Source organism: Protopterus annectens, chromosome 5.part0 (assembly GCF_019279795.1).
Source record: "Protopterus annectens isolate FY-2018-M chromosome 5.part0, PAN1.0, whole genome shotgun sequence".
NCBI lineage: Eukaryota > Metazoa > Chordata > Ceratodontiformes > Protopteridae > Protopterus > Protopterus annectens.
In genome coordinates this window covers 1,272,681,913-1,272,754,001 of record NC_056735.1, presented here as the reverse complement: position 1 = coordinate 1,272,754,001, position 72,089 = coordinate 1,272,681,913, and positions in this window count along the sequence as shown.

Here is a 72,089-nt window from a genome sequence, read left to right as displayed (position 1 = left end):
AGCATGTTTGGGAACCATGATCCGCACATGAACATACCACAGTTGGTAGGGTTGTGTGTGTTTCAGCTTCCAATAGATCTGTTTATGACTTCAACCATGATGGACTCCATGACCTTGCAGATCAGACCTCATAGGCGTACTGGACTTGACTTCCCATGGTGTGTTGTGCACCAACACTTATGGGGAGTGCCATATGCAGCTGTGACACATTCAACGGTTCCACATCCTGTGTAGGGGGTGCGGCTCAGCTAACTGTTCAGGTGCATGATCTGTTTATTCTGTAGTTTGTGCATGACACATATTGGGAATCAATGTATTCCACCTGCTGCCATGCTTTTGGCAGTGGGGGTAGCTGCTCATCCATTCTACATGTGATATCTCCTGGTATGATGATGTGGACTATTGTCAGTGGGGGATGTGTATGTACATATGGGCCTGTCTGTCATGATGTCGCCACTGACACTCAGGTACAGTTGGCCCTGACTCAGGGCATATATGTGTGTACATTGATATTTATGACATAGCTGAAGGAGGTGCCATGATTCAGTCTGGGCTCCTTCTCAGCTCCTCTTTACAACACACTAACGAACATGAGCACTAATCCCTGTTATACTCTTTTACATGCTTAACACCCTACTGATCCTTTGTGATCAGGCTAAAGAGTATGTCATGATAATATCCTGGCATGTCCAGGGGTCGGTTTTGTGTGTACTCTTCAGTCCAGCTGATGGATATTGTGATATTGACACAATGTCACATCTGCCTCATGTACACAGACAACCCTCTCCTCCTCCCAACAAACTCAGATATATGTGTGAGATGCACCTATATAGACATACAGGGAGTTGAAGTCTCTCGACCCATGACTGGCACAGTGTATCAGGTGGTGAAGGTAACCACACACACCACATATCAGTCTCAAATATCCTCTAGCAACAACACTCAAACCAAATTAGCACACATTTACATACTCAGATGCTGTAAATGTACTCTACCTAAGCAGCAGAGACCTCCAAAGCAGACACACACACCTGCTACCCCACTACAATACCCACATATCACTAAGTTCACAATGTCAGTGTGCCACACAGTCACTGCCATTCAGGCTAAACAACACACCTAATACACTTGTACTAGGTGACACTTATGTTCAGACACACTGACGTACCACTCACCAGCCCTGACAAGGGAATAGTCACTTTGGGTTGTCTGTTGGGTGCCAGGATCTGCCGCATAACACAGGCAGTCAGGTCACTCCAAAGCAAGTACAAGACTGGCAACATCATTGTCCATGCTGGTGTGTGTCACCTCAGACGTTACTCCCTGGACCACATGACATGATACATGGAGGTACACTCTGATCATGTAGCCCAGGCCAGTATGACCCTGACCTTGTCTAGCATCTTACACCCACCAATTATGATGTCACAGTATACGGACACACATATCACATTTAACAGTTGGCTAACAAATTTGTTTCATTCATAGGGGGTACAGTGTCTGTCAGCATATGGTGACATGCTCAACATGCCACGTAGCTTCACTATGGACAGCTTGCACCTGTCGCCCTTGGACTTTGGTATGCTGGATAAGGCTCTTGCTACCACCAGAGTGCCTTTTTTACGCAGGGCTCAGAAGACAAACCCACCTCCATAAACATTACAGTTTAAATGAAACTAAGGGTAATGCTGCTCAACAACAGTTGTGTTAACCTCATATTGTGGCCACTCAGGACTCTCCTCAGTATGGAGGGGAGCAATATCTGTGCACTGACAGACACCTGCTTCAGGCTCGCTTATGCACACCAGCGCTACCAGGTTATGTTTCATACCATGCTGTCTGACAACAAGACTTGGAACAGACAACACAACTAGGGGGAGTATCCATATACATCACAGATACACACACCTCCAGGTTAGTAGCACTGCACAAAGCATCACAGACCATACACAGACAACTGCCATTGTGCAATACTGCCTTTCAGTTTGTTGCCTGCTACAGAACACACTCCCAACCTCAAGAACCACACTCGGCTTTTGTGGGAACTACGGAGAATATGCAGGTCTCCACAGACACCATTATATTGTGTCACTTCATATACACACATATTGACTGGGGATACTACTCAAGCCTTGACAACCTCACCCAACAGTTACTACAATTTGTGGACTCATATGCTTTGGCACAACCAGTCAGCACAGCCACAAGGGGGAATACATATTGGACCTGCTCATCACCAACATGGGGACTCTATGTTCCACACCAGTGATATACCCCTCATTGGTAAGGTCAGAACATACACGTATCTCACAGGACATACATATACCCTCCACACACCCATCCTGGGTAATCTTGGTGAACTTCTCATGAGCCAACATCTCACTTCACCAAAGCAAGGTGGTATCCTTCAGAGATCCTGAGACAGTGGCATATATGGCTCACACTGCTGCACCCTTAACGTACACATTCTATGGACACCCAGTGGACTGCATGGATTGTGCTATCCCAAATAACAACAAGACCTACTACTACAATGGCAGGGGACCTGTCTGGTAGACCCCAGCCATTAATAAGCTGTACAACATCAAGAGGATACTACTACATGATAGAACACAATCCCAGACTGGTAAGGCATCTGTGATCTGTACTAGCAGACAGCTACAATCAGTCATGGACTTTTCTAAGGGCCGCTTCTACCAGACAATTGCACCTGACATGTAGGACCATCACATGGCATTCTTCAGTTATGTCAGGAGCCTGGGTGGACATTCACTGATATGCTGTGAGTTACTGCATACTGACTAAACCTACCCTGAATCCACTGGTATTGCCTAAATCCTGGCAAACAGGTTCAGTGCAGATGTCTCCCACCCATCCCCCCTAAGGAGCAACTATCCATCCCAACAGAGTATAACTTCCCTGACATCACATAGTAACAGGTGAGTGCTACCCTCCGTACATCACAGTATCAATGTGACCAGATGGTGTCCCAGCCTGCATCATACATGAGCATCATGACAAACACAACCATCACATTACATCACTGTTCAATATCGGAGTTACCACAGGATATGTACCCAAGGAATGGCGTACTGCGACAGTGGTCCTGCTCCACAGAGTTGGTGCCACAATGGACCACAGACAATATTGCCTTTAAGCCTGTGTAGCCTGTTCTGCAAAGCTATGGAGCATATTGTCATAGGACTCCTACACATAGACATTGGGAACCTACAGACACTGTGTTCTACTCATTTCAGTATTGTTGTGGGCAGATCTCGCCTCTTGAACCTGTAGGTATTCTTTAAATGGCTAACAGGTCCATCGACATAGGGACGGCTATCCACACAGCCTACCTGAACCTTGCAAAACCATTCAACACAATAACCCACTCGGCCATTATGCATAGGCTCACCAGCGTCAATCTGGACACATATCTCACACAATGGATTGATACCTAGATCAGGGATAGCACCCACATGGTCAGGATTGCAGGTGCCATGTCTGACTATACACCAGTTACACATGGCATCCCACACAGCTTGGTCCTGGGATCTCTCTTGTTCAGTATATATTTGTCTTACATACAGGCTATCACAGGGGGAATATGGCTGAACATGTTTGCACTTGACTGCAAACTGGGTGCCATTATCAACTCTCCAGCTGCCACATGCATACTCAATCATGGTCTCACAGAGATGGATGACTGGTGCCTGAGCCATGGCCTACAGCTAAATGCCATTAGTTGCATAGTCATCCTCTTTGGGAGTAACAACATGCCCACATATTAGCACATAGGTAGTACTCCATTACACACGGTAGGAGTTGTTAGGGGTTTGGGGACATCACTTGTTCGTATTGTCGCCTTTAACATTCACATTGCCAAAGTGGTTGGACACACCTGCTATGTGTGCCACCTTATCCCATATGGTTTCACATCTAGATCGAGTGAGGTCATTGTGCCCCTATACTCATCACATCCATGCTTGGTTACAATGCCACATTTGGGGTGTACCTTACCTGACACCTGCAGCAACTGTACTGGCCACGGACGGTCCTCACCAAGCAGATCTAGGGACTTACACAGATGCCCTGCATAGTTCAGATGCAGTAACTCCAGCTCTACTCAGTCACTTACCACCTACTTAGATATGATGTGTGCCTGTTGTTTACAGCTATACCCAAACCAGTATTACTGGACATGCTCCACCTCAGGATATACAACTCTCTTGGAGCTACACACTGCAGGGACGTATACCTCAGCACAGATGTTAATAGGACATTGTGGAGGGACAGATTCTTATCCCAGAGGCTCCACTCACTACAGAATGTAATCCCAGTTTCACATAGGCAGAGCCACCCACTGACCACCTACTGGAGACATCTTGATGACTGTATGGGTGATTGTATATTTACCCCTGGGATATCCTCTGTGTCCCTGCTAGACAGAGGCACACTAGCATAAACGTACATGGGCTATCTTGTGTGACCTACTATTCACACACACAGTGTAGTAATGTGACAGGGTTGCGAATGCCAAACATACTCTGGCTAGGCTTGTACATGCCCTAGGGCAGATAGCCTAGTATCGACCTCTGAACCTATGCTTATGTTCATGATGCACAATGTTTATTGCTGATACTGTTTGCAGGTCTTTATCATCTTTGCTTTTACAGTTTCCATGAAGAACTTCAGTATCTGCAGAACATATTTGATTATGACAGGGTTCCACTATATTATAGATGTGTCTGTTGTCATATAACTGTGTGCACAGGGCATATTGCTGTACAGTGACAGGTTCCTGGGTTAACACATGCAACTGCCAGATATGCGTGGCCCACTGCTGTACTCAGACATAGCCTAAGTGTGTGAGCATGCCCAGTTCTGACATTACATGTTTTGTTGCCTGACATTTGTCTCATTTATTCAAGTGTGTGAGCATGCCCAGTGTGAACCTTCAGTATGTAGCTATCTGTGGTCCACTACATTTGCTGATGTGTGTGAACATGACCAATATTAACATTTATACTCTGTGTGTTGGAAGTCAGGTTCTGTTCTCACTGCAGGACTCACCTTTGTGTCATAACTCAACAAGGATCATGCTGTGCCTGCACTGTTTCCATGGAATACTTTGCTTAGACTTATCAACATTCCATCATACAGGTGGACCCCTGCAATACTGTCATGGTTTTGTGGTTCAGTACTTTGGCTATAATGCACAATATCCTGGGTTTGAGGCCCATCACTGCTTTATATTTTCATACTGAGCAGACCAGACTGCTTAAGGGCCTGTTAAGCAAATATGAGCATGTTGGCTTTTTTCAGCTATGCCCTACTTAGACCAGGCTTGTCCGACATTGCTCAATATTCAACAACATTGCTGGACATTGCCCAATATTACTGAACATTGACCACAGTTGTGCTAGTTGGTGTGTGCAATTTTGTTTGCATATACTACATGGTGGTAATTGCTGTTTAGCACTGCTTTATATTGCTTAACACATGCCATTCATACCTTAGGTGGTGCTGCAGGGCTGCCTATGTCGGATGCACATACTACACTCCCTGCACATGTTTGGAAGCAGGTAGTGGTCAACTTAGGCATCCCTTTTACTTTATGTGCGAATCAGAGAGGGGTATAATTTCCAGAGTTCCTACTGAGCCAGTGTATGTGCTATGCGTTGCCTCTTTGCCAAGGCCAAAGCATACTGGGCAAGCCTCCTTCTGCCTACTGGGGCAGCTCAGGTTGTTCCTCCTCTGAGTCATGCTCTGCCTGTGATGGCCTTGGCAATGGTGGGGGGCTGTTTGGCCCAGGCCTATGCTGGTCCTGCTGCAGCTGTTTTCGCAGGATCATATTATGTAGCATAGCAAATACCATGACAATTTGGGTACATATAGTTGGTGAGTACTGCAAGGCTCCACCAGATGTGTCCAGGCACCAGAACCGTGACTTGAGCAGCCCAAACACACACTCTATTACATTACGTGTTTGTGCGTGTGCCTCATTATGGCATTCCTGTTCAGGTGTGTGTGCATTTCTGATGGGTGTCATCAGCCACGTTTCCAGTGCATAGCCAGCATCCCCCTCTAGGTGACCATGTGGGATGTCCCCATTGGCAAATGTCTGGTACAGCTGCATCAGATGCCAGATATGGGAATCATGGTAGCTTCCAGGGAAGCCTGCACACATATTCAGTATTATGCCCTGGGCATCACACAAGACCTGGCAGTTGATGGAGGGGAAGCCCTTGCGGTTGAAGTAGACCCTACCCCGCTCGCCGGCTGGTGCTTTGATGCATATGTGCATGCAGTCTATTTCACCCACTACCTCAGGGTATTTCGCTGTTTGCTAAGGGACGCATATTGCTGGCCAATACCTCATGGGAATTGGAGAAATGTACATGATCACCGACATGTGTTGACATGGCATCCAGGAACTGGTGTAGTTCCCTGGATGCTGATGCCTGTGATATCCCCATCATATCACCAGTTGGTCTCTGGAAGGTACCTGTTGCTAATATTCTTAAGCCAACACATACCTTGGTTTCCACTGGGATGGTTTCTCCTCTGTTGGTTCTGTGTGTGAGGCATGGCCTGCACAGCTCAACAATTTGCTGCAGGAGGTCTCTGTCCACTCTATAGCGCTCCATTATCTCCAGCTCATGTAGCCCCTGGTAGGTTACCCTGGGCCTGTACACTCTTCTCTGTCTCCTCACTGTGTGTTGTCCAGCAGCATTTCCATTATCACCACCCTCAGCATGTTGCATATGTCACCTTATAACAGCAATGGCAGCCCCTAACATTTCTTTGTCTCAGTAAAGCTTTTTCAGTTTTCACTTCTATTAGCTTACTGCAGTGCCTGTTGTGAGAAACATAATGGACTGTTGTTGGCAGAGTTTTAAGTGCTAGGCTGGGCTGGGCTAGTGTACTGCCTGTGTAATTGCCTGATTCTGATTGTTTTCTCCTGCTAGCTCTGCTAGTACTCCCTGGTAGCTTTCTACTATTTGTTGTGCTTCCTTTTTCCTTTCTGTTTCCTCGGGGGGGGGGAGCGCCGTGCACACAAGCGCAAACACGCGCACAGCAGCTAACATGCGTGCACACATGCTTACATGGACTAAAACTTGCTTATTCGGGTTAACACGTGCACACACCAGTGCAAACACACTTACAACTCTTTAAACAGCCTTATACATGCTTACTCTGGCCTAAACGTGCGCACTCACGCTTACACGCACGCACTCTGTCTTACTCGGGTTTACAGGCGCGCACACGCGCGCATGCACGCTCAGCAACAAACTTTGGTGTTATCCACGGTATACACTTTCCATTTCTTGCCTTTTCCTAGCCTACCTGTTGACACACCTCTTTCCATGATGTCTAACTGACAGCGGACGCATGCCACTCTGCTCCAATGAGCTTCACTTCTTTCAAACATACCCCCCTCATGATGTCACCTATCTTCTACTCTGTTACTCCCCATATCCTACTCCTACACTCCACTGACTGTGCTCATTTGCTATGTAAACTAGCGATTCACTATCCTAACACTCATTTACATAGGATTACTTACTAATGCTTGGTTACATGTCTTAGACTGAGCTTCCCCCCTTAGCAACCTCTACTCAGTGGCCATGTTGTCTTCAGCCTGCCATTCCCTTGCATTGTACATTAACAATTTCAATAAAATCCACATTTGTGGGTTATAATTTTTAGTATTCTGTATTTTAGAGTGCAGCCTGTTTGCGTGGCGCGGCGCTGCGCTACGCTTAAACATCAGAAATTGGCGTAATAAAAAAAAATATTTTTATTTTAATTTTGCATCAGCATGCTTCCTGCACTGGATGCAACCTTTATTTGGAGCTGTCACGGCTCTGTTTTGCTATTTGCAGAATGGTACTCAGTTGTCAACTGAGTACATTTCTGCAAATAACACTGCTCTTACTCGGACAGGTTCGGGTTTCCTGAATCACAAATCTACCTCATTTGCATGCCTTTCGCCTGCAATTGAGGTGATTTGCATGTCCCAGCCCTGTCCGTGTAAGAACCGTTTTAGGAGCTCTCTTACACGCCCCTACAGGCTGTTCCTGGATAGCTCGTCAGACATGATGGCTGCATGGAGTCTTACTCTACTCAGGCTCCATGCAAGCCATCGTGAGTCTGGCCCGTAGTCTTTATTTTTTGGAGTTAGCATGTTCAGTAACAACTAACAGTGCCATCAGTAGCAGTGGAATGTGCACTAAGGGCAAGATAACAATTGCAATGAAAGGCCAGTATTTTGTATTGATTCAGTATCAAACTTTGTACTCACTGGTACATATTACAGCTTGTAAAGCAGCAGTGTGCAGAGTTGTGCGGTGGTACATATTACAGCTTGTAGTGCAGTAGTGTGCAAAGATGTGCGGTGGTACATATTACAGCTTGTAGAGCAGCAGAGTGCAGAATTGTGCGGTGGTACATATTACAGCTTGTAGAGCAGCAGTGTGCAGAGTTGTGCAGTGGTACATATTACAGCTTGTAGAGCAGCAGTGTGCAGAGTTGTGCGGTGGTACATATTACAGCTTGTAGAGCAGCAGTGTGCATAGTTGTGCGGTGGTACATATTACAGCTTGTATAGCAGCAGTATGCAGAGTTGTGTGGTGGTACATATTACAGCTTGTAGTGCAGCAGTGTGCAGAGTTGTATGATGGTACATATTACAGCTTGTATAGCAGCAGTGTGCAGAGTTGTGCGATGGTACATATTACAGCTTGTATAGCAGCAGTGTGCAGAGTTGTGTGGTGGTACATATTACAGCTTGTATAGCAGCAGTGTGCAGAGTTGTGTGGTGGTACATATTACAGCTTGTAGTGCAGCAGTGCACATAGTTGTGTGGTGGTACATATTACAGTTTGTATAGCAGCAGTGCGCAGTGTTGTGAGGTGGTACATATTACATCTTGTAAAGTAGCAGTATGCAGATTTGTGCAGTGGCGTGAAAGAAATGCATTACTGTATATTGTGTATTGTTTTTTTCCCAGATGAAGGTTGAAATATGAAGGGGTACTGGACAATTATTAGTAGCTATTACTCAAAATGAGTGGAAAGTGTATAGGTTGCTATTGTTCATCTCACATACTTTATTCTGGTAATAAATATCTAGCTGGTGTTATATTCCAAACTTGTGATGGTTGCTTCACTGTTAGGCCTCTAGACAGCATCTGACCAATAGAAATTATTTTGTAGTTGATATAGACAAGGCATTGTAGAATAGGTACTTACTTGGTCACTGATGTCATTGATGCAGTGGGAAAAAAAAAGTGTATGCCTCATAGAATTTTAGCAAAAATAGTTGGAACATGCACCCTTATTTCAACAGTTGTTATAATGTCATTTTTTCAGTGTGTCACTGACAGAAATTTTGTGGCTGGTATTATGATATGATTGTTGAATATTTTAAGGACACATTCTCAGAGCAGTTGCTTTAGGCACAATGTGGCACCTTTTATAATTTAGTGAGAAAGAGGAGAAGTATACATGATGATATTTTGAAGAATACATCACTGCATCATACAAGGCACAAATTTAAGGCATTGGTCAGAAACCTTACATGACTGAACATGGGGAAATTCAGGCCTCACAAGCAATATTAGTAACAGATTAGTTGTGGACAAAATCAATTTTTATGTTGCTTTAATATAAGTAGTGTATTCATTTCACATCAGTGTGGAATGTAATGATATGCATCTCTGTTAGGTATACTTAATGCTGACATGTAGTGAGAGTGTAAATGTAACATGCCGTATTGAGTTACTGTTATAAGTATGGTGTAGGGATTTCAGAAAGTGTAAAAATCAAAACGGAACGCTATAGCTTGCAAATATACACACCAAATTATTCCTGGAACGCTGCTCTTCCGGTGGAGTTTACTTGTTGTTTGTGACATTATTTCAGAAAGTGTAATAACTAAATTGATCATTGACTCATTGTGTCTATTTGCATCTCATTTTTGGCATGTGTAAATGTAGCAGGTTTAAAAATGTAAACCTTATAATTTTTTTGAAAGAAGCACAAGACAGAACAGATTTATGATATGTTTAAGAGAATGTCTCTGTAATTTATCCTTCTTTTCTCAGGAACATTCCAAATTACAACATGCCACACTGCCTAGCCTAAACACACACTTGACGACTTGAGGGTGGTGCCTTCCCCAGGGATGTTTACCTCTGCATTATGTGAGTGAGTCGATGTGGACACAATGTGGGTCATATACTGACATTTGTGAAGGATGTGATTTGCAGCAAAAGAGAAAAGTATTATTTGTGCTCCAAGCATTTTGAGGATTGCATATTTGAAACTAATCTGATGAAGAAACATCTTCCTGAAGACCTACTGAAACAGCAGACTCATGACTGTTTGAAGAAAAATGCATTGCCTACAATTTTCACTTTTACACAGAAAAGAAACATACAATCATTAAGTCAGCAAATTGCAGTACAGGAATGGAAAAGGGTATTAACAAAAATCGTAATAACAATACTCTAACCTCAGCACTGTTTTGTGACCTCTCAAAAGCCTTCGACATGGTCAACCATCAGCTACTTTTAAACTTACTTAAATCCCTCTCCCTTGATACACAAGCACTACTTTGGTTTAAGTCCTACCTAGAAAGTAGGCAACAGGCTGTGCTCTGGGATAACAATCTATCCACACATCTCCCTGTTACCCTTGGTGTTCCTCAAGGATCTATTCTTAAACCTCTCCTATTCTCACTATTTATCAACGATCTTAATGAAAATATTCCTCAAGCTACCTGCATACAATATGCAGATGACTCCACATTGATATGCTCCGCTACTTCTATACCCAAACTCCTCTCCCTTACCCAAAAAGTATTTAATATAGTGGAAAACTGATTCCTACAGTGCTGCCTCCTCCTGAACCCCCCCCAAAAAACAAAACTATTACTCTTCACTCCAACGCAAAAGTCCCCCAAAATAAACTTCACAATTTGTTCTAATAATGGTACAGTCATATCTCCTGAACCAACCACAAAACTCCTAGGAGTTACAATTGACCACAACCTTAACTTTGACACACACATTAACTCTACAATAAAAACAGTAAATAGAAAACTAGGCTCCATCTATAGGATTAAACCCTCCCTTACTCCAACAGCTAGAACTACTATTGCCCACACCCATCTTATCTCCACCCTCCTCTATACCTCACCCATGTATACCAATCTATCCAAAACTAACCTCAACAAACTGGCAACTTCCTATAAAAATATTGCCAGATTTGCCACAGGCTCCCCATTTAGAACCCACCATTGTCGCAATCTGAAACAGCTAGGTTGGCTGGAACTTCATAATCAGCTTCAGTTTCACCAACTTATTATTACCCACAGGACCCTTCATCATCCTAGTAATACTCCAATACTCACTAGCCTTATCAACCCCTACAAAAATCTTATGACCCTACGCTCTGGAAATAAATTACTTGTAGCCATTCATAAATCCAACAATAAGGCTGGAGACTCACTGTTTTCCAACACCATGGGGAAAACTTGGAATTTGCTTCCTAGTGAACTCTCATCTCTTCCCTCAACACTACTTTTTATAATGCAACTTAAAGTTTACCTTAATTCTCACTGGCTATGCTCATGCACTAACCCCGACTAAGTATCCTATCCTGCTATGTTCACTGGGTGCTTATCTCACTACTGCTGTTTTCAGTTTACCTTCCTTCATGAACCTCAGAAAATATGATCTGTAAGCTGCTGAAGTCTGTCTTGATTAAGTCTTTACAGGGAACCTCTACAGAGTATAAACTCGCTTAGCAAGCTATCAACTGTATAGACACATCCCTACAAACATCCATACAAACTCGGTCAACAAATGTAAAATAAAATAAATAAATATGTAGCATGCAGTCTTTGGTTCTGAGCATAATTCCATGTTTTGAAGACTGAAAGCACTTTGCTGTACAAGCGAGCATGACAGGCATGGTAGTACAATACATTATTATAGCCATCTCTTGAGTGTCACCGATTAGTGACTCACGTACTGTGAATTGATGTTAACCATTCTGAGACCACTTGGTGTCATGCTGCCATCTCTAATTTGTATTGGGGTTGTTAGTGACAGCTCCATGCTGCTAATCCAGCATGTTTTTTTTAACCAAGTGACCTAAATGATGAGGCTCTGTTTATTCAATGTGTAATTTTCATTTCATATGGAAAGCAAAGTCAACGGGGGTAATCAGAATGTTTTTTCTATCCCTATACAGCTCCTGGATGAGTTTCTGTCTTCACAGCTGAGTACATTTCAGATGAAAGAACAGCAGATGGATGATAACCATGCACAGGTAAGCAGCATACCACTGGTAAGCAGTATACCACAGGTAAGCAGTATACCACTAGCAAGCAGTATACCACAGGTAAGCAGTATACCACTAGTAAGCAGTATACCACAGGTAAGTAGTATACCACTAGTAAGCAGTATACCACAGGTAAGCAGTATACCACTAGTAAGCAGTATACCACAGGTAAGCAGTATACTTCGCCGAAGCTTTGATGAAGATTCTCATTGTGGATAGTCAGGTCATACATGTGCTGACATGCTATATGGAAGGGGTTGACATAATGGTTAAGGACCTTACGTCAGAAATATAAGGTACAAGATTTGATTTTGACCTCTGCTTATGGGATAGGCTTGCAGTAGTATGGAGACTGATAGCCTAACATTTAAAGGAGGGAGGGGTTGACATAATGGTTAACATGTTAATCTTACAGATACAGCATGCAGGGTTTAACTCTCACCTATTAGGGAAAATTTACTAGACATAAAATGTCCCACAAGGGCAGTTAGCCTAGTACTTATCTATAAATCTATGTAGTCAAGTGAGAACTGACTGTATGCAAGGGTTTGAAAGCTGATATTAAGCTTTTTGTTAACATCTAATTTCTGACCAAAACTTGGCATGTATCTGCTGAATGGCTACTTTTATGGATGGTTTTACACAGCCAGCATTTTGCTATGGTATACTTAAGATGACCACATGAGACATAGTATGGAGATTGCAAATTATGTCCTCTAAGTGTCTTATTACTTATTAGTGGACATTTACCATATTATAAAAATTTGCAGACTGATTTTTGAAAAGCTACTGTCACAAGAAGAATGTACACCTAGGTCATGAATCAGTGTGCTGGTCAGAAGCAGTATGCCAATGCAGTTTATCTGGAGAAACAAAAAGGTCTCTACAGACTTGTAATGCTACCTGCAGTATGCTATACCTTTGAAACAGAATGACTGTCATATACTTGATAATCATCAAAGGGTTCAGCATGAAAAATACCTTTGTGATGGAGAATGTCAGATTTTTGTCTGGACAAATTGCCATAGCAAAAATGACATAGTTATTGTTTTGTATGCTTGCCATTTATTGTTAATAAAGCTGAGACTTTTCTTCTATAATGCTTGACTGTAGAAAGAGATGCTGCTAAGATCAGAGGAGATGCAAGAACCACAGCTGATCACAGAGATGGAAGTCACAGTCAGGAATGATGTAAGAAAGTGGGCACATTGTATACTAGTAAATAGTACTAGAACTACTAAATGAAAGCGTACTTGTGTCACATAACATGGAGCATATTTTCTTTCTTTTTCACAAATTGAAGGACCACAGTTCTACGACGCTATGTATTAACGAAGCAAAAAAAGCAGTTGCCTATGGAACTGGACAGTGGAGAAGGTGTACATGTGCTGTGAACACAGAAAACATTTATACCACAGGAATAGAAACAGGATTGGTTGCCAGCAAAATCTCACATGTCCAAAGGAGTGTTATGGCAGGCCAGAATAAACCACCAAGTCATGGGAGTTAAACAAGGACAATGCATTATACAACAAGTCTTGGAACACAGACAAGCATCACCCAGGTTAACATGCCTAATACTGAGATAATGGCTTCAACATGGAAAGATGCTACAGCCATTTCTAGAGCTGTGTCCCACAGCAAACCATATAGTTAAGGACCACACTTATGCAAAGAGGTACTTTCAACCAACAGTGGTGCAACAAATGAAGACATTTCAATGTAAAAGGATAGTTATGCAATTGCAGTCGGTGAGCCTGACTGAGTGAACTACTGGCTAGTATGTCAACAATAACAGGCAACAGCAGAGTGACAAGTGAAGACATTACAATGTTGGAGGACAGCAATGAAAGTATAGAAAATGACCCTGGATGGTGCAAACCATCTGCTACTATATCAGCATTAGAATTTGATGACCTTGGAACATGAAACTACTGAGCAGCACATGATATTGCAATGAAACGTCATAGTCTTTGAGGACCACCTGAATGGGCTATTGATGAAATTGGCATGTCCATAATGCAAAGCACCAATGTGTAAAGATTATCAGAATAGTTATGTGGGATCACTGTTTGCCACCAGAGTTATGTGTTAGAATGGGCATGAAATTATAAAATGGCAAAGGCAGCTACTCCTGGGATGAATGGCAGCAGGAAATTGACTCAGTGCAGCTGTTGTACTGTTCAGTGGAAGTATGTATGCACACATGTAACAAGATTTTTTCTTATGTGGGACTTGCATTCATTGGGCAGACTACTTTCTATGAAATACAGAGTGACTACTTCTTTCCAGTAGTACAAAAAACTTGTAAGCAACATCAGCAAGATCTTGTACAGAATGTTAGTGGAAAAGCCATTTGATTGGCTGGTGATGGATGATGTGACAGTCCAAGGTGTTCAGCTAAATACTGCTGCTATAATATGAGGGACATGGGCTCAAGGTATCTGTTGGAGTTTTTATTTGAGCAGATTGGTGATGGAATTTCATCTACAACTTTAGACAAGAAAGCATTCCTGAACTGCATGCAGAATTTGATGGAACTGGATGTCGACATCAGTGTTGTAGCCACAGATTGGCACCATGGGCTTGACAGTGCTATGTGAACTGAGTTTACAGAAACTGACAATCAGTTTGATCTATGGCATCATTGAGGTGGCCAGAAAAAAAGACACCGAACAGCTCATGCCATGGTGCCACAATATTTCAAATCAAACAGTTGTCCAGCAGTGAAATGACTCAGAATATTGAACAAAGTAAAAGACACCCATACCGAGTGTAAAAAGAGACTTTAATATGCACAGACCAGTTTTGGCACACCAGTGCCTTCTTCAGTGTGGAAAAAATAAACATACAAAAGCCTGTGAAGCATCATTATTTAAATACAACCACCACCAATAGGAATCATGATATGTTCCCATAAACCAATGCATAAACATGAGATAATGAATAATGTAAAATACTAATGATGATGATATATTGACTACAACTTAAGATGAAGAACAGGGAAATATAACATTACCTAAAGACCCTATGCTATGCAAACTTGGACAAATTATAAAAATTATAGAAATAAAACGCAAAAGATTGAATAAACCCCATAGGTCCCAGGAAACTGAATACATAAAAATAGTATTCAAATATTATAATGAATAGTTATTTATGCATACAAAAACACAATAAAGAATCAAATTAAAAAATCATGAGGTAGAATTAGACCTTTAGGAGGATCATAAAATGCCCATATTACAAAAGGTGTATTTATATTCATAAATGGTCATTCAGACCCGGTGGGAATAACGCACCCAACGTAATGATCCAATACTTCTCCTTATGATTTAATATGGTGTGCCATCCTTGGAAATGGCTTCTATCTCCAATTATCCTGTCAATGACCATAAATGAAAACACTGCCTGCTGATGTTTGAGTACATGACGGTAAAGAGCATTAGTTTCTTTTCTATTTTTGATATCACTTCGATGTTCATTAATCCGAGTTCTGAGTGGCCTAGAAGTTTGGCCAACATAAAAAGCTGAACAATGACAACTGGCCAAATAAACCACCCAGTTACTACTGCACTTGCCAAAGATTTTGCAGTCAAATACTTTACTAGTGTTACGATTGGAAAATTGTTTCGATTTGTTAATCTGTTTACATGAACCACAATGGCCACAGGGAAATGTACCCAATAATTCATCCCCTGAAATAGTTAACTGTTTATAGATTGCTCCCCCACTTTCAATATGTTTGAAATGAGAGAACAACAACCCAAGGGTTTTACTTCTACGATAGGAGAACTGACAGGTTGGACCCAAGATGGTTCTTAAATAATCATTAGCCAAAAGGATGTTCCAATGTCTATTTATGGTACCCCTAATGGCATTAAAGTTCCTCCCATAAGAGGTGACGAACCTAATCACTTGCTCAGAACCATCCCCAACTCGAGTCCTATATTGTAATAAAGTATTCCTGTCCATGTTATTGGACCAGTTGCATGCCCTTCAAATGTCCTGTTGTCTGTAACCTCTCTGTACAAACCTCTGAAATAAATCTGAACTAGCCCTATCATAATCCGGTTGGGTGGAGCTGAGGCATTTGATACACATGAATTGGGACTTAGGAATATTTTTGATGGTGTGGCATGGATGCATGCTGGAAGCATGTAGTAACGTATTATATTAGGGATATTTGCGAAAGACCCTAGTACTTAGGGTATGATCCCTGTTTCTCGAAACAGTGACATCCAAAAAATTAATAGATTCTAAATCAAAGGTTACTGTAAACTCAATACCCCAAATGTTATGATTAAGATAATCTACAAACTCCTGTAGGTATCCAGCATCTGCACGCTACACCATCCAACAATCATCTAAGTATCTGCGCCATATGTCAATCTCAATTAAATAAATGTTATGTGACTGGTCATAGATCATATATTCCTCAAAATATGCCATGAAGAAATCGGCATAAATGGGAGCAAAGGATGCTCCCATGGCCGTACCCTGGAGCAGCCAGTAACATTGTTCCTGGAAATAAAAAACATTCTTCGTCAAAACATGCTCCGTCATACAGATAAGCAACGTATTGAATCCTGGCAAATATAAATCTGCTCTATCAAGACAATACTGTAGTGCTTGTAATCCCACCCAATGCAGGATGCTAGTATACAATGCTTTGACATCCAGGGAACACATGTACCAGCCAGGCTTCAGTTGAGTATCCTGAATAATATTGAGGAATTATGTGATGTCTTGTAGTCTTGCCCTGACAAATGTCAGAAGTGGTTTGAGGTATTGAGTCAAAAATGCAGATAAAGGTTTCATTAACGAACCTATTCCAGATACTATTGGCTTACCAGGAGGGTTATGTAGAGATTTATGGATTTTTGGCAACAAATATAAGATTTGTGTATGAGGGTTCTTAATTGTAAGTTGTAAAACACAGTTCCTAGTAATAATCTCTTCCGCCGAAGCTAGATGCAAAAAAGAATCAATTTCCTTCTTAAAGTGTGGAGTGGGATCAATGGCCATGTACATATAACATTTGGTGTCTGACAATTGAGACCGACCTTCATTCAGATATTGACTCATGTTCAAAACTACCACAGCTCCACCCTTGTCAGCAGGTAAAATCGTAATATCATGATTATTACGTAATTGTTCTAGGGCCATAGGTTCTTGTGAAGAGAGGTTATGCCCCAACATAATGTAATCAGTATGTTGAAAATGTAAATCTCTAACTACTGATTGCATAAGTATCGAAACATGTTTGTTCATGGGGGGCTGAAAATCTGATTTATAAAATCTAGAAACTTGTAAGCAACATCTTGATATGTGGTGGTGTTCCGAAGCATGTAATGGTGATTCAGAGAAGTGGAAGTCCCTATTATATCACATTCCTGATGTACACCAGTGGGAATGGGCAAGACATTTAAGATGACATTGTCATAGAAGACAGGGAGCAGAAACAGTGGTTGTAGGATGGTGATGCTGCCCATATGGCACTGGAAAGATTGTTATAAACCAAACTCTGGTGAAGGATCACAGCACCTAACCCAGTTCTGCCACACAGTGAGTTGAAAGTCTTTCATGCACTGCTTTGTAAGTATTGTCCTGAGTTTGAATATTTTTCATACAATGGGATGAAAATAAAGACTATGCTTGCCATTTTGGATCATAATACAAATGTTAACCATCAGCAAGCAGTAGTGTGATGCCCCAAGACCAGCTGTGCTGCCAAGGGTGATATGCATAACTATGTTGTATACCCTGGGTGGCCAAGTCTATTTTTGAGGACCAAAAATTTGATTACACATTTTACATGATGATAGATGTGATTCAGGCAAAAAACGGAACTCTTCAAGTGCGAAGTACGGGCATACCATGCATTCTAAAAAACATTGCCAAGTGTGACAGACCAGATAAGAAAGAAGTTATCTTAAGGGATGTATTACAGTTTGATAAATTATAGTCAAAATGACAGAGATCTTCTTCAGACAGATTTTATTTATGTGGCAAGATTTAAATATCCAACAGCACTGCAATTCAGCAATAACCACATAATGCTTCATTGCTTCAGACAATAAAGCAAAGATTAAACTTTGACTAGCTGCTAAGTACTCAAGTTTTAAATGTTTTGTTAATTGGCAAGTGTAACACAGATTAGAAGATAGGGTGAGGAAGTATGGAAGAAGACAGGTGACTATGAAAGGATATGCTCAGCAGCATAATGCACATTTGAACTGCAAGCAATCTGAATGAGTTTAGATGATTAAAGTGAGTACTTATGTGGGAGTTCAGATTATAAGCAAGTATTATTGAGAAATTGGAATTGGAAAATCTAGAAAGTGTTGGATGATTTCAGTGCTTGCAAGCAGGTGATGAATAAACTGCCTGTTAAAGAGCCAGCTCAGGTGGTTTCCAGGAGGAAACCACTAAGCTGAATACAGACTTCTTTGACTGTAGTACCATCTTGTTGAGTTCCAGACATTTGGGTGGGCAGCCACAGCTGTCTTGGTGTAGGAATGTACTGCTGCTTATGTATAAATATGTGTACCATGGCAGATGGGTGGTAATGCAGAGATGTAAACATGACATCTGTTTGTTTGAAGTATGCTTGAATGCACATTTCAGGGTAAGAGCACATACTGTTCACCTACATTAATAAGATGCAGTGGGCATTGTGATGCAAAGGCACAGTCTTTCACAGTACTTGGGAGCCATTATTCCACAAGTCCTCCGAGAACAGACTTGATGGTTAGATGGTTAGAAGGCATGGAAACAATCTCATATTGGTGTGGTGGAAAAATGTTTATCTGCGTAAGAGAGAAAATTGGCATTGGTTTGTCATGTCCATGGCTTAACAGCTTTGCCACAACCAGTCAACATTATGATGATGCAGGTTTAAATAAAGATAATGTTTTGTGTCATGAAACGCATTAGTAGCTGCATTTGAGGTTTCTGGAGCCTGGTAATCTGTGGAAAAATCAGTTTGATGGCAAAGGGTTAACAAGAAGAGGTAAAGCAAAAGTTAAGTGTAATGATGAAGTGATGATAAGGAATATATGTTGTGTATGGGGCAGTTCTGTGATGGTACAAAGAGCTACTGTGTGGAATTGTTTATTTTCTAAGGGAATGATTTCTCTCAGAACAGTTGTACTACTGTAAGGTTATGGAAGGATGACTCAATAGGGAAATGCTGATACATGGAAGGTTTTGAGGTAGGCTTATGCCATGTAGGCAGTTTCTGAGAAGTGTGTGATATGATATCTTATCTCATGGGCAACCTGTAAACAATTCTTTAAAGTAATTATTAGCTGATATTGTTGTGATTGCAATACATACATGACTTGTGTGGGAAATTGTTTTTGGAAAGAATAATTCTGCGATTGCCAAGGTATCCTGCAGTAATACATGTGTATGAATTATTGGTATGCTTGGAGTTTTCCTGTAATGATTGTGACAGCATGTCTTTGTCACATGGAAACAAACATCTGCATGTCATTGATCTAATGTTGATATGTTGGAGACAATGTAAAACTAGATTTGATCATTTTTGTATATAAACATTGGTACCATGACGTGGAACACTGTCACCTGTTATGTCACACATTTAAACAGACAGAAAGTAATATGTTTACATTACAGTTGCTATACTGCATGCAAACCTTTTTTAGATGTTGGGGGTAATGATACCATTGTAGGCATCCCATGCTGACAACATCTCAGTGGGACACATTAACGCATGTCTGACAAAACAGTCTTATTGTTAGTGCAACTTGGAGGAAATGGTTAGAGGTTTTTGTCATGAGTATGATGCTGAAATGGGAATTTTCAGTGTCCTCTGTGGCAACAAGTGGGGTTTTATTTTGGGGGTTTTATTTTATTTTATCTAGTCTTTCTTGACTAGGTTAGCTAGGTGCCTCTTTTCAGAGGAGACTCATGGAAATGTATCTCTGGGCATTGGGGAACTCTCACTGATCTTTTGGATAGATGCCATGGGATCTTTTACATCCACCTAAGATGCCACCAACTCAAGCAGATGGACCCTCAGTTTAACATCATATCTGAAGGAAAACACAATCAGGAATACAGGCCTCCTTCCTGATACTGCACTGCAGTGTCAGCAATCCATCTTCCTGCTAGGGGAATCAAAACCACAGCCTCCTATACCAAAGGTGAACGTGCTACCTATTGTGCAATTGATACTGCATTAGGTTAATCTGGAAGGTGACAAGTGACTCTCAGTGTACAAAAAAAGACCAGAACTGCAGCTCCACTGGGATACAAAATGTGGGAGAGAAAAGAGAAATTTTGCTGTGATGTTGTGTTCAGTTGTTTAAAAAGTAGTATGTTAGTGTGTAGTGATGACTGCAGTGGGTGCTGATGTACTACACTATAGGAAAAGTAAGTTTTATATCATATGGGTTGATGTGATACTGGTGTGAGTGTACAGTGGTAATTCAGAAATGGCATGTGTGACTGGTGATGAACATGTGTGTTGCTCATGCAGAAAGTGGATATGCATGGTGCCAAAGATGTGTATGTATGCATGCCAGCATGTCAAGTTGCAATATGTGTTAGTGAATAGTATAGTGGAGAACATGACATGGAAGATTAATTGAAACCTATGCGGTACTGCAAGCTATGTTAACCCAGCTTTAGTAGCCTGGTGAAGGAGGTACTTAGGATCTTAGGCAGAAAATCACAGGGAGCCCAGTAATTCAATAACAGGGTTATATTTACATGAATTGCATGAAGTGTGTGCGCACACGTGTTGTGCGTACATGTTTTGTTTGAATGGTGTATCAAAGAATATTAGTGCAGAGCTGGACTGACACCTGCCCTCCTGGTGGGAGATCATATGGTTTCAAGTGCAGCAGACCTGCTGCAGCAAATGCTGGCAATTCTGAGATGAGGTTATTAACAGCTTGGTTCACTGAAGCCATCACTGTATTCTGTGGGAATAAGGTGAAGAGCACTGGTTTTGTGTGTGTGTGTGTGTGTGTGTGTGTGTGTGTGTGTGTGTGTGTGTGGGTGTGTTGTGTGTTCTGTATTGGTTATGTAATGGGTTAATGTGAATCAAAGCTGCACTTACACTAACTTCATGCAGTGGTAATAGAGATTGTGCTGCGAGTGCAGTTTGCCATTAAGAAGTAGCAGTGGTGTTTCCTGGTGTAAAGGACAACAGATGCTGAGTTAGTCTGTATGTGTGTCTCTTTTTGAGTCTGTGTCTATGTGCCTATTTCTGTATCTATGTCTGTGTGTGCATATTTTCATGACATAACTGCAAATTATGGAAAAGAGCTGGACTAACAACTGCCGTGTTGAGGGAGCTTCTGGTATCAGTGCAGTGGGCTTGCCGCAACAAATGCTGGGTACCATGAGCAAGTAGCATTTGCAGTTGCTGTCCCTGTAGATGTTGCATCATTGTTTTGGAGAGGTGAATAAAGCAACATGGATCACTGGTATGTTGTGTGCATGGGTGTGTGTATGTGTGCGTATGTGTGTGCATGTGTTTGTGTCTGTCTGTGTCTGTGTTTTTATTATGGATGGTATAATGGGGAACAATGAAGCTCAGCTAAACTGGCATATATCCTATTGAGGAAGCATTTGGTGTCAGTGCAGTAGGCTTGTTGCTTCATTGTTTTGTGGAGAGGTGGGAAAAGCACCACACTTCATCAGTACATTGTGTGTCAATGTTTGTGTGTTTAGCTTGGGCAATATAACTGAGAATGATGGTGCATAGCTGGACTGAAAGCCACCATTTTAGTTAATCTATGCTTTTAGTGTAGTGGGCTTGCTCCAGCCACTGTTAGTTGCACTGAACTGAGATCCTAAAGAGCACTGGTTTTCCCAAACCATTGGGTGACTATTTTGTGAATCAGTGGACAAATGTCCATGGTTTACTAATGTTGTTGTGCCTTTCGGCTTTTCCCGGTTAGGGGTTGCCACAGCAGAGCTCCAGTCCACTAATGATTGGCAGAAGATTTTTACATGCCGAGTTGCCGGCCCTGACGCACAACCTTCAACGAAGGTACGCCCATTCATGCATGTCTCCACACAGAAGACGCTCCAGCTGAGAATCAAACAGGACAACGTCTTACTGTGAGGTGACAATGCTACCGCAGCACCACCACAACAGTGCCCATGGTTTACTAATCAATAGTGCAAATATGTGTGTGTGTCTGTCTGTCTGTTTTGGATGGTGTAACACACTGATGTAACAGAGATAAATTGACACCTGTCCTGGTGCTGGAACTTATGATGTCAGTGCAGTGTGCTTGCAGTAACAACCTTAGTCATTCTAAGCTATTGAAGCATTACATTTATGAAGAGGTGGGCATAGGCCCATAGTTACTGGGCACAGTATGTGTATTTCTGCCCCTCAGTATGTGTGAAATATATATGAAAGATAGAATAGAGAAATATTTTTAATTGTTTGTGTTAAATTATGTTTTTGTTAACTTGTCTATCATTGCATATACATTTGTCACATAAATAGTATTTCAGTCGCTGGATGGCATACTTTTCACTTTCTGTGATATACTATTGGGGTTGCATATGTGAAGGGGGTAAGGTAATTAGTATATGATGCAGACTGTGTATTTGTATCTGCATTCATGACTATGATATGTAGAAATTATATGCAGTGTGCAGATGTGTGTGTGTGTGTGTGTGTGTGTGTATGCGCATGTGTACATGTTGTGGTACACAGCTACAGGGATATCTACTTGATGTCCAGTTGTTTGCAGTCCGATGTCAACAGTGCGTCTTTACTGCTACAGATGTGTGTCGCCATAGCTTGAGAAGATCTGCATAGGTTCATAGTAGGCATTGTTTTATTTTTTCTTTTGTGAAGGTGGGCAGTGAGAGCTCAATGGTTCACTTAGGCTGTTTGCAGCAGTGTTAATCAGTGAGCATTTGTATGCCTGTCTGATTTACTCCTTGCAATGGACAACTGAAGAGTGATTATGATGTCTGAGTTACAAGTAGTGATCAATGTGGTAACAGCTCTGAGTGAGGGGTGGTGAGCACTGCGGAATACAAGTGATACTCCTAGGAAAAAAGTTAATAAGAATTACAACAGACTTTATTGAAACTGCTGTCTGATCAACTGCAAATTGTTTCAAAAATGATTGTTGTATAAAACATATTGGTTGGAGGTAGTTGCATTTAACTCACTTCTGGAGGAAATATATCACATTTTGGATATCAGTGAATTGAAAAGCTTGTGGCAGTGCACACTGGAAAATGGTACTGACATTGAGCAAGGGAAGCATGTACACCGTTGGGAATAGTGATAGTAGGCACTGCACTGCATGAAGGAAGTAGATATTAAGGTGCATCAAAAAAGCATAACATCAACGAATACATGCACACTAAAGCAGTAGTACTGATAAATATCAGGTGACATCACTTCCACTGGCACACCAGGCAGACTGCAAACTAGTCTGTTTGATGTGTATTCATAGGTCTCAATCTTTTACGAGACCAGTGTGGAACACAAACCCTAGCAATGTGTGACAGTCAGAATGTGGAGCACCCTATTTTTGCACTATGCAAAACATGCCATTGCCATGGGGGCTGTTAGAACATTTGTAAAATTCAATGACACATTTGAGTCAGATCCAAAACTTTTATTGTATAATCTGCGATATCATAACCACACCATAAGTACATAAAACAGTACTTCTGCACCACATCAAAACTAAAATCACATGGTCATTAATATTACTTGCTACATTTACTACATTTTCTAAACAGACCTGTCACCAATTTCATGTATACACTGTGCCTGAACAGCATCCTATCATACGTTTAGATGCATCGAATGCACACTTACTCTATGCTGCTGTGCCTTTTGCAGCAGCATCTAAGACATGTTTTGGCAGCTTAACATCACAGCAGTCCAGTTCTTTGTTCATTTTAACTGGTAATAAAGAGTTCAGTGTTTTTACACTGACAGACTGACACAATTTAGTTTTCACTTTCCACACCATGCTAAATGCTCTTTCAGCCTGTGCATTTGAGTGCGGCAAGCAAAGTAGAGTCATCATCAGCTGCTTAAAGAGTGGCAGTTTCACATCAATGCAAAGATCCTTCAGAAGATGTGTCCAGTACTTGGACACACATGAGTGGAGCCTATTTTCTGGATCTGTCAGGCTCCCTATGTCCTCAATCAGATGCTGGATAAACTAATCAATTAATCGTTCAGCCTCAGCATCACGGAAACCAACAGCCCTGACAAATCCTGAAGAAATGTTCACATTTTTTGGCAGGATTAATAAGGAATGCAGCATCTTTCATTAAGAGATCCTGCATGGGAGACTTTTCTGCAGCACTGCGGTGTAAAAGGCTGTAATTTTTTCATAAACGTTAAATTCAATAACTGTGGCAGCAATGTCCTCCTCATGGCTATTCATGTACTGTTTGACTTCATAAGCAATACGCAGGTCACTGTTTGACAGAACAGAGCTACTGTCAGTCAACACTGAAACATCTCCGTGTTTGATTAGTCTGACAGCAGCTGCAGGTCTGAGGAGTCTGCCAGCATACTGCTGCAGGAGTTTATGCACAGTGGCATGCAGTGTCAGAAGCTGACTTTCTCAGCTCTGAAGCTGGATGATAAAGGTTCTAGTGCATACCTAAGAAACATAAAAAATCATATACAATTCATGAATTTTCAAGTGTTTGAAATTTAAGTCAATCTTAGCAGATCATGGCTCTGCAGACAAAACATATGAATTTAGAGATGGCCACATGTCTAGGGTTCTGTTAATACCTTCCCAAGACTTGTCCATCAAGTAAGCGCATTTCTAATAATCTAGAGTGGGGTCAGTGCCTGTGAACAAAAACATTTTTGCATTTTTTGTTGTCTTTGTGCACTGGAATTGAAATGACAGTACACATCTGATATACGTTCTTCAACTGGTGATTGTAGTGCTTTTACACCAGGCTTAATATATAGATCTGACAGGTGGCACATACTCCCCATGTTTATAATGGTGGGCTTCACCTCCTTTAAATGACATAGCACAGAACTGTGTTTTCCAATCATTGAGGTAGCATTGTCTGAAGAAAAGACCACAATGCTGGAAACTGGAATGTTAAATGTTCAGTTCCTGACACACATTCTGGCATACGAAGGAACTGTATTGCATTTTTGCCTGGGTTTTCATTAAGGTAAACACAGAGGAACATATAAAGTTTATCATCGACCATGTCTATGCTTCGTACAATACAGGCTGCCTTTTTTGCTCCACATCATTTTCCTGAGAACATCTTGATCCTCTACACATTTCTTCATAAATGTCAAGATGTGTTTTCCTACTGCAAATTTCTTAAAGTTGTGTTTACAAAGAGAGACACAAAACCAACCTCTGCCTCAACCACCTTTGTACTCGCTAAACTCTGAGGTGCAAAGAAGTATGCAGTAGTCCAGCTGCACACTTACAATTCTCCCTGTGTTTCTCACTGTTGGCAAATCATTGCAGATCATGTTGGTCACCATGATGGATTGTGTAATCTGTGTTACAAGTTTTACAGAAAGCATATTTCACTCTGCACCTACTCACAGAAAGCCAGTCAAAGACACTTGCCCAAGTTAGCTGAAAAATTGTGTATCTCCTCCTCTTCTGTGGAGTGTCATCTATATCCATATCCCTGTCCTCGTCATAATCTGGGCAGTCTGTATCTAGCAGGTGTGAAACACAGTGGTGTTACTGAACAAAGAGAAACAAATGGGGCTATATTGCAGAAAGAAAAGGTAGAACCATCTCCTCAAAAATCAAAGATATGGGGCAATAAGCCCTCAACCTACCCACATCAATGGAAATTTATTCTCTTTGCACTATCATCTCCTGCTTATCTCTGGTCCTTTTGCTCAGTACAAAGGCCTCTATGATCAGATTACTTAATCCTCTGCTTTTTGTGATGACACTTGCAATCTGCTGGTGCTCACTTGTCCACCTAACCAGTGTTGCAGATGGGAGGGTGATTTTCATTGCAAAATGACATTTGCAGTACACTCAGAACACCCTTGATTATATCTCAAAATCCATGTTAAGAATAAACAAACCCAGCCTAACAAATGTGCTTGCAAAACACTTCAACAAACTGTAGCATGAAATGTTCCTAAGCAGTAGCAATGAATGTAGAAACTACATACATCATGACAATACTACCTGCATTTCAATGTCAACATTTCAGCTGTGTTCCAGCCTTGTCCTACACTCTTTTCTGTACCAAGCAAAGGTGTCTTGAAAACTTAATAAAAACTATGGCCCTCAGTACTTTTACAAGAATGTGACATTTATTTAAGACATCCGGCAGGATTCACGATGGCTTGCATGGAGTCTAAGAGTAGTGTAACACTCCATGCAGCCATCATGTCCGATGAGCGATCCATGAACAGCCTGTAGGGGCGTGTAAGAGAGCTCCTAAAATGGCTCTTACACGGACAGGGCTTGGATATGCAAATTACCTCACTTGCAGCCGAAACGCATGCAAATGAGGTAATTTTGTGATCCAGGAAGCACAAACCTGTCCGTGTAAGAGCCGTGTTATCTGCAGAAATGTACTCAGTTGACAACTGAGTACCGTTCTGCAAATAGCACAATGGAGCCTTGTCAGCTGCAAATAAAGGTTGCATATGTTGCAGGAAGCATGCCAATGGCCAAATACATGGCCACTGGCAACGTACCCCCATGGAAAATTAAAATAAAAATGTTTTTTTTTTCCGGTGATCGCCGATGTTTAAACGTAGCGCAGTGCCGCGCAAATGGGCTGCGCTGTAAAAAACAGAAAAATAAAAATTTAAAACCCACAAACGTGGGTTTTATGCAAACCATGAATTTACAGTGTAAGGGAATAGCAAGCTGAAAACAACATGGCCACCGACTAGGGGTTGCTAAGGGGGGAAGCTCAGTGTAAGACATGTAACTAAGCATTAGTAGGCAAGCCTATGTAAATGAGTGTTAGGATAGTGAATCACACTTTTACATAGCAAATGAGCACAATCCCTGGAGTGTAGGAGTAGGATAAGGGGGAGTAACAGAGTAAGAGATTAGTGACATCACATGGGGCTATGTATGAAAGAAATACAGCTCAGTGGAGCAGAGTGAAATGTGAAAGCTGTCAGTCACACATCATGGAAAGAGGTGTGTCAAGAGGTAGACATGGGAAAACCAAGAAATGGAAGGTGTACACTATGGATAACACCAAAGTTTCTTGCTGACCGTGCATGCGTGCGGGTGCATGCTCGGAGGCCCGAGTAAGATAGGGTGCGTGCGTGTAAGTGCGAGTGTACGCGTTTCAGCTGGAGTAAGCATGTAGAAGCTTGTTTAAAGATCTGTTAGCTCAGTTGTGATGGTGTATGTGCGTTTAAACCTGAATAAGCAAGTTTTAGTCCGTCTAAGCATGTGTGGACACGTGTTAGCTGCTGTGAGCATGTTTGCGCTTGTTTGCGCATCGCCCCCCCCTCCGAGGAAACAGAAAGGAAAAAGGAAGCAGAAGAAATTGTAGGAGGCTACCAGGGAATACTAGCAGAGGTAACAGGTAAAAATAATCAGAAGCAGGCAATTACACAGGCAGAACAGTAGCCCAGCCCATCACTTAAAACTCTGCAAACAACAATGCAGTATGTTTCTCTCAAGAGACACTGCGACACTGGAGTAAGCTATTAGAAGTGAAAACTGAAAAAGCCTCACTCAGACAAAAAATGCTAGGGGCTGCCATAGCTGTTATAAGGCGACATATGCAACATGCTGAGGATGGTGACAATGCAAATGCTGCCAGACAACCCACAGTGAGGAGACAGAGAAGAGTGTACAGGCCCAGGGTCACCTACCAGGGGTTACATGAGCTGGAGATAGTGGAGCGCTACAGAGTGGACAGAGACCTCCTACAGCAAATTGTTGAGTTGTGCACGCCACTCCTCACACACAGAACCAACAGAGGGGAACCCATCCCAGTGGAAACCAAGGTATGTGTTGGCCTAAGAATACTAGCAACAGGTACCTTCCAGAGACCAACTGGTGATATGATGGGGATATCACAGGCATCAGCAACCAGGGTACTGCACCAGTTTCTGGATGCCACGTCAGCACATGTCGGTGATCATGTATATTTCCCCAATTCCTGTGAGGTATTGGCCAGCAATATGCATCTCTTCCAGCAAATAGTGGAATACCCTGAGGTAGTGGGTGCAATACATATGCATCAAAGCACCAGCCGGTGAGTGGGGTAGGGTCTACTTCAACCGCAAGGGCTTCCCCTCCATCAACTGCCAGGTTGTGTGTGATGCCCAGGGCATAATACTGAATGTGTGTGCTGGCTGCCCTGGAAGCTACCATGATTCCCATATCTGGCATCTGACACAGCTGTACCAGACATTTGCCAATGGGGACATCCCACATGGTCACCTACTGGGGGATGCTGGCTATGCACTGCAGCCGTGGCTGATGTCACCCATCAGAAATGCACACACACCTGAACAGGAATGCCATAATGAGGCATATGCACAAATACGTAATGTAATAGAGCGTGTGTTTGGGCTGCTCAAGTCACAGTTCCGGTGCCTGGACACATCTGGTGGAGCCTTGCAGTACTCACCAACTACATGTACCCAAATTGTCATGGTATGTGCTATGCTACATAATATGATTCTGCGAAAACAGCTGCAGCAGGACAAGCATAGACCCGGGCCAAACAGCCCCCCACCATTGCCAAGGCCATCACAGGCAGAGTGTGACTCAGAGGAGGAACAACCTGAGCCTGCCCCAGTAGGCAGAAGGAGGTGTGCCCAGTATGCTTTGGCCTTAGGCAAAGAGGCAATGCATAGCACATACAATGGCTCAGTAGGAACCCTGGAAATGATACCTCTCTCTGACTCACACATATAGTAAAAAGGATGCCTAAGTTGAGACAACCTGCTTTCAAAGATGTACAGGGAGTGTAGTATGTGCATCCAACATAGGCATCCCTGCAGCACCACCTGAGACATGATTGCCATGTGTTAAGCAATGTAACACCATGTAGTATATGCAAACTTGATGACCCTGACTAACATACTACCCTCACCAAGCATGATGCCACAATATGAAGACAAGATGATCAATTACAACAATTGACTTATTGCTGTTAGTCAAAGGGGATCCAATGCCTGTCAGCCTGGGATGACATGCTGAGCAAGACATGATGCTCCACCTGCTAGGGATGGCTTGCACCTATCACCCCTTGCCTTTTGGATACTGGCAAAGCCTGTTGTCACCCCCATAGTGCCTTGAATAGGTAAGGCTCAAAACACAAACCCACCTCCATAGGTATCACAAGGGATAAGAAACTAGAAGTAATGCTACCCAATGCCAGAAGTCTAAACTGCAAGATGCATGCAGTCCAAACTCTCCTCAGCATGGAGAATGTTGATATCTGGGCAGTAACAGAAACCTGGTTCAAGGCTCACAAGAGCACCCTAACACTACCAGGTTACACCTCATGCCATGCTTTACAGCCCCAAAACATGGAACAAACTACAAAAGGAGGGTGACTATCAATAATTGTCAAGGATAACCACACCCCCAGGTTGGTGCCACAGCAGGAAGCAGCACGGACTATCCATGGGCAAGTAACAGTGGCTAAAACTGCCTCCCAGTTTGTAGCCTGCTACAGACCACCCTCCTAAATCCAGGAACTGCACTTGGCCTACTTGACAATACATGAAAATATGAAGGTCTCTCCAAACAACATTATATTGGGCGACTGCAACTACCCAAACATAGACTGGGAGCATTATTCTAGCTCCAACACCCTAGGGCAAAGGTTCATAGAATTCATAAACCAAAATGCTATGGAACAACTTACCACTCCCACAAGAGGGGTAAGCATACTGGACGTGATAATCACCAACATGGGGACTCTATGCCCAAGATGAGAAGTGTATCCCTCACTGGTAAGATCAGACCATAGAGTAATCTCACTGGATATTCACATCCCGACCCCAGTCCCTGGCCAGAAAACCACAGTGAAAACATGGTTAAGGCAAATTTTGCACTCCTCCAAACTGAGGTGGAATCCATTAAAGCTCTTGTGCCTGTGGAAAATATGGCCCAGACCTCAGAACCCTTTATAAATGCATTCTATGAACACCTTCAGGAATGCATGGATTATGCAATCCCAAATAAAACCAAGACCCAATCCTCCAAACGCAGGCATTTGGCCTGGTGGACCCCAGCCATTACCAAACCATGCAAGAGAAGGAAGAAGCTACTACATGATAGAGCAAAACCCAAAAAGGGAAGTCATCTCTGATCAGTATTATGACAAAAAACTATGGCCACATATAAAATCCTCTAAGGCCAGCTACAAGATAAAAATTGTACAGGACACTAAGGATAATCACAAGGCTTTCTTAACTGATGGTAGGAACCTGGGTGGGAATTCACAGATATGCTCAGAATTAGTCCAAAATGACAAACAATACACCAAACCCACACACATTGCCAACATCCAACCTGACAGGTTCAGTGCAAAATTCCACCCCCACCAAAAGGCCAAATATCTATCCCAGCAGAGTATTGCCCCCCTGACATTGTAGATGCTCAGGTAACAGCCAGCATCTCCAAAGCAAAACACACAGCTTCAATGGGGCCAGATGGTGTCCTGGGCTGTGTCCAACATGAACTCCAACAAGAATTGAACACCAAATAAAACTACTGCTCAATCTCAGCCTTACCACAGGATATGTACCCAAAGAGCAGTGTACAGCAACAGTGGTCCCTCTCCACAAAGGTGGTGACTGAATGGATACTGCAAACTATCACCCCAGAATCCTGACTAGCTTGGTCTGCAAAGCTATGGAAAGGATCATCATGGACCTCAGAAATAAAGATATTGGGGACTTGCAGACACTGGACCCTACCCAGTGTGGCTTTCTTAAGGGCAGATCCTGCCCCTTAAACCTGGTTGAGTCATTTGAAACAGTCACCAAGGCCATTAATGAGGGGAAGGTGGTCCACACAGCCTATCTGGACCTTGCAAAAGCCTTCCATACAATACCCCACTTGTTCATTATAGATAAGCTCACCAGCTTAAATATAAACCCCTATGTCAGTAGATGGGTTGCAAACCAGCTCAAGGACAGAACTGACATGGTCAGAAATGCTGCAGCCATGTCAGACTCCAAACCAGCTACAACTGGCATCCCACAAGGCTCAGTCCTGGGAACTCCCATGTGTGGTATATATTTCTCAGAGGTACAGGCCAACATGGAAGTACTGTGTCTGAACAAGTTTGCAGATAACTACAAACTGGGCACCATATCTGACACTCCAGCTGACACAAGCATCCTACAAAAGGGCCTCATAGAAACAGACAACTGGTGCCAGAGCCATGTCATCAAGCTAAATGCAGAAAAGTGTATAGTCATCCCCTTTGAAAAAACAGTAAGTGCCCACCAATTACCACATAGGTGTTAACCCATTAAGTACTTTATAAGTAATAAGAGACCTGGGGACACAAGTTGATAGAAATCTTGTATTTGACAAACATGTGGCCGTAGTGGTTAGAGAAACATTTCATATACCCACCTAATCATGAAGGTATTCACATCTAGATCAGGGGAGGTCACTATGCCTCTTCAGTCATCCTTCATCAGGCTCACAATTGAGTACAATGGCCCTTGTGGGATGTACCTTAGCAGACACCTTCAGCAACTGGAAAGACCCCAAAAGTACATCACCAGGAGGATCAAAGGGCTGTAACAGATGCCATGTGTTGCCTGATTAAACAAACTGCAGCTCCACACAGTGGCATACTGCCTGCCCATAGGCAATCTGTGCCTGATGTATAAAGCCATGTCCAAGCTGGAATCAATGCACATGCTGCACCTTGTAAAATCTGAATGCCATTGAGCTATGCACATGAGAGACCTGAACCTCATCACTGACATAAATAGGACATGCTGTAGTGATTGATCCATAACCCAGAAGCTCCCTCCACTCTTGAGTAAACTCCCACTCCAGGTTAACCAGAGAGTCCCTCATTGACTCTCTTCAAGAGGAATCTTGATGAGTGGATGGGAGATTGTAGGTTTACCCTGGGTATCACTTTTATGTCATGGTTAGACAGAGGCACAGTATACTAACCTTGAAAAATGTCATGGCAAACTACAGTTAAAATATGTGTTGAAGGACAAACACACTCTCTGACTAGGATTAGAAATGGCATAGGGCACATAGCCTAGTGTTTCTCAACTTCCACTCAAGTTGCGGAATACACTACTAATGTTGGACAAGCCTGGTTTAAGTAGGCCATAGCTGAACAAAATGCAACATGGTCATATTTGCACAACTGGCCCTTAACCAGTCTGGTGTGCTCAGTATGAATATTTAAAGCAGTGATAGGACTGAAACCCAGAATACTGTCCACCACAGTGAAAGGACTGAACCAGTACACTATACAATATTACAGTGTTTGGTCAGTATGAAAGAATGTTGACAAGTGTATGCAAACTATCCCATGGAAACCCTGCAGGCACAGCATAATCCCTGTTGGGTTCAGACACAAAGCAGTTGGGCAGTAAGAAGACAACATGACTTCCAACACACAACTATAAATGTCAAATATTGTTCAAGTTCACACACAGCCACAAATGTGGTGGACCTCAGATCTCAACATATGGAAAGGTCACACTGGGCATGCTCACACACTTTGATAAATGAGACATATGTCAGGCAACAAACCATGGAAAGCCTGAACTGGGCATGCTCACACACTTAGGCCATGTCTCAGTATAGCAGTTGGCCACACATATCTGGCATTGATATGCGTTAAGCCAGGAACCTACCACAATACAGCAATCTGCCCAGTGCACACAGTTAAATGACAACAGAGACATGAGTAATATAGTGGAATCCTCTCATATTCAAACATCTTCCACAGATACACAAGTTGTTCATAGAAACAGGGAAAGCTATGGCAATAAAGACCCACAAACAGTTTATCAGCAACAAATATTGTGCATCCGAAACATAAACATATGGGTGTAGAGGTCAATACTAGGCTGTTTGCCCTAGGGAATACATAAGCCTAGCCAGAGTGTATTTGACGTCTGCCTCCCCAGTACAGTAGCCTACTGTGCCTCTGTAAAGTATGTCACAGAAGGCACCGTTAAAGGCTAGTGTGCTGTGCCTCCGTCAAGCAGGGACACAGTGGAGATCCCAGGGGTTGAATTTGCAATGTCACATCCATGTGGCTGGAGTTTGCTGGAAGAGGGTTGGTGAGGGGCTATGTCTAACATTAATTGGGATTCAATTCCAGACTGAGGGGAGCCTTATCTGCAGTGTCTGGACAATTTCACTGTCAAAACTTGCAAGTGATGATTGTGGGGGATTGAAGTGTCTTGCCAATACTGTTCAGAGATGTCCTCCCTCTGTGGGATATTGCTCTGTAATGTATTAGCTCCCTCCTTCTGTTGTACAGCTTATATATGGCTGGTGTAAACCAGACAGCTCCTGTTGTGGAGGAGTCTTTTTTTTATTTGGGATAGCATGATCAATGCAAACCTTCCGGATGCTCATAGAATGCATTTGTAAAGTTTTCTGCAGATTGGGCTGTATAATCCTCCAGCATGGGGCCTTTGAAGTATTCCACCCCAGTCTTCACAAGTGAAAAGTCTGCTTTTGAGAAATATTCTGTTTGCAGTGATATCCTTGCCTGGGGGTGGGGATGGGATATGGACGTCCAGGGAAAGTTGGTTATGGTCGGATATTAACAATGGTGGTCTACCTCTGGTGTGGAACATAGAGTCCCCATGTTGCTGATGGTCAGGTCCAATATGTATTCCCCCTTGTGGCTGTGGTGACTGGTTCTGCCATAGCACATGGATTCACAAATTGTACTGGCTGTAGGGTGATTTTGTTGAGGCCTGAGTAGTTCCCTCACTCAATATTCCTGTACCTGAAGTTAACCACTGTAATGGTGTATGTGAACACCTTCATATCCTACACTGTTCCCAGGGAAGACAAGTGTGGTTCCTGGATATGTGAGGGATGGTCTGAAGTACACACCAAATCAAAAGTCAGTTTTGCACAATGCTAGTTGTATATGTATGGCCTGTCATGCTTAGTGCAGTGGTAACAACCGAGAGGTGTGTGTATCTGTGATGTATATGGATACACCCCCTGGTTGTGTTGTGTGTTACAAATCTTGTGTTCATGAAGCATGGTATAAAACATAACCTGGCAGTGCTGATGTGCATATCTGACCCTGAAGTAGGCTTCTGTTAATGCATATATATTCTATCCCCCATACTGATGGATAGTAATAGATGTACATACCTCTTTCTAAATAATGATGTCAGCACCCTATAAATACTGCAGGAGAAGAAAAGCCATCCAGTAATTCAAATAGTGTGCTCTGCTAATGCGTTTCTCTCAAGTGTCATAACATAGTTAGGTAGGGGTTTGAATCCTGCAAATGCTCAGTGTGTGTGTGTTTGGGGGTGGGGGGCAGGGTGTGTGCAATTCTCTTTCAAAGAAATGGCCCTTTTGACAACTTGAATAACACACTACATGATGTACATTCCTCTTTGTAAAGACTGATGATGTCAGCACCCTATAAGTATAGCAGGAGAAGAAGAAACACCCAGTAATGCGAATAGCGCGCTCTGCTAATGCATCTCTCTCAAGTGTCATAACCTAATTAGGTTGGGGTTTGAATCTTGCAAATGCTCAGTGTGTGTTTGGGGGGGCAGGTTGTGTGCAATTCTCTTTAAAAGAAATGGACCTTTTGGCAACTGGAATAACACACTACATGATGTACATTCCTCTTTGTAAAGACTGATGATGTCAGCACCCTATAAGTATAGCAGGAGAATAAAAACCACCCAATAATGCGAATAGTGCACTCTGCTAATGCGTTTTTCTCAAGTGTCATAACATAGTTAGGTAGGAGTTTGAATCCTATAAACGCCATGTGTGTTTCTGTCACGCAGTTTGTCAATGTGTGGTGGGTGTTGCTTTTATTATGGTATGACATATAATTATAACAGTAATTTCAATGCACACATCAGGTATGTGTGTGCCACATAGAAATATGTACCTGTGACCTTAAATAGTTCCTATGTGTGAAGCCTGCCTCATGTGAATACAGTTGTTACTTGTGCCAGCATGTCCTGCAGATTCCCAGACTGTACGCCATACATGTATGTTGTTGACAATGCAGGCTACTGCAGTGATCTGTGTCCTAGGTCAACTGGATGACACACACTCATGAAAGCTGTGATATATTAATGTGGGTGAGGGTTCATGTCTGGAGTATATGTCACACGTTATAACACAGCAAAGTCTGTGAGTAATGGACATCCAGTGTAGGTGTATGGCAACTGTTGCTGATATGAATAAAGACACCTTCTTGCTTAGGCGATACACCAAGGGACTGCACAATACCTTTGGAAATGTAAATATCACAGGATAGACAAGAAAATACTTGTCCATATGTACACACCATTACCCGTTCTACATGATGGGTGCTGCCACCTACATGGTACTACTGGAATACTATATTAAGTACATGCTGATGACAAAGTTACAGTTGCATTACAGTAATAGAGCATGGCTTGGACAACAGGTATCCATCTGTATGATACCCATGTGGTGGTCATGTGTGTCATGTGCAGAATGCATTGTAGGCCACTGTATACATTGCCAGTCATGGATTAACATATCGGTAGTGTGTTGGCATGTATGTGAGACTGCTATATGCCAAACAGCATTCTTCACAGGGATATGTGTGGCTCAGTAAGAATGGCTACTGGTATAGTGTAGTACTGCAGAGATATCATTGACACTGGGTTTCCTACATCTGTGTATCAGTTAAGGATACATCATGTAATAGGTTCATAGGTTCATACTAGGCTATCTGCCCTAGGGCAGTTATAAGCCTAGCCAGACTGTGTTTGTCTTTTGACACCCATGTTAAATGAATTTTGATATGGCCTTTTTCCAGGTTAGTATACTCAGCCTCTGTGTAACAGTGACACAGAAGTGATACCCGGGGTAAACCTACAATCTCCCATCCACTCAGCAACATTCCTCCTGCAGAGAGTCATTAAGGGACTCTGCCTAACCTGGACTGTGATTTTATTCTAGAGTGAAGGGAGCCTCTGGGTTATGAATCTGTCCCTCCAGCATGTCCTGTTTATGTAAGTGCTGAGGTGCAAGTGTCACGAGCACATCCCTCCATGGGATTTGGATTTTCTGAGGTGCAGCATGTCCATTAATTCCAGGTTGGACATGGTTCTATATGTCAGGCATCTGTTTGAGCCCTTTGATCCCCTTGGTGAGGTACTTATGTGGACATTCCAGTTGCTGCAGGTCAGGTGTCTGGTAAGGTACACCACAAAAGGGGCATTGTACTCAATTATGGGCCTGATGAGGGATGACTAAAGAGGCACGATGACCTCCTGTGATCTAGCTGTGAATCCCTTCATGATTAGGTGGCCTATATAAACTGTCTGTGTAACCACTACAACCACGTGGTTGTCAAATGACAGTTTGCTATCAACTCAGGTCCCCAGGTCTCTAATCATGTGTACAGTACTTAATGGCTTACCACCTATGTGTTAAGTTGTGGGCACTTAGTTTTTGCCAAAGTGGATGACTATACAGGTTTTGGCGTTTAGCTTGAGGCCATGGCTCTGGCACCAGCTATCTGTTTCTATGAGGCCCTTTTGTAGGATGCTTCTGTTGGCTGGTGAGTTGATTATGGCACACAGTTTGCAGTCATCTGTGAACCTGCTCAGCCACAGTCCTTCTGTGTTGGCCTGTACCTCCGAGAAATATATAACAAACAAGAGAGGTCCCGGGACTGAACTCTGTGGGATGCCACTTGTAACCGGTTTGGAGTGTGACATGGCTCCAGCAATTCTGACCATGTGTGTTCTGTCCATGAGCCAGTTTGCAATCCATCTAGTGACATGGGGGTTTATAGTTATGCTGGTGAGCGTCTCTATAATGCCTGAGTGGGGTATTGTATCAAAGGCTTTTGCGAGGTCCAGGTAGGCTGTGTTGAACACCTTCCCCTCATCACTGGCCTTGGTGACTGTTTCAAAGACATCAACCAGGTTTAAGAGGCAGGATGTGCCCTCAACAAAGCCAAACTGGGTAGGATCCAGTGTCTGTAGGTCCCCAATAACTTTATTTATGAGGTCTATGATGATCCTTTCCATAGCTTTGCAGACCAAGCTAGTCAGGTGTACAGGGCAATAGTTTCCAGGATCCGTTGAGGCACCACCTTTGTGGAGAGGGATCACTTTTGCTGTACACCACTCCTTGGCTACATATCCTGTAGTAAGGCTGGGATTGAACAGTAGTTTTATGTTTGTGTTTAGTTCTTCTTGGAGTTCATGTAGGATGCAGCCTGGGACACTGTCTGCTCCCATTGATGCTGTGTTTTTGCTTTGGAGAGGCCGACTGAGCATCTCAGATGTCAGGGGGGCATCACTCTGCTGGGATATATATTTGCCCTTGTGGTGGGGGGGGTGAGATGTTTGTGCTGAACCTGTCAGCAATGATGTTGGCAATGTATGTGGCTTAGGTGTATTCTGTGTCATTTAGGACAACTTCTGAGCATATTTGGGTGGGAATTCCCACCCAGATTCCTAACATAAGTAAAGAAAGCCTTGTGATTATCCTTAGTGTCTTGTGCAATATTTCTTTTGAAGCTGGCCTTAGACGATTTTATGAGTGCCCGTAATTTTTGTCCAAATACTGATCAGAGATGCCTTCCCTTTGTGGGATATTGGTCGATCATGTAGTAGCTTCCTCCTTCTATTGTTTTCTGTTATGTGGCTGGGGTCCACCAGAAAGGACTCCTATCTTTGGAGGATTGGGTCTTGGTTATATTTGGAATTGCATGATCTGTGCATTCCTGGAGGTGTTCATAGAATGCATTTATAAAGGATTCAGCAGTGTGGGCCATATTTTCCACAGGCCCAGGGGCTTTGAAGGATTCCACCTCTGTCTCAGTTTTGAGCTGTGTGTAATTTGCTTTACACAACTTTTTCACTGTGGTTTTCTGTGCAGGGGCTGTGGTTGGTATGTGAATATACAGTGAGATTACTCTATGGTGTCATCTTACCAGTGAGGGATACACTTCTGGTCTGGAGCATAGAGTCCCCATGTTGGTGATGATCAGGTGCAGTATGTTTTCCCCTCTTGTGGGAGTGGTAACAAGTTGTTCCATAGCATTTGAGTTTATGAATTCTAGGAACCTTTGGCCAAGGGTGTTGGAGCTACAGTAATGTTCCCAGTCTATGTGTGAGTAGATGAAGTTGCCCAATATAATGTTGTTTGGAGACACCTTCATATATTCATGTGTTCTTAAGTAGGCCAAGTGGGTTTCCTGGGTTTAGGAGGGTGGTCTGTAGCAGGCTATGAAATGGAAGGCAGTTTTACCCACTGTTAGTTGCACATGGATAGTCTGTGATGCTTCATGCTGTGGCACCAACCTGGGGGTGTGGGTATCCTTGACATTTATTGATACTCACCCTCCTTTCATAGTTAGTTCCATGTTTTGGGGCTGTAAAGCATGGTATGAGGTGTAACCTGGTAGTGCTAGGGTGCTCTTGGGAGCCTTGAACCAGGTTTCTGTCACTGCACAGATATCAGCATTCTCCATGCTGAGTAGAGTTTGGACTGCATGCATCTTGCGGTTTACATGTCTGGCATTGAGTATCATTACTTCCATTTTCTTATCCCCTGTGCTACCTATGTAGGTGGGTTTGTGTTTTCAGTCTTACCACCAGAATGCAAAGATGTGCAGACATTACACTGTTGGAATTAACACTGGTGTATAAAAAACTACAATGACAATCATACTGTTAATGCATCAGGCATGCTGGGATATACCCACAATGATATCATTACACTGTACTGTTAACAACATGATAATATTACTACAGTTCTATGTAGTCACCCTGTGCATCAGCACCATGCTATCCTTTTCCTGCATCAATGTTACAGATTGCAGGAGGTGGCACAGTTTCATCATATGCACAGGGTGTGTACTTGGTATGCCAGAGTCTGCCATTGACACATCCAGTTGACATGTATGTGTGTGTGTGTTAGTGAGGGACAACAGTACAACATGGGGCAATGTTGATGCAGTGTGTGTGTGTGTGTATGTGTTAGCCCTAGGTGTTAGCATTATGCATGTGTGTATGCATGCACCCAGTTCCACCTCATGGCTGCCATATACGGGTGTTTGTGGACAGCCACAGACTGTACCTGCCAGGTCATACAGATCAGTGTCTCTGGCCACGGACATGGTACCTGTGCCTGGCAGGGGTGCTACGGACAGTATCAGGTACTAAGCCAGACTGGGTACTGTCATCAGAAGCAGTTGGTTGATGACTGGGCACATGTCCCTGCTGGGACTGTCCAGAGCCAAGTGCACATGGTCTTCTAGGGCGGTCTGATGACAGCACAGACCCAGCATTGCTGGGGCTGGTACTGGCACTATGGGAGCGGCTGCAGGTTTGTTGTCATCCACGATGACTGCCAGCTGCTGATGTTGCTGGCATACATCCACATCGATGCCTCAACTGTCCTGCATTGCCCTGGCTCATGGACATGTAGTTGTGGAACAGATCTAATGTGTCCCCCCAATGTCTGTCAATGACCTCGCCGACAGTACGGATGGCAGCCGCTACGTCACGCATATTGTCATTCATAGCAGTGCGATGTGCTCTAAGCTCCCTCAGACCCTGTCTGGTATACCGTTCCATACGTGCCTGTGCCTGCATTACAGCCCGGAACATAGCTGAGGTTGAAAGACCTCTTTGGGCATGTCTAACAGGGGCAGTATGACCATGGATGCTCCCACGAGAACCCCTGGACATCTGCCTGTGTGGTACCATGTCAGGACTCTGGCCATGGCTGCTGTGAGGGGATGCATGTGCCACTGATACCACATTACCCTGGTCAATGCCCACTGTATTCTGTCCCTCAGCTAAGGACATTGGTCACAATGGATGTATCGGCAGGATGACTGTGCGCACTGATGGGGTTGACTGCTGTGTACTGTCGATTGGCTGACCAACAACAGACCCTGTCACACCTCCCTGTGCCATTACACATGTATCATCGTTATCACTATCCCCAGCAGTGGCTTCAGGTTCCCTGCTGCACGCCAACAGAGCAACATCAGAACCTGGGCACACAGGCACATGCACACATGCACACATGCACATGGGCACATGCACACATGCACACATGCACATGGGCACATGCACACATGCACACATGTGCATAGGCACATGCACACATGTGCATGGGCACATGCACACATGCACATGGGCACATGCACATGGGCACATGCACACATGCGCACGGGCACATGCACACATGCACATGGGCACATGCACACATGCACACATGGGCACATGCACACATGCACATGGGCACACACACACATGCACACATGCACACGTGCACACATGCACACTCCTCAGTACATGAGATACAAACTCACACACACCTGCAATCGAACACATACACAATGCTGTTTGAGGGTATTATTACTATTATTATCATTAGTATTAATAGTATTGTTATTACACACTTACCAGCATGGATTGGCTGCCGTGCTGTTACTCCAGAGGGACCTGCACAAATAAGACAGTTATTGTCAGTGGGCACAACTGTGCCATTGATACTGTGAGTATGATACAGTACAGTAGTACAACAGTTGGCTTTCACAGGTGAACTGATGATATTCAGAATATCAATCTTGCACAAGAATTTCCAGGATAACAGCTACACACACAGTACACATCTCACACATGCATAAACTATCAGTGCAGACAACACTCAACTACAGATATGGCATGTTACCTGTACACTTCATGTCCACATGCTGGGTGACTCCAGCCTCCATCATGACACATGTCTGTGGATGTTGTTGTTGTTGGCCTGGAGCCACAACACTTAGGAGGAGCTCCTCCAGTCTGGTGAGGGGGGGGTGGATAGGTACCCCACCACCTGTGGCAAGCTGTTGTCTGTGGATATCAGACACACGCTGATGGACATTTCTAATTAAATCACTGCAGTGATGGCGTACCTGCTCATATGTCCGGTTATGCATGCCTATGTCATTTACCTGACGGACAAGGTCTTGCCACAGTGCAGCCCTCTCCTGCTGGTTCTGGCTGGTCCGTGAAAACAGTGTGGGAAAATCCCACACCAGGCTCTGGTGTATCTCCTCATCCTCTGCAGCTGAATAACAGGGGTTGCGCTGATGCACCATCGCCCTGGAAGGAAAAGAAAAATATGTGAGCAAGTAATATGGCACACATAATACTCTACTGTACTGATATCACTGAACTGCCATATATAGCATCTGTCTGTCTATCAGGGGATACACACGTAAATTAACACATATCAGTGCTCAGCCAACAACTGTGTGACAGTGCCTGCCACACTCCATACAACAAACTAGTATACACCAGCACTCAGCACACTGTTTGAGGTCCAATGTGCAACCTCACACTGGGGGTATGTATCAAGCTAATGGATGGGAAATATTGTCATCCCATGCAATGCATGCAATGCACAGTTACAATTTCAATGGTAATCTACCCTAGTCTTTGCTGCCATACCCCTACCTACACCGCAGTCATATACAGGGAACCACAGCACAACATATGGCAATGTAGTATGTTTGTATCCCAATAACTGACACATCTTTCTCTGGCCTCACACCGAGGACACACACTACCATGACAGACACAAAGTCATGCTGAGCCATCACACCATTACAGACCTCGCACACAGTCAGTGGCACACTCATTCCACCTCACATAGTTGGTATTGCAATGACTACATGTGTGTGTGCATTGTGTCATAGGTAGGTACTATGCTATTGGCCCTGGGCCTACGGCAGCATAGTGTTATGCTACCCTGCCCCTTGGGACACATGTAATGTGATTGTACTTGCTCCTGTCACACAGTTACACAGAGGTCACTCATACGGCATATTACCTATCTGCATAATATTCATCACGGGTATGTCTGACATCTACTAATAAGGAGCCTTGCTTGTTAATGCTGGGTGGTTTAGTCCAGGGTATGGCTTATTTGTGGACAGGAACCTGTACCTCCAGCATGTGCTGTTTACTGCGGTGACAAGGATGAGGGCCATAGGTCATTTAGGCTGGACAGATTGTGAGGTGTTACCATGGCGGTTGGACAACTGGTATGGGTGTGACACAACTCTGTATTTCCAGCAGTGGTAACCTCTGTGTAGGTAGTATGAAAGGCACTCTGTGGTTTTGCCAGTCACTCTGCATAGGGAATGTGTTTGAGGGCATTATCACTTTTTGTTAGGTATGTCTGTGTCCTTTTCCCTTGCTGTAGTTGTCATGGGAGGTACATACCATGTAGGACATTGTGAGGTGTAGAGGGGTACAGTGACCTAAATTTTCCTAGCTGACACACCATTTGTGATGACACATACCATGTACAGGGATTACAAGACTAGTGTGCCAATGTGAATATCAAAGGGGAGGCTATTGTACACTTGTTTCCCATGTTCCCTTCTGACACATCCAGTAGTAACTCCAAAAAACGAAAAAGCAGGCAACAACGATAGTCCGTGAATGACTTTATTACCTAAAGTGCTTTTCGTACATACAGTGTACGAACTTCTTCAGAGAAACCAGATCATTAAAATCAGTTCAATTAAATACCCTACCACAATCAGCTGATACTAAAAGGCAACAATTATCTTAAAGATACAACACCATAAACATGTATTTGTCCTGATAATTTTTAAACAGTATTAACAATTTAAAAATATTTTATGCACTTGTATCAAAAATATATATATTCATAAAAATCCACAAAATAAATTGATTAGACTGCATATAATATCAAAAATAGAAATAAAAATGAATAATAACAAATAAATAAACTATTTCACTATGGCTACCAAAACAGTAACTGTCAAACCAGTGACCAACCTTAAACCCCTGATACCTTCAATATAATAAACTAATAAAATAAAATAAAATTCTACCTATTAAGGCTCCTAAGCTTTAATAATGCCATAATAGAACATAAATCATTAAACCCTGGCCAATTATAAGAATATAACCTAATCTGCCATATTAATTCTAACCTTTCCAAGTATAATTCAAAAGGACCACCCCTAATATTAGACGTTATTTGATCCAAGACCCAAAATTTAAAAGTATGTGTAGGATGTTCAAATACATGTTTAGCCAGGGCTTAATACTATAAATATGCTCGTAGACTCTATCTCTAAGCCTCCGAACAGTTTTGCACACATAGAAACATGGGCAAGATTGGCATTGGGCTATATATACCACCATTTTAGAGTTACAGTTAGTTTTATACTTACTTTTCAAATCAAAGTTATTAATTTTAATATAATTACTAACCAACATGAATTTACAATATAGGCATGAACCACAATTAAGTAAACCTTTATTAAGGGTACTACTTTTATGGTTATTAATACTTTCAAGCAGTTGCTTAAAATTCCTGTCCCGTCTAATTGTAAATTTTGGTGACCTACCTACCTTTTCAAGTAAATCTTTATTTTCTTTTATTATATTCCAATTCTTAGATATTATTCCTTTAATAAAATAAAAATAAAGGTAAGGGTCAAGCTGTATTCAAAAGGGTACGAATTATTTTCTGGTGGATTATCCAAAGAAGCTGGAAAATTTTTTGAAACTGATAGCCCAAACTCTGAGATGTTTAGATCATTATATCCATCTATCTCATGCCCACTAACTATAGGCTTGCAAAAGACTCAATGTCTTTTATCAAGAATTTCATCCAATATTCCATCAATAAATTTCATAGGGTATGCTCTTCTAAGAAACATACCCTTTAATTTCTCACATTCCTCAAGAAAATCAACATTTTTTGTAGTCATACGTGCAGCCCTAACTAATTGTCCTTTAATCACGGACTTCTTTTGATACAAAGGGTGAGCACTAGAGAAATGTAGGAATGTGTTGGAATAGGAGGATTTTCTATATATTTTAGTTTCAAATTTCTGGGCCGAATTATTCTTCATCAATAAAACATCTAAATAAGCAATCTGATTATCTTCGAAGTTAAATGTAAAATGAAGAAACTCTGTACTGCAATTAAAGTAATCCACAAGGTTTTCAACCACTTCCCTATTACCTCTCAACAAAATGAAAATATCGTCCAAATAACGAGTATAGTAAACGATTTTAGAAGAAATACTTTTGTTACCAAAAACATATTGTTTTTCCCAGTAGCTCATAACTAGGTTGGCAAAACTTGAACCGTAGGGTGAACCCATGGCCACCCCACTTTTTTGATGGTAGAAATTATTTTTAAAAGTAATAAAATTGTGTGCCAGAACTATATTTAATAATTCCTCTATAAGCCATAGTTCTGATGAAGAAGCACCTTTTTCTTTCAAATTCAAAACAACCCATTCTACTCCCAAATCCTGCGGAATAGAGGTGTACAGATCTTTTACGGCTATTGTGAGTAAATTAAAATTTTCACTAAAGGTAATATCGTTAATTCTTTGTAAAAAGGACCAGGAATCTTTACAAATAGCTGATTTAAGATTAACATATTTTTTGAGCATATCGTCCACCACCTTAGCGCAAGCATAAGTTGCCCAATTTCTACCATTGACAATTGGCCTAAATGGTGGGTTAACTAAATCCTTATGTATTTTTGGTATCCTGAATAATATAGGGACCATAGGTGAAGGCATAATTAGATAATTATAAAGGTCAATATTAATCCTCCGATCTATAGATAAATCGTTAGTATATGATTTAACTCTACTGATGGCCTGGTTATACTCATTTAAAGAAACTTGCATGTACGACTCAGATGATAGCATATGTTCAGTTTTATTTTCATAATCTATCTGGTCCATAAAAAACAGGCCACCACCCTTATCTGGTTTCATTATGTGTACTTTTGTTTCTTTCAGATACTCAATCCATTTAACTTCTTCCTCAGAAAGATTATTCCTACAATCATTATTCTTTCCTATATATTGCATGTGCCTAAGATCAAGCTCACACATTTTTTCAAACATAACCAAGGAATTATGTAGGGGGGGTTAAAAGTACTAGCAACTTTATAACGATTATCTTTTGCCATAGTCATATTCCCAAATAAAGATACCAAATTTAATTTTCGGACATACATTTTCAAATCCAAAATGCAATTAATAATATTCATATTCCTCATAGGAACAAAAGTAAGACCTTTTGCTAAAAGGTCAGCCAGACCAGTAGTAACAAAAACAGAAGAATAATTGTAAATGGAAAAGTCACCCTCGGAGTTCTTAATAATGTGGGGGGGTCAACTGTGGATCAACAGTAGTTACTTCCATTTGTTGTATTTCTTCTTCTGATTCCATTTGCCCTGGGATTTCCCCCTCTGAAAAACCGATTGTTTAAACATCCCTTGGGCATTATTGGAAAAAGAATTATTAGTTTTAGGCTGATTTTGCAAACGTTCACTTCTTCGTAAACCCCCCTCATTACTAGTTGTAGCAGCATTATTGTTGCTATTATTAGATGTTGAAAAAATGGGGGTATTGCTAGATGAAGGTACTGGAAATGTATCATACTGACCATTGATGGACTGACCCTCATCATTTGTGGAAGTTTGCAAAGTTAAAGATTGAGAAGGGGTAGGTATAACAACATTCTGCTCTCCTCTAGACTTAACCATGTTCCATTGCTGCGCAGGTGGAGGGGATGGATAGGCTGTTCCTTGCTCATATTGCTGAGTGTCCCTCTGTAATTTTTTACATTTAGTAGTTCTGGCTTTATTGATAAAGGAGTCAATAGTCTCAAAAATACGTGAATACTTAAATTTATATCTAACAAAATCAGGATGTGTCTTTATTTGAGTATCCAATAAAGATATACTGTCTTTAAGCTCCTCATTCATTAAGCTGTAATTAGTTTTCATAATTTCAATTAACTCCAAGCCCTGTTTATTAAATAGTTTTAATAAATCCAGATGAAATGAAGAATCAGGGACTAAACCAGTGGGGTATTGCCATACCCTAAGTCCCTTAGGTACTATTTGCAGTCTTAGACATTCATTAAAATAATCGATTTCCAATGAAAGTTTGTTATATTTAAGCAGGATGTGGCCAAAAGAATTCAATAGTAAACAAATATCAGAATCTTCCCTAGCCGGACTCACCAAACCAATCGATGGATTTGAATAATTCCATCCAGTAGAAGTATTTAACCAATCCACCAAATTTGGAAGTCCAATAAGCCCTGGGTTAGAATCCACGCTAGTATTCACCGGTACCGTTTGCCGAGAACTTCCGCTAAATGCAGGTCCGGTATTAGCTGTACTAGCTTGTTATATTCTTATAATTGGCCAGGGTTGAATGATTTCTGTTCTATTATGGCATTATTAAAGCTTAGGAGCCTTAATAGGTAGAATTTTATTTTATTTTATTAGTTTATTATATTGAAGGTATCAGGGGTTTAAGGTTGGTCACTGGTTTGACAGTTACTGTTTTGGTAGCCATAGTGAAATAGTTTATTTATTTGTTATTATTCATTTTTATTTCTATTTTTTATATTATATGCAGTCTAATCAATTTATTTTGTGGATTTTTATGAATATATATATTTTTGATACAAGTGCATAAAATATTTTTAAATTGTTAATACTGTTTAAAAATTATTAGGACAAATATATGTTTACGGTGTTGTATCTTTAAGATAATTGTTGCCTTTTAGTATCAGCTGATTGTGGTAGGGTATTTAAGTGAACTGATTTTAATGATCTGGTTTCTCTGAAGGAGTTCGTACACTGTATGTACGAAAAACGCTTTAGGTAATAAAGTCATTCACGGACTATCGTTGTTGCCTGCTTTTTTGTTTTTTGGACATCCAGTAGTAGGCAGGCAACCACCTATGTGGTGGTTAGTGGTTAAAGTGTTTTGGAATGGGGTATGGTACTCCAGTATCCACACTGGTGTTCAGTCCATGCCTTTGTCACCAGGCACCTGTTGCAATACATCTGCCCACATGTGCCTCTCTCAGTCTAGATATATATATATATATATATATATATATATATATATATATATAAAAATATATATATATATATATATATATATATATAGAGAGAGAGAGAGAGAGATATTCATATACATACATATCTATAGACATTCATATCTGTCTGTATATGTGTATGTATCACTAGATATCTATATATGTATGTGTCTCTTACGTATATATGTATATACCTATTCTATCTATCTATATATGTCTATCTATTTATACATACCTCTCTCTCTCTCTCTATATATATATATATATATATATATATATATATTTATACATATACATATATATATATATATATATATATATATATATATATATATATATATATATATATATATATATATATATATATATACACACATACACATACACACAGTAACATACTTCTAAACATCCATTGCTGTACAACCTACATTGTACATTGTACGTTGTACTACAACCTGCATTGATATGTGCACATAGCAACCTTCAACTACATATGTATGTCCAGCCTTCACTAACAGTTGCAGTATGTCCCTTGCCCTATGCACATCTTCATATACATATAGATACAGACTGCTAACACATATGGAGGGTTCACAGTATGTAGATTATTAGATTATGTAGTTTACATTACCTTTGTTTATGACAGCTTTTTTGGATGGCTTGCTGCTGGCTGGCTTGCTGCTGGCTGGCTGGTTTGCTGCTGGCTGGCTTGCTGCTGGCTGGCTGGCTTGCTGTTGGCTGGCTTGCTGCTGGCTGGCTTGCTGCTGGCTGGCTGGCTTGCTGCTGGCTGGCAGGCTTGCTGCTGGATGGCTGGCTTGCTGCTGGATGGCTTGCTGCTGGATGGCTTGCTGCTGGATGGCTGCTGGCTGGCTTGCTTCTGGCTGGCTGGTTTGCTGCTGGATGGCTTGCTGCTGGCTGGCTGGCTTGCTGCTGGATGGCTTGCTGCTGGATGGCTGCTGGCTGGCTGGCTTGCTGCTGGCTGACTGGCTTGCTGCTGTCTTGATGGCTTTTTTTTTTTTTTTTTGGTGTCTCTCTCTCTCTCTCTGTCCGTCTCTCTCTCTCTCCCTCCAGTTGCTGCAATGATATTATTGCATGTGTGTACTGGGAGTATAGGCTGCTTTTGTAGGTATCTGCACATGTACATTTGATGGCCTCTGCACCAATTGTTGGCCAGCATTTACTAACTGCATGCAGCCTGCTGTGTGGTAATTGCAGTTCTCACTGTGATTTCAGGACAGTGCTATAAAATGTTGGATTAGGTAGGCGTAGACCTTTCAGTTTTTCAAGGTGGGGACCATGCTGGTTTGCTGTGGACACTGTTGCGTGAGTCAAAAGGTTGGCATGTGTCTCATATCTAAGGCTGTGTTGCAGCCACTGAAATGCATGTTGTACTGAAACCTGACTGTTGCTTCTTCCAGTTCATTCTTCTCAGTGTGTATGTTAACTCACACCTAATAATGCTAATACTGTTTACATGGGAGTATGTACTTTCCTGTGGGACTTGTGGATTAACAGGTATACAACAGTGGCTCTTGCAATTTCTTGCTATGGCTTCACTATTTAGCCTTTACATTCACTCCTTGAAGGACTGCTATTTGTCTTTACTGGAATGTGTTGCTATGGCTTTCCTATTTTCCATTTACATTCACTCCTTGTAATGCATGATATATTTCTTTCAGCAGCAATTTCTTATATGTTTGGTGTGGTTTGGTGGCACTGCATGCAGTCTGGTGAGGCCAAGGTGTGGGGTTTGACACTTACAAGGGTATCTTATTTTGCTGCTGAGCAGTAGTGGGGCCTTGTACTTTGTACTAACAGTTATGAATATCAGGCACATGCAGTGCTTGTAAACTGCTATACTGTCCTTAGTTTATTAGATGGCTGCATCCTTTAATATCTCTGGGTTGTACTCCTACACGAGGGTGTGCTTGTGGAAGCAGTTCTACAGCTATTCACAGAGTGTGTAACAGCAGACAGGCTGATATGCCTGTGTGTTTCTGACACCTGCAGGCCTCAGATACTCTCAGGTATATATTTGAGCAGCCTCAGGGAATGGTACATATCAGTGGGATACACCTGTGATATATTTCAGATATTCTGCAGTTGTGACTGTGGGGTATTTTGAGCATATGTATTACTACACCATTTCTGACATGCAAGTAGTGTCTACTTTAACTTATTGACAGTTACCATTACGTGGGATTCCCCACCTTTCTGCCTACTGTTAGTACATTTCACAGGGAATCAGTGGGGCACAGTTAACATTTGTTTGCAAATCAGGGACATCCCTGTAAATCAGTCACAGTTGGGAGGTCTGGCCTCTTACCTATTCAAATATGGTGGCGTTTATCCTGCTCTGATACTCTGTGGGGTCTGCAAGGTGCTACTGTAACATTATTGCCTACTAGCATGGCTGTTTCTCTTATCACACTAATGTAATGCAATTCCACAAGAATTGCCAGTAAAGATACAAGAAACAAGCTTTGTGTAATAGCCTTCCTATATTCCCTTTACATTCAGTCCTTCTATTTCATGATATATTGCTTTCAGCACAAAGTTCTTGTATATCAGTCATAGCTTAGGGGTAAGTCATGCAGACTAGTGTTTCCAAGGTCCTGGGTTTGAGACTGACAGGGGAATTTTATTTTTCTGCTGAGCAGACTGCAGGCCTTGTCATCCAGAGTGACTAAGGCACTTTTAAGCAGTTGTAAGCGGGTTTGCGCTGGTTTGCGCAGTACCGCTTAGCTTCGCGCACACACACTTAGCTAAGCGCACACAAGCGCACACCCACTGACTACTGCTTAAAAGTGCTTACTCTCGCTAACACCCGCGCTAATTTCTTTTAAAGAAAAGAAAATGGGGAGATAGGAAAGTGATGAAAAAGGGGGCACAAAGAGGGTAGGACAGTAGGAAAACAAGCTTGGGATTTGCAGGAAGGATGTAGGGAAGGCCCATAGCTGCCCATTTCTTTATCAGCAACAGCTGTGCATATGTGTGTAAATTGGTGTGAAATTTGAAACCTTCCACCCCTGAGAGAGGGATGAGGACAACAAAATATGTTGTACAGCCAATTTTAATTATCAGTTGACATGTCCAGCAGACATGTCTGCAAAATGGGCAGCTATGTATGGGGCGTAATATTTTTGTGGGAACAGAGTCCCTTTTTAATTTTTTTTTCAGGTGAGAGTGGAATATGAGGTACAGGAAGTATGTATATTTGGGGAGGTAGGTCGTGGAGGTTAACAGACAAGACAAACAAGATGCATACAGGGGCGGAGTATGACACATGTGGGGGGAAACACAATTGACGGGGACGGATGTTTGGATATCGCAAGCCCATGAGCCCACAGATGGCAACAGTGGAACTGAGATCCCCACCCATGGGCAGTTACCACTGCGCCTTCACTGCTCAGGATGGGGCTGTGCTGGGGGCTGTATAGGATGGGCAGGCACACCCGTGAATTGCGCCACCCATGCCTCAAGCTGATGTAGGCGTTCAAGCACAGAATGCCTGATCTCACTATGCACCACAGACCAGACACTTTGGAGGGTGAGTGGACGTTCTCCTCCAGCCACGCTTGCAGAGGGGGGGGGAGCCCCATCCCCTGCAGCGCTTCCACCCGAAGGTGGCACAGGGCGACCGGAGGAGGTTCCGGCCTGGGCACTAGTGCCAGGTGCACTCGCCAGCTGAGGTGGGAGAGGTGGGTCCGCTGGAACCCGCCTTCCCTCTTGTCCTATGTTTAGAAGTATTTTATGACATTTTGGGTTAGTAACAAATAACATCATTCAAAATTAGTTGTAACAGCATGCATCAGTATTCCCATTAACCAAACACCCATAAATTCCAAACATTGAACAGCAAGCATAACACATGCATATTTAGAACAACAGTACACAATCCAACAGCATGCAGGGTTGATTGATGACAACAGGCCATCAGGTTTGGATATGTGAACAGGGCACATGCATCAACATACATGCAGATATGTATGAACCAACAGGACAAATGTCCATGGGAATTAATTGTGAATACACATACCCAGTTTGGTGTGGAATGGCAATATTTGTGAAATAGGGTAGGGTGAATAAATATTACATTAACAACTTAAACTACCTATACATATGCTGTACATTTCTAGTAGCTGCAGATATATATACCTTACATGTCTTAGTACAGTTTCCTATATGTAACCTTAGGAATGTTGGTGGTGGGAATGTTGCTGCTACATTAATATACATTCCATTTTTATTCATACATGTTCATATCTGGCTGTGTTCAGGTACAGCACCCTGCTACATTTGATTTATATGGCTCTAGACAACTGTGGATGTTCAGTATTTCATACAACCATACTATCTCCATATTGCAAGGGTACAGCAACATATCCAAATTGTGGGACAGACACATTCCAGGTTCAGTACTTTCTTAAACCCATTTCACTCTTTGGTTGTGGCTGTCTCATTCATTTCATAATGTACTGACTACAGTATAACTTTATTCCAGACTTATTACAGCTTTCTTGGTCAATTCATACCTCTTTTTCACACTCTTACTTGTTTTATTTTTACAATTCATGATGGTACTGAATTATAGGCGTTATTAACATTTCTTACTTGTTACAACAATCCTTTCCAACAGACTCATTTATTTCATATGGCAGATTTTAAAAGGGGATGTATCTGACACATGTCTATCCTCTGTAGATTGTTCACCAGTCATTTTCAGGCTGAAGCAGTTATCTGATATTACAATACAGGTGGAAAATCTCTAGTTCACACTTGTTTAATGTTTATTTCTGGACTACAGGCTGCATCACTTATCTAATCATACAGTACTAGCAGAATCTTACTTCTAGGCTTATTTGAACTTTATTAATATGTGACAACACTGAACTCTTTTACAAGCAGTCTCACTTATATTCTATAACAATTCCAGCAAAATAATTACTAACCTGCCTGGTAGCGCAACCGCACCAGCCTATCAGCATAGGCTCGCCGATTCATAGAACGGACACCTGCAGCTGTGATATAAATGAAGTAATATTGGAACATACATCTCCATAATATAGGCTAATTTCTTACATACTTAATTACATGGATACTTACTCAGTAGTGGGGCATTGGGCATTTGCCAGGCCTCCTGGATCCAACGGTTCAGTTGGTCCTGCTTACGTCTCTTCAGGTCCGCATGGTGGTGACGGAGCTGTTCACCAGTCCTTGGTATGCCTGTGGCACTGGTGAGATGATGTGCCAACTAGTTCCATGCCTCTGCCTTGTATGCACCCCAGTGAACCTGGCCCAGCATGAGTTGAGCCTCATGATCATGGACTAGGAGCCAAACCATATATTTGGACTCCTCAACACCCCACCTCTGTGCTCAGAAGTGATTGCCCTCTCCTACACCTGCCATCCTGACTGCAAATGGGTTCCACAATCAGTTATGCTGTGTATTCCCATCTATGGGGCTTATATATGCCAGTTTTCCCACACTTATCTGTGATTGGCCATTTTGGACATGTATCAGCTTATAAAAACCTGCTTTATCATGCTTCTATTTCCATTCATTCCTATATATAAGCTAATAATGCATTCCTCAGTACAACTGTCATGGCTGAGTGGTTTAGTACTTTGACTATGGTGCACAGTATCCTGGGTTTGAGCCTGGCCATTGCTTTTTTTTTATTTTACTACTGTCTAGACAGGCTAGGAGGTGTGTCTGTGTAAAGGCAGTTTTAATACAGCTTGCTCAACGTTGCCCGTCGGTAAGCCTGTTGGCACGCTGCGCAGCTCCGCGCAAACGGCTTACGCTGGGTAAGACATTATTTGGCTATGAGCATGCATATTACACTGTGTGAAGTGTTGCTCAGCTACGGGCACCCATTTTAAGTGTGTTAAAGTGCTTCTCAACTCCGGGCACTCATATTACACCTGTTAAACCGCTGCTCACCTGCAAGCAGTCATACTCAGCTTGTTAGAGTGCTGCTCAGCTATGGGCACTTATAACATTTTTTTTTTATTTTATTGTCTCGGATTTCTTCAAAAATACATGGCCCATTTCATTACATTTTACTTAAATTATAGTTTTATATATATATATATATATATATATATATATATATATATATATATATATATACATACATATATGTCAGGAGATTGTTTCATGCTTATTTAACTAAAAATAGAAAATGATGTTGTGGGGGCTCGGACCGTGACTACCTCCTCTTTGGCCAACGCCTCTATCACTACGCTATTGCTACTTGGCTTAATTTGCATATTTAGATCTTATATGCTTTTCATTGACTGCTAACTGTGGCTGAGCGGAGTGCATACCCGCGCAACCGAGCGCAATTACGGGCAAACATTTTTGAAATTATAAAAAAAAATTAAACTGTTATTTTTATGTTTTACATTACAGTTGGGTTTATAGTCTGTGGGGGCATGTGTGGTGTTGTGTTTCTTGACATTTCCGCGGACTCGCTCGTGAGAGTTTACTTTCAGGACTCTGACTCTTCTGGGGGCGTGTCCCTTTGCAGAACTTGCCAGTCGGACACGCCCCCTACTTTCCTACACGGACCGTGTTAGCCTAGGGTGTGATTCAGCATGCCCTCATGCATATGCATGGCATGCTGACGTCATACCGTTTAACTGCAGCCTCCGTGTAAGACATGTTAACTCTTACACAGAGGTTTCGTGAATCCTGCCCATCATGTCTCACATCTTTAACTACAAGAAAACAAACAAAGCAGACATACCATGTCCCAACAACAAACATTTGCAGAACAAGAAATCCAAATAGCACACTAACTGGAAAAGATTCATTATAAAGAAACTATATAAAAGCTGCAGTGATACTGGCATGAATGCGTTTAGTTTCCACTTGTGGAAACACTAGTGGAAAATAATGCTACTGTGAGTAAAGATTAAATAGAGCAGAATGAGGGACAAATTCATTCTTAATAAAGAACACAAGATGTTGTTACTATTAACCTGAGACACTGACAAAATAACAGAATGTGAATTAATAAACATTTTCTGAAGTAGAAGTCTATAACTTTGTCATTATTAAATGACATGCACAACATTTTCTCCAAAAGACACAGCATAGCTCTGAATCAGGGACACATCTAGAAATAATCAGGTGCAATCAGACACTTGAATTATTAGTGAAACTTGAGATTAATGGAAAAAAGAGAAGGTGAATTAACAGACATTTTCTGAGACAAAGTTATAATTTTAATTCTTGCCTAGTGCACAGCTCAACAAATCAGCAACAAATCCAGAAATAATCAGTGACTGAGACATTTACATACATACAGACATGGGTATTAATGCCCTTCTAGCCTGCTAATATTCCAAAACACTTGCTCCCATAATGTTCCCAGGATGTTCTTAAAAATATCTAAACTAGTACTTCCTTTAATGTAATTTGATAGTCTGTTCCATGCATCAGCTGCTCCCAGAGAACTAATACACTTTTTTCATTCCTATAGAATCTTCTACATATCTTGTCAAATGATTCCCTATTACTTTTTGATAAGCCCAAACATTCCCAGAGATAGTTGCCTCTAAATGCCCTATATACCTGAATACTGAACTGCACAACTGTGCAAAAAAATGCATTAGGCTGGACAAAAAAATCCTACTACACGACATTACCAACTAAATACCAACACAACCCCCAAAAATTTTGGAAAAATGTAAACCAACTACTAAAACCCACCCAAAAGGCTACCCCCAAACCAACCACCCCTGACACTAAAGTTCCCATCGAAATACAATTCAACTCCCACTTTGTGAACTCAATTCTATCATTAGTATCATAGTTCAGTTCCTTCCTCACTATCCCCCCAACACAAATAACAGTAATACAAGCTTTACCCTCAAAACAGTTTCCACCACTTCAATCAAAAGCATGCTCTCCAAACTAAAAACCTCATCAACAGCAGCCAATCTACTCCCCAGCTATTTCTTGAAACTCACAGCAGATGCTATTGCTATCCCAATCTCCACTCTCATAAACAGATCAATTGTTGAAAACTATGTGCCCAAACTCTGGAAAATATCCTATGTTACACCCATACATAAAGGCAGGACCTGCACTGAACGTAATGACTACAGACTCATTGCTTTACTCTCCCCCCTGGCCAAAATCCTAGAAAAATGCATCCATACCCAGGTGCTAAAATATTTCTTAGACAGCAACATCCTGTCACCTACTCAGCATGGTTTCAGACCTGCCCAGAGTACCACTGCTTCACAGACGCAATAAACCGTCTCAAAAATGAAGGCCTGCAGATGTCAACTCTTTTCTTGGATATGTCCAAAGCATTTGACACAGTCTCGCACCAAATCCTGCTAAACAAACTAAACCAATATCACCTATCAAATTCCACTCTTACCTGGTTCCAAAGCTACTTAACTGACAGGTACCAAGCTGTGAAATGGGAAAATTCTCTCTCTCCTCAGCTGCCCATAACTATAGGAGTCCCACAGGGTTCTGTCTTAGGACCACTACTATTCACAATCTTTACAAATGACCTCCATACCTTCACACAGCATGCATCTGTCATTCAGTATGCAGATGACACTACCTTAATCTGTGCTGCAAAAAATATTCCAACCATCCTGCAAACAACTCAACTAGCATTCTCTGACGTTGAAAACTACCTTACCAAAGCCCAACTTATCCTCAATCCAAAGAAAACTCAGCTTATGATTATAACCAGTTCTAACAAAAACACTGATAACAGTCAATTCATTATCTACTCCACAAATGCTACTCCAATCGCACCAGTAGCACATGCTAAGCTATTGGGAGTAACCATAGACTCCCACCTAAAATTTGATAGTCATCTCAACTTAACTATTAAAAAAGTACATGCCAAACTGTGATCACTCTACCGTATCAAACCATTTCTTACCAACAACACAAGATCAGCCATTGCTCACTCACAACTTCTATCCATCCTACTCTATGCATCTCCCATTCTGACTAATCTCAACAAAACTGAACTAATCAAAATGGAAGCCTGCTATAACAGAATTGCCCACTTTGCTGCAAATTGTTCATATAGAACTCATCACTGTACTGCTTTGAGACAGCTTCACTGGCTTGAACTGCCCAACCTCCTAACCTACAATCAGCTCTGCCTCTGTCATTCTAGCTATTACCTCCCCAATAAGTGTTCTGCCCTCAAAAACCTAGTACAACATCACTCAGCCAAAACGCCTCTTAGATCATCAAGCAAACTACTACTAGAAGTCACCAACAGCTACAATAGCTTTGAAGATGCACTATATAGTGGTTTAGTGGCTAAAAATGGGACTCTGTCCCCACTAGCATTCAAAACACATCATCCAAAGCCTACTTTAAAGACCTCATCAGGCAACATCTCAAGCAAAGTTGGCAGTGCCATGACTGCTCCCCAGGCTAGTGAAAGCAGATAAGGAAGGTGCACATACTAAACCTCGAGTACTTGATAATAGTTTTAAATCTTACTTACAAACACTGGCTAATCTACAATGTATGTACTGTACCTGTGTACTATGTATGTATTCTACCTATGTTTCAAATTGTAGCTGTACACCACAAATCTATTCATTACCTTTATTTTTAAATTAATATTTTTTTGTTTGTTCTCTCCACTGTAACTGCTGATGTGCTGCATACCACTTTAAAAACATGTATTTTGTAATTTGTGTATATACTGATCATGTCTAAATAACTAAATGTATCTAATGTTTCTATGCGGAGCTTTTCTCCCCGTGCCTCTGCTGAAAAAAGGGCCATTTTGGCTCAGTCAGACACCCCCGGTTAACAAATGTAAAATAAAAACAAATAAATAAAATACTTGAGACATAGACAGAACAAGAGAATGTAAACAAGTTATAATTAATCATCTTATCTGCAAATATCATGTTTCAGGAGGGAGTTAAGGGGATAGAGATAACACCGGAATCAAAAGAGGCTATTCACTACAGGCCAAAAAAGCTTTGGGTTATATTTGTTTGTATTTTGGAGGTTAAGTAAGTCTTTTATCATTCTTAATTTTGGATTTAGCAGTATTCCTGAAGTATCTATATTTTTGCCAGGTTTTCCAGGCTTTATTCCTGTGGTTCATAGGTTGTCTAGTTTCTTTGGCTAGCTAAGTGACTGGTTTTGTTTTTGTTCTTTTCATATGAAGAAAGGCTTGGGCATTAAGGAGATCTAGGAAATATGACTTGAAGAAATGGTAAAACCTCTTTTAGTGGGAGGAATTCTAATGGTTTCCAGTTTAGTATTTTAAAGGAAGAGATAAAAGTTTCTTTCTTTGTGAATTTGTTGTCTGTGTATATTCATCGTGTCTCTGAAGATGTAAGTAGGGGTGTGGTGCCTCAGGGAGTCAGTGAGTGAGTGAGTCAGTAGCTATGATTTTGTTTGGATAATTTGTGAGTATCCAGACTATGGTTGTTTGTATGTGTGAAAGAGATTTTATTAAGTATGTTGGAGTGGTTATTGGTTGGGTAATGGGAATAATGATTTAGGTATTGTTGGTTCTTTTGTAAGTTGTACTTAGCCAATCTATGTTCATATCACCTAGGCTGATTGTTTGCTGTTTTATAAAAGTTTTTGCTTAGTTAAACATTTCTTTTATAGTTGAAATGTTGTTGCCATGGGGATATAGACAGCTATTATGCATAACATTTTTATGATGATTATGTTTAAGCGCTGAGACCAATATCTCAACATCACATATAGGTGGAGGGCTTGTGGAGTGGAAAGACAGGTCAACGGTGTTTTGAAAGCTTTAGTATCCTGTTTTGACCAGGTTTCTGTAATGATAACTATGTTTGGAGAGTGCTGATTTATCCATGAATGAAAGTCTTGTAGTTTATTATGGATGCTGTAAATGCAGATATTATGCAGATGAAGATTAGATAATGAAAGTATTTTGGCTTCAGTAATGAGGAATACACTATTAGTAGCTCTGGAATGATGCTGGTTTTGAGTTGTAGGACTTGGGTTGGAGTGGATATCTCCATGTACTATCAAGTACTGGAGAAAGTGTGAGATATAGGATTGAAATATGTTTTATTTATTAGTTTATACTATGCAGTGGGTTTGGGATTAGTGCAGTGTGTGGCGTGGTATATTTTTTGTACAAACAATTTAAATAATGTTGAATATACGGGCAGCAATATGATAGTGATGGTGACTGGTATTTAGCATGTTAGACTTTTGGATGGAAAGTAAATAGGAAGAGCTGGGAAGTTTAACAATGTGAAGTATGCAAGGATGGACAGAGATAAGGATATTAGGGGATGAGAGATAAGCATGTTGAAAAAAGTGGACTTTTTGCTAAAGGTATAACTGAGAGTGAGACAGATAACATGGATAATGTGTGGTAATATAGGAATTCGTTTCAGAATGGGGTTTCAGTATGTTAATTTGAAAAGAATAAGAGAGACAGAGCTGTGAGTTTATTGAGTGTAGCAGATATGAGATGTTTGGGTCGGAAAGAAAGAAGAATGGTTATTTTAAGAAGATGGTTTGATATATAGAAAGTTACATGAAGTAGTAGATAAGAGGACTAGTAGGTTTTAAAGGAGTGTTGCTTGGAATTAGATAGGGACAGGGGAGGTGGAGGATGTAGGAAGGGAGATAAAATATGGGCAGAGAGGCAATAGAAGTGATTGGTTTGTGAGAGTGAAAAATAAGAGTTGGCTACTATGAAGTCATTGGATAATTTGAAGTGTAGGGGTGGAGACCAAGCAAAATAATTATAGAGGATGTGTGAGTAGCTGGAAAGGAAGTGGGGACAGGGTAAGACAGAGTTGTGAGACTGAGAAGCAAGCAAACCCAAATAGCGAGAAGAATACACTATGTGCTAAAAAATATCTGTATAAGAACACATCAGGTAGGAATGCTTTAAAAAGAAATAATGTGAACAGGTACATTTTCTTTCCTTATACCTCTTTACTCTCCTTTATTTACTTACTTCCTTATTGCTAGCTAAAAAAATAAATATACCATAAGCCTGTTTTTCCTGTGTTTTCTTACTCAGTGTCTGTTTATATTAGACTAATTTACATTTAATTTCTCTACAAACTGTCTAAAATTTCTCTAAATACTAAATGATTGTCATATACCTTGTATTGATTCTTAACTAATGTTTTATATTATATCTAATTTGCTATAATTATTTAAACTGCAGATATTTTTGTTTTATTTTTGAAGATTGTAAAATTATTGTTCTTAAAATGGTTTCTAATAATTTGGAGCTTTTCTCCCTGGCCCTCCACTCAAAATGGGCTTCTACTCAGTCGGACTTTCCCGGTAATCAAATGTCAGTAAATACATAAATATAGTTCAGTGTGGTTTAAGGTTCATTATAGGTTCATAGGTTCATAGGTTCATTCTAGGCTATCTGCCCAAGGGCATTTATAAGCCTAGCCCAGAGTTTTGTGGCTTTCGCCACCCCTTTAGTTTGGAGGATAATATGCCCATTATTTTGCTGTGCCTCTGTCAAGCAGTGACACTGAGATAATCCCTGGGGTATATCTGTGATCTCCCATCCATTGGTCAAGATTTCTCTTGAACAAAGCCAGCGAGGTGCTCTGCCTCACATGTACCGGGATTTTGTTTCACAGCATAGGGAGTCTCTGGGTGATGAATCTGTCCCTCCAGCACGTCCTATTAATAACCGTGTCAAGGTTTAGGTCTCCCGCCCTTGTAGTTCTGAGGGATCTAGATTTTTTGAGGTGAAGCATGTTCATCAGTTCCGGGTTGGACATGACCCTGTATGTCAGGCACAGGTCACCTCTGAGCAGACGGTAAGCGACAGAATAGAGCTGAAGTTCCTTCAGTCGGGCAGCATAGGACATATTTTTGAGACCCTTTATCCTTTTGGTGAGGAACTTTTGGGGCCTTTCCAGTTGCTGCAGGTGTCGTGTCAGATACATTCCGAATGGGGCATTGTACTCAATCATTGGTCTGATGAGTGATGAGTACAAGGGGACGATGACTTCCCTTGATCTAGATGTGAATCCCTTCATGATCAGGTGGGCAATGTAGAAGGTCTTCCTAACTACTTTGGCGACGTGAGTGTCAAATGAAAGGTTACTGTCAACCTGGGTACCCAGATCCCTGATAACCTCTTCAGTGCTTAGTGGGTTGCCACCTATATGGTAGCTAGGGGTAACCTTGTTTTTCCCGAAGGGTATGACTATGCATTTTTTGGTGTTTAACTTTAGGCCATGGCTCTGGCACCAGTTTTCCGTTTCTATAAGACCCTTCTGAAGGATATCTGTGTCAGATGTGTTCTCAACTATGGCGCCCAGTTTGCAGTCATCTGCAAATTTTGTCAGCCATAATCCTCCTGTGTTTGCTTGTACTTCTGAAAAGTAGATGCCCAACAGAAGAGGGCCCAGGACTGAGCTCTGTGGGACACCACTTGTGACAGGCTTTGAGTCTGACATGGCGCCAGCAACTCTGACCCTGTGGGTTCTGTCACTTAGCCAATTTGCAACCCATCTTGTGACGTATGGGTTTACATTTAAGCTGATGAGTTTTTCAATGATACCTGAGTGGGGTATTGTGTCGAAAGCCTTTGCCAGGTCGAGGTAGGCTGTGTGGACTGCCTTTCCCTCATCAATGGCCTTGGTGACTGTTTCGAAAAAGTCAACCAGGTTTTAAAGGCATGATCTGCCCTTGACAAAGCCAAACTGGGTCGGATCCAAAGTCTGCAAGTCTCCTATGTCTTTATTTATGAGTTCCATTATGATCCTCTCCATAGCTTTGCAGATCAAGCTTGTCAAGCTGATGGGACGATAATTTCGGTCGGTGGAGGCACCGCCTTTGTGAAGTGGGACCACAGTTGCCGTACGCCACTCCTTAGGCACGTATCCTGAGGTGAGGCTAAGATTAAACAGCTGCCCTAACTGTGGGTTTAATTCCTCATTGAGTTCATGGAGCACACATCTGGGGACACCATCTGGTCCCATGGATGCTGTGTTTTTTGCCTTGGAGAGAGCAGTTCTCACCTGAGCGTTAGAGATGTTTGGGGGGGCTATAATTCTCTGGTATAGATATCTCACCTTTTTGGGGGGAGTTTGCACTGAACCTGTCAGCCAGTATGTTGGCAATGTCTGTAGGTTCAGTAATTTTTACATCATTTTGAACTAATTCTGAGCATATCTGGGAGTTTCCTCCTAGGTTTCTAACATAGCTAAAGAAGGCCTTATGATTGTCCTTTGAGTCCTTAGCGACTTTTCTCTCAAAATTTGCCTTGGATGATTTTATGAGAGATCTTAGTTTTTTACTTATAATGATCAAGGGTGTTTTCCCTTTTAAGGATTTTGCTCTATCTTGTAGTAGCTTCCCCCTTTTGTTGTAGAGCTTGTTTATGGCTGGGGTCCACCAAACTGGACACTTGCCTTTGGTGCAAAGAGTCTTTGTTTTGTTTGGGATTGCCTGAACCATGCAGTCCTGTAGGTGCTGGTAGAAGGCATTTGTAAGTGATTCAGCGGCTTGAGTAATGGTTTCCGCAGTCTCGGGGGCCTTAAAAGAGACCACACTAGCTTTAGAAGTGTGAAGTCGGCTTTTGAGAAGTTCTTCACTGTGGTCTTTTTTATCTCAGGTGGGGGCGGGATGTGGACTTCCAGTGAGATTAGTTTATGGTCTGATCTCACCAGTGAAGGGTATACCTCCGGTATTGAACATTGTGACCCCATGTTCGTGATGATGAGATCTAGTATGTTATCTCCTCTTGTGGGGATGGTGACTAGTTGTTCCATGGCATTTGAGTTTATAAACTCTAGGAACCTTTGGGCTAGGGTGTTGGGGCTTGAGTAGTGATCCCAGTCTATATTCGGGTAGTTGAAATCACCTAGTATGATGGTGTTTGGAGATACATTTATCCCCTCCAGTGTTTTCAGGAAAGCTATGTGAGGTTCCTGAGTTTGAGAGGGTGGCCTGTAACATGCTACAAATTGCAGAGCAGTCTTGCCTATGGTTAATTGCACCTGGATGGTCTCCGATGCATTGTGCGTTGCGACCAACCTTGAGGTGTGGGTGTTCTTGATGAATATAGACACCCCCCTCCTTTCTTGGTGTTGTCCGGGTTTTGGGGCCGGAACGCATGATATGAGGTAAAGCCTGATAGTGCCGGGGTGCTCTCGGGAGTCTTGAACCAGGTTTCAGTCACAGCACAGACATCAATGTTCTCCATACTGAGAAGGGCCTCGAGTGCGTGCATGTTGAGGTTGAGACTTCTGGCATTGAGCAGCATTACCCTTAGTTTTTTTCCTTTTTTGTGTTCTAGGGTGGTAGGTTTAGAATTTGAGCCTTGCCTAAAAAAGGTACTATGGGGGTGGCAAGAGCCTTTGCCAATATCCGGAAGCCCAGGGGTGACAGGTGCAAGCCGTCCCTTGCGAAGCAGCGTGGCTTGTCCAGCATGTCATCCCAGGCAGACAGACATTGGATCCCCTTTGAATGACACCAGAGTTTAAGCCAATTATTAAAGCTGATCATCTTGTCACTGTATTGTGGCATCATTCTTGGTGAAGGTAGGATACTGCTCAAGGTCAGGGTCATACCTGCCTGGGCTACATAATCAGAGAGCTCCTCTATGTCTCTTTTCATGTAGTCCAAGGAGGTAATGCCTCAGGTCGTTCACACCAGCGTGGACAATGACAGAGTCATACTTGTACCTGCTGTTGAGAGACCTGAGTGCTTGCGTTATGTGGTGGATTCTAGCGCCTGACAGACAGCTTACTGTGACCTTTTCCTTGTTCAGTCTGGTGAGCGGGACGTCAGTGTGTCTGACTATGTTGTCACCAATGACGAGTGTGTCTGGCATTGTGTTTGGCCTTAAGGGCTGTGACTGTTTGGCACACTGACTATGTGGTCTATGTGTTGCATGTGTTGTGTCCTGAGGTGGCAGTTGTTTGGGTGTCTGCTTTGGTGGCCTCTGCTGTTTTGGTAGATTTTTGATCAGAGCCTCCGAATATGTCTTTGTGTATTTATGTGTATGATTTGAAGTTGTGACAGTACTATGTGAGACCGGGTTTGTGGTGTGTGTGGTTACCTTCTCCTCCTGTCTGGTCTTACTAGTCCTATGTTGAGAGAGCTCAGCCTCCAGTTTGGCTATGTAGTTGCATCTCTCGCATCTATTTGTGTTTTGTTGGAGAAGGAGAGGGTTGTCCGTGTACATGAGACAATTGTAACATTGCCTCAATATTCCCAGATTCACCAGCTGAGCAGGAGAGGACACTAGCAACTGATCCCTCGACATGCTAGAAGGAATAGACAAGGACTTTAAAAGACTCTGGGGGATGTGGGTGATCGAAAGGGGTTTTTGGCTGGTGGGGTACTATGTATGATAAAAGTGCTATATCAAGTAAAAAAGTACTTTAGGAGCAAGTGCTAGGCTTTACAGATAGAGAATATTCTACTTAGGAATCAAGTAGAGCTGAGCTTTTTAGATATAGAATACACTGGTTAGAGCAGCAGTACAGTTCAAGGAAGGCTGTTTTAAGGGAAAATTTGAAGAGTGGACTTTAGGTAGCCCGAATAGTTTAACCTTGATTAACCGCCGCTGCTCTTGTGTGCTACTGTGGCAACTCCTTGCTAAATCGCGCTAAAGTGTGCTTTATAGCAAGGGGCTGGAAAAATGACAGGGAATGACCCAAAATGGCCAATGAATTACCAGTTACTGTCTCTAACCACTCTTCTGAGGACAGTGTATTAGCCTGTAGGTTAACTTATAAGCAAAATTTAAGCTAAGAAGTGCAGTTAACAAATGAAGCTCAGAAAAACAGAGAAAACAGGTAATATCACAATAATATATGCAGAAACAGTGGTCGAAATGCACAAAAGGTCGTAAAAAGCAATAAAAATGCTTAAAAAATACTTAGAATCAGGAAAGTCACTTTTTCTGCTCTCTGCTGCCTTAGGAACTCTGCAGGGGACCACGAGGAGCTATGCCAAGTTCTCTAATGCCAGAAAAGCCCGCCAAAGCGTGCTTTATAGCAGGGGGCTGGAAAAACAGGAAATGACCCAAAATGGCCAATGAATTACCAGTTACTGTCTCTAACCACTCCTCTGAGGACAAACAGGCAGCTCAGTACTCCCCACTCTCACTGGTGAGTAAAGAAACTTCCCTCTGGCCACACAAGAAAATGGAGGAACACAGGAACCAAATACTTTGCCCAGGGATCAGCAAACTCTGATCACTGGAACAACTAGCTAGGAAAGTTAGGAAAGCAGAAGTATTTTTTTGGGTTTTTTTTTTTTTTACACACACAGACAGAAAATACAGTAAATGCTTGGTTTTTCGACTAAATGCTATCAAAGGCTAGTACACTTGAGTGTATTAGCCTGTAGGTTAACTTATAAGCACAATTTAAGCTAAGAAGTGCAGTTAACAAATTAAGCTCAGAAAAACAGAGGAAACAGGTAATATCACAATAATATATGCAGAAACAGTGGTCGAAATGCACAAAAGGTCGAAAAAAGCAATAAAAATGCTTAAAAAATACTTAGAATCAGGAAAGTCGCTTTTTCTGCTCTCTGCTGCCTTAGGAACTCTGCAGGGGACCACGAGGAGCTATGCCAAGTTCTCTAATGCTAGAAAAGCCCGCCAAAGCGTTCTTTATAGCAGGGGGCTGGAAAAACAGGAAATGACCCAAAATGGCCAATGAATTACCAGTTACTGTCTCTAACCACTCCTCTGAGGACAAACAGGCAGCTCAGTACGCCCACTCTCACTGGTGAGTAAAGAAACTTCCCTCTGGCCACACAAGAAAATGGAGGAACACAGGAACCAAATACAAAGCCCAGGGATCAGCAAAATCTGATCACTGGAACAACTAGCTAGGAAAGTTAGGAAAGCAGAAGTATTTTTTTTTTTTTTTTAGTTTTTACACACACACAGACAGAAAATACAGTAAATGCTTGGTTTTTCGACTAAATGCTATCAAAGGCTAGTACACTTGAGTGTATTAGCCTGTAGGTTAACTTATAAACAACATTTAAGCTAAGAAGTGCAGTTAACAAATTAAGCTCAGAAAAACAGAGAAAACAGGTAATACACAATAATATATGCAGAAACAGTGGTCGAAATGCACAAAAGGTCGAAAAAAGCAATAAAAATGCTTAAAAAATACTTAGAATCGGGAACAGTCAGATATAATAGGATTTATAACTTCTAACAGAGGCAAATTAGTAGGACTGTAGCAGATTTTTCATCTGTTATCCCAGGTGATGGAAAAATGGCAAGATGCCTTTTCTGCTTCACATAAATGAGGATTACTATAGTCCAACAATATTACTGTAACAAGTAATGGGATTGCAGGCAAAAATTATTTGCAACATTCACAGTAAAAACATTTTGGGCAGGAGATAATTTTTTTAAGCATCCTCAGCAGAATATGTGCTTCCTTTTGAGACACAAAATGTCTTGGTTTGAGAGAAGGGTGTGAAGTTAATGAAATGTTCATCTTTTCTGCTGAAACACTAATAAATAACTATTAGGGAAGATCGAGGGTATACCTACAACTTACAGATCTACTGCATTTATATGCCTTAGTGTTTGGAATTGATTGGATGACTAGTGACTTAGGATAACAAGTCATGCACATATGAGAAGTATGACTAGTGATATAGTTATCTAGGATGACTAGTGACTTAGTTGAACAAGTCACGCACATATGAGAAGTATGACTAGTGATATAGTTACCTAGGATGACTAGTGACTTAGGAGAACAAGTCATGCACATATGAGAAGTATGACTAGTGATATAGTTATCTAGGATGACTAGTGACTTAGGATAACAAGTCATGCACATATGAGAAGTAGGACTAATGATATAGTTATCTAGGATGGCTAGTGACTTAGGATAACAAGTCATGCACATATGAGAAGTAGGACTAGTTATATAGTTATCTAGGATGACTAGTGACTTAGGATAACAAGTCATGCACATATGTGAAGTATGACTAGTGATATAGTTATCTAGGATGACTAGTGACTTAGGAGAACAAGTTATGCATATATGACAAGAATGACTAGTGATATAGTTAGCAAGGATGACTAGTGACTTAGGAGAACAAGTTATGCACATATGAGAAGAATGACTAGTGACATAAGGTAATAAGCTGTGCACATATGAGAAGGTGATATTAGTTAACATGTTATGCACATATAGAAAGGAAGACAGGTGACACAGGTTAACCCATTTCCAGTAAATGACCAAGGTTAGCACCTTTGGCTGATGAGTAGCCTGGATTTATTTCAGTATGCTTTCATTTTTCATCTAGAAGAAATTCTCCTATACCTGAGATGCATTCAGTGACAGAGGTCTAAATGATCCATGTTCAACATGTAGCTGTGGAAATGATTACATACTGTGTCAAAATCCCTACCAATCAGAGAAGCTGTTTAGTTAAAAGAAAGATCCTATATTCGCAATGCTAAACAGTTGAGGATCTCTATAGATATTTGTGCAATGCTTGACAAAGGGGAGATGTATAGATGTGTGCAATGTGAGACAAGTGAGGAATATCTAAATATGTGTACAATGCTAAACAAGTAGAGGATGTTTCTAGAAATGCATGCAATGACAGACAGCTGGGGGTGTTCAGGACATGGATGCAATGACAGACAATGGTCTAGTTGGAAACTCGCTATATATTTGTGCAGTACCAGACAAGTGAGAGTTCTTTAAAAATCATTATTAAGTACCACCAATGCTGGAATGAAACAACAGAAACACGAATCACCAAAGCTACTGGTATGGTTATAGAAGGAGTCTGGTGAAACCATGGTGAATAACAATTAGATAGTCTCAAAAAAGTTTATGGCAAATTATCTGACAACTTGGGGATGAAGATACTGAGTTGCCTATTTCCTCTTCTGTTTGTGCACTTTTATGAACAAAATATGAAGGCAAAACCAATGTTTGGAAAGTATCTACTCTGCAAATGTGATGGTCACATATTTGTTACTTGCAGGCAGTCTGGCTCAAAAAAAAAAAAAAACTAAGAAAATATGGCATTAAATGAGATAATTGTCAGGGTTCATCAACTGTCCCACCTGTGAGTGGTAAGACTGTGGCATAAATGGTCATCTGGTGTGATTGCAGGAATTAGTGATGCAGACACATGTAAATCACAATGAGGAAAGTCCTCATTATCATATAATTTGCATGTTACTGAGTTGCTCAGTGATTAGTGCAGTACTTGTAGTCTCTTTTCTATTGCCCTTGTTATAATCACTAATGGAAGCTGATGTATTATTTTAGCACATGTACACCCATCCTTCCATTCTCCACAAACATGCTTGCATCCAAACACACACATACACACACACATATACACACACAGAAACACACACACACACACACACACACACACACACACACACACACACACACACACACACACACACACACACACACACACACACATGACACCCGTGCATTGGCCCAGTAATCAAGGAGCCTCAATCCTCACCACTAACACCACTGAGGGATGTGCACATTGGGAGGATGACAAGTACACACACACAGAAAAGTACAATTTCCCTTAAGTGCACACAGAGATGCAGTCAGTCTGGGGCTGGTTTCTCCCTCTCTCTCCAGATCCCCAATAAGACTCCCCACTGGTACAGCTATAGGGTTAAGATCTCAGCCGAGTGGTCATGCCAAAACTTCCAGTACCCTCTCTGTCCAACCAGTGCTTCATGTCCCTGCCCAAGTAGCTGACACACACACACACACACACACACATACACACACACACACACACACACACACACACACACACACACACACACACACACACACACACACACACACAAACACTTTGAGATTTGATTTATATACAAACACAGAGACACTTCTGGGGAAGTCTGGCACAGGTTCACTAGATATTCCTCCTTCTGCCCAGTCTATACGGTAGTACCACCTGCCACCCTCCACTACTTATCAGCCACCATAAGGCCCTTACAAAGGGTAACCAATTCTACTGTGCAATATTACTGTTATCCAAATGGTCTGTGTCCAAGACTAAGGCTATTTAGGAGTAGCATATACAGTCTCACCAAATACATATGCAAGTACTCTAAAAGCTTAAATATATCTACACAAAACCAGCCATAATTGAAAGGTTTAAATATATTTAATAATAAATAATAAAACACAAGACAATACTTATTAACTCAACACAATGACAATAGAGTTCAAAATCACATGAAATATTTTAAAACAACATTGCAGAACAATCTCACATAAATACTGAAAACATCTAGGCTACTCTTGCTATATTCCTATCTATCTCTAAGCGATACTATGCCATAAATGTCTTACTTACATAGCCAGGCAGATATAGATGAGAAGTCCTGAAGAGATGTTTACAGGTCTAGAACAAAATACAAACTGCCCTGACTTTCTCTCTGAGATAGTTCTTAAATTATTATGAAACATTTCTGCTGGGTTACCTCAGATTACATCATTTTGTCACCTCAGCTTATATTTTCCAGGCCAATAGAAGCCTGAAAGTTAGCACCTCAGTGTCAAGAATACTTATCTCTTAGAAGCTTGCCTGGAACTGGGAATCATAAAATTGTTAAATACTTTTACCCTTGAAACCTATAATTATCTCTGTCTCAAACAATAGAGAGAATTTCCAGCTGCAGACATTCTGTCTTCTAGTTCTGGTAAACACACTTGTAAAATTCTTTATCTATTTTCTGAGTGTTTGCAAATTAACTCTGTATGTCCCAACTTCCGCTATGAAAACATACATTTGAACAGGTATATAGTCCATATACATTTTTGCTCTTATCCAGCAGAGTACACTGTGGTACATTTTTGAAGCTCAGCACATAACATATAGTTTAATCATAACATATAGTTATCTTACATTTGTAAGGCAAGCCTGTGGATTATTTTAATATTTACAAATGACGTAGGATTATTTACAAATTTTTAGCTGGCTGGCTGGCAGCCTTCATAAACTGTGCGCGCGCGCACACACACACACACACACACACACACACACACACACACACACACACACACACACACACACACACACACACACACACACACACACACACACACTGCCATATGAGGTCATCTCTTATTTTTCCCCATCCCTCATAAATTCAGAATAACACTTGGCTAGTAAAGCCAGACATTAGAGTTTCCTTCATCTTATTGCTCAGAAAATGTATTGTGATGCAAGACGTGTTACTTTAGTAACTCTTTAAGTGAGTTACAGTAATAGTTAAACATACTTTCATCTACTGCCTTCTTGAGAATCCCCCCCCCTCCTTCACACACACACATCATGGACAATTACAGTCAATCAATAATGCCAGCTTTATACTTCTTGATATTCCATGTTTAATGCCCCAAATCATGTTCTATTAACTATATAAGTAGATTAGGGCATTATTGAAGATGGTGTCTAGTGTCCCACCATATATCTCTTGTGCTGCATAATCTGTTTTTCTATTACTTTTGAAGTAACAGGGATTTATTTAACAGTCCCAATAGTTTACTGTCCCCCACCCAAGATATCGTAGGCTGTTCTTGTTAGTTTAGAGGAGTTTAGATATGGCAGCCACACCCCTCCCCCACACACTCACAGTACATGGAACACTCTCCACACACTCGATCATTGTCATCCATACGCCCACCCATGTATACACACACACACACACACACACACACACACACACACACACACACACACACACACACACACACACATGCACACAAACCCCTTTCCTGCCTATCCTCCATCTAAACCCCTACAATGATCATCAGGCAGACCCACACACCAAACAATACTCATACTTCTATATACACTCAAACATACAGCCACACATGTAGACATATAGACTCCCTCCAACCCTTCCTATCCTCTTAACTGCCTGGCATTTACCTGTAACTTCATCTGTCTCTCTCCCACTGAAGGAAATGGTCGACAGTGAACTCTCGGCCGAGTTAACAAATGCAACTGGTGGTAAGGATTTATGCAGTAGAGTGACTCTAGGAATTGCTTAGCTGCATAAAGTGTTTACCACAGGTATTTCCAGGGAGATCACCTGGCTAGTTAACATATGCCTGTTCCCTGGAATGCCACATTAGCATTTGCATTAAGCCAGCGAGACAACTTCCCAATGGTGCTGCATATCTTTGTGGTAAGGCACTACAGTAGGGCAGTCTCTTAATCAGAAACAGCTACTGAAAGTGAGAAATCTGTCTCACTGCTGGGACTAACATTTCTGAATCCCAGCCAATAAGAACAAAAGTCTGGTGTATGACAAACCATTAAACAAATGTTTCTCTGAACCCCTATGATGATAGAAATTTCATATGACCAAAATTCATTTGACCGAGACCATAAGACTGAAATTTCAAAATATTGAAAAAAATCACTTGACTGAAACCCATAATACTGAAATCTTACAATGCTAAATTTCAACATACTGATTTGTAAAGTGGACAATATAAAGTTAGAATAGGTGGGGGGCTATGCCCCCCCTCACACCCCAACACATCTCCTAACTGTATATACTAACTACAGGATCTCACTACAGTGGGGAAAAGGGCATAAACATTTCTGGTTTGTTTGTAGGATGCCTAGAGAGTGAGATCGTACTGTGAAGCTATATCCCAAGCTAATATGTTTAGTCCACAAAGGGAGTATGACCAGGTTCTCCCTTGCTTGTTGATGTACCATGTCACTATAAGCGGAGCTGTGCTCATTGTGAACTCTCTTGGTGCAGTAGATAGTCCGAAGGGTAAGGCAGAGAACTTATAATGTGGTCCAGGCAGATTAAACCTTAAGAAACACCTAAAGCCTGAATGAACAAGAATTTGACAAGCATATTTTATATCTAATGTTACCAGGAAGATGGAAAGAAAAATAAAAAGCAACAGGTGATATCCTTTTGGAACTGGGCACTATCACAAACAGATTTAGACAAGAAAGATGGATGCAGAACTGGTCTCCAACCATTTTATTTCTTTGTGACTAGGAACATCTTTGAATAAAACCCTTTCCCCATCTGGGAAGGAGGAACTGATTCTATCATTCCCTGGGACATCATGAGATGAAGAACAGGGAGAAGTAAAGCAGTCCGATCTGCAGTTAGAGAAATGACTCCCTGGAAAGGAGGTATTTCTTCCCACTACCATCTATAACCCTGATGAATGATTTTCAGGCCCTTTTTGTCTGAAACAATCTATTGCCAAAGAAAAATAAATGGAGATTCAGACTTTCTGGAAGAGAAAAGGGCCAGGGTGGGAGGGGGTGACAAGGTCTGTTGAATAATCATTCAGACTTTTTGGAGTCTCCTTGTTTTTGGGAGATTTGAGACTTCTTTTTGGAACCTCTCCATGCCACTTCTTAAACATCAGTTTACCTGAATTCTGTTGAAACTGTTTATTTTGTTTTTTTTTTCTCCCTAAAATTGTATGAGGTGAAAGAAAATCCTATGGATGATTTGGAAAGGGAGGACTGAAAATCTTAGAAATTCCCTATATCAGCTTTCCCTTTTCATCACACTTTTTGATCACCTCTGTAGCAAAGAGGCCAAACAAAATCTCTGTCCAAA